Source organism: Malania oleifera, chromosome 13 (genome assembly GCF_029873635.1).
Source record: "Malania oleifera isolate guangnan ecotype guangnan chromosome 13, ASM2987363v1, whole genome shotgun sequence".
In the NCBI taxonomy this organism is placed as follows: Eukaryota; Viridiplantae; Streptophyta; class Magnoliopsida; order Santalales; family Ximeniaceae; genus Malania; species Malania oleifera.
Genome location: NC_080429.1, coordinates 11,196,139 through 11,268,227, shown reverse-complemented (window position 1 = coordinate 11,268,227; position 72,089 = coordinate 11,196,139). Strand labels below are relative to the sequence as shown.

The window sequence follows — 72,089 nt, the reverse complement described above, 5'->3', positions numbered from 1 at the left end:
GAAATAGAATTTGTCATGGATCTACTACTAGGATCAGCACCAATATCTAAAGCACCTTACAGAATGGTTCCAGCTGAACTAAAAGAATTGAAAGACCACTTTTAGGAGTTGTCGGATAAAGGGTTTATTAAACCTAGAGTGTCGCCTTGGGGAGCACCAGTCCTATTTGTAAAGAAGAAAGATAGGACTATGAGGATGTGCATTGATTATAGAGAAATAAATAAAGTGACAATTAAGAATAAATATCTTCTTCCCAAAATCGACGATTTATTTGATCAACTCCAGGGGACCTAGGTCTATTCCAAGATTGATCTTTGGTTAATATATCACCAGGTGAAAGTTAAAGCCGAGAATGTTTTGAAGACAACTTTCCGAACCAAGTATGGGCACTACAAGTTTTTGGTAATGTCGTTCGGATTGACTAATGCCCCAGCAGTGTTTATGGATCTAATGAATCGAGTGTTTTATCAGTATTTAGACTAGTTTGTTGTGGTATTTATTGATGATATAGTGGTCTACTCAAAGCGAGAATCATCTCAGGCTGGTATTGCAGGTATTAAGGGAAAATAAGTTATATGTTAAGTTCAAGAAATGTAAATTTTGGTTGAAGCGGGTTACTTTTCTTGGGCATGTAATTTTGAGGGACGACATATTAGTAGACCGAGTAAAATAGAAGCAGTGGTAAGTTGGGTGAGATCGGGAAACGTTCAGGAGGTCAGGAGCTTTCTAAGTCTAGCAGGGTACTACCAACGCTTAGATGGTTTTTTCAAATTATCAGGTCCATTGACATGACTCATAAAGGAAAATGTAAGATTTGAATGGAACGACAAGTGTGAGCAGAGTTTCTAGGAGTTCAAACAGCGGCTTGTCTCCGCACCAGTGTTATCTATTCCATCATGAGAGGATGGATTTGTTATATATAGTGATGCAATTCTAAAGGGACTCGGATGCGTGTTAATGCAGCACGGGAGAGTTATTGCATAGGCTTCTCGGTGGCTTAAAGAATATGAAAAGAACTACCCAATACATGATTTAGAGTTAGCTGCAATGGTTTATGCTCTAAAGATTTAGAGGCACTATCTTTATAAGGGAAGATGTGAGATCTTCACTGATCATAAAAGTTTGAATTATTTCTTCACCTAGAAAGAACTGAATATGAGGCAGATAAGATGGCTAGAGCTCATTAAAGATTATGATTGTACTATCAACTACCACCTAGGGAAAGCAGACGTGGTGACTGATGCGCTGAGCCGAAAATCAGTAGGAGCTGTATTGTCAGTAGTGAAGATTCAACATTCGATTCAAATATACTTGCAGAGGCTTGGTGTGGAGCTAGTAGAGAATGATCACCAGGCATTTATTGTCAACTTAGTGTTATAGCCTACTTTGCAAGAAAAGATTAGAGCTGCTCAGAGGAATGACGTAGAACTGATAGAGTTGATGGATAAAGTGCAAGACAGACGAGGAGAGGAGTTTACTATTTTAGATGATGGAGCCCTGAGATTCCATACCAGACTATACGTTCCTATAAATGCTGGGATTAAGAAGGCTATTCTAGAGGAGGTTCACAATCCCTTTACACAGTTCATCTTGACAGCACTAAGATGTATTGGGACCTTCCGGAGTTATTATAGTGGAGTGGTATGAAGAAGGAAATAATAGAATTTGTGGAGCAGTGTTTGGCGTGTCAGCAGGTAAAGGCTAAGCACTAGAGACTGGCAGGACAGTTATAGCTACTCTACATCTCTGAGTGGAAGTGGAACCATATATCTATGGATTTCGTCACAGGATTACCGCCGACACTATATGGACAGAATGCCATTTTGGGGATTGTAGATTGACTAATGAAGACTTCCCACTTCCTTCCTATTAAAGTTAGCTATATTATGAACATACTGACATAGTTATACATACAGGAGATAGTTCAGTCTCATGGTGTGCTTGTATCCATAGTTTCAAACCAAGACCCACGATTTACATCACGATTTTGGAGGAGCTTGTAGGAAGCTTTGGGGTCTCAGTTATCATTCAGCACAACTTTTCATCCTTAGACTAATGGGCAGACATAGAGGACGATCCAGATACTTGAGGATATGCTACAAGCATATGTGTTGGAGTTCGGGGGTAGTTGGACCCAGTATATGCCGCTGATAGAATTCGCGTATAATAACAGTTATCAGGCCAGCATCGGGATGACACCTTATGAGGTACTATATGGTAGGAGGTGCCTTTCTCCACTTTACTGGGATGAAAGGGGTAAGAGGCGAGTTTTGGAACCAAAATTAGTGCAACAAGCATATGATAAAGTTTGACTTATTAAAGACCGTATTAATGCAGCTCAAAGTCGGCAGAAAAGCTATGCAGATTCTCGCTACCAAAAATTGGAGTTTGATGTGAGAAATTTGGTATTTCTGAAAGTAGCACCGCTAAGAGGAGCTATGAGGTTTGGGAAGAAGGGTCAGCCTAGCCCTATGTTTATTGGCCCATTCGAGATACTTGAGAGAGTGGGTTCAGTCGCCTATAGGCTAACTTTACCACCAGCTCTATTCAAGATTCATGACGTATTTCATGTTTCCATGTTGAGGAAATATGTCTCATATCCCTCCCATGTGATCAGTTATGAGGAGATAGAGCTTAGAGGTACTTTAGCACATGAGTCAACACCATTATAAACTCTAGATAGAAAAGAATAAGAGTTGCGCACCAAGAAAATACCATTAGTAAAAGTCCTATGGAGGAATCACACAGTGGAAGAGGCCTCATGGGAGCTAGAGGAGGAGATACGATAGAAATACCCACATCTGTTCAGTGGGGATTAGTATTAGACAGAGAAGAAACATTAATAGTTCAAATAAGGTAAGTTTTGTTCTAAAATCGTTATATAGTACAAAGTAATTGATGTATAAGTTGTATTTTAGGATATGTAGTGTTTTGGTTATGGGAGAATTTTTTTTTTATGTGTGTATATTTGTAATCTTCCAGAACTCGAATTATAACCACGGTATTTCTCCACCATAAGTGAGGGTAATTAATAAAATAAGTAGCGAGTTTTTCCTCAGGGGATGGTGTATAGCACATATAGCAAATTTTGAAGATGAAATTTTATATGGAGGGGAGAATGTAGAGACCCAAAAATTATAATAATTAAATAATAAAGAGAAAGGAAAATTAAAACGGGATAAAGCAGGGTTCGTCGACGAATGCCCTAGTTTCATCGTCGAGCTCCCATGTAGGGTTCGTCGACGAGTTTTAATGTTTCGTCGACGAAGAGAAACCGAGAGGGGATATTTCAAATTCATTGGGTCGTTGACAAGCTCTTCACCTTCATCTACGAACTCCCTTCTTCGGTCATCAACGAGTCCATGTGTCTCATCGACGAAGCCACGTGGACACTTGCGTATATATAGTCGGAAATTGCATTTTCAGTGAGAGATTTATTTTTCTATCTATTTCTCTCTCTAAAATCTAATTCTCTCACCTTCTCTCTAGGATTTCGGCCTTGTTTTTCCCCAATTTGAAAATCAGAAGTTACCACGATAATCCCGAGGAGATTCTCTATGAATTAGCTAGAACAAAATTTTGGTTTGAGAAATTCAGGCATCATCCCAAAATCAGGGTAAGTAAGATATTTTAAGATTTTCATAGTTATTAGGCTTTTCTGAACTCAGATTTTGTATTAGATGTTGATATACTAGTGTTTGGAATGATTAAACTAGGGTGTTGTGATTTCAAGGTTTGGGTTTTCAAACATCACAGGCATAGGTTGAGGATCCCAGCGGGTGTTATCTCAGGAACCCAAGTAATTGATAAATAATTTATGGTTTAGAAATGTGAGTATGATAATTATTTTGGATATTCAGTTGATTGACAGGGAGATATATATATATATATATATATATATATATATAATATCAGGGTTTGGAATTATGAACATTGTAGGCATGTGTTAGAAATTAGTAGGCGAACTCAGTTAGTCAGGTAAGAAAAATATGTTATGCCACTTAAATTAGAAATTTTACCAATAAAACATAGTATTTGAATATAAGCTACAGAGTATGGTTTTTGAATAAATTAGAGCATGGAAATTATATAGTATTACAGATGATATTTATTAAGTTTTATTTAATTTGTGTGGCATGAGAAATACTAGAAAATTTCAGAATTTTATACAGATCTATAGAGTCATGATTGTACAGATTTTGTAGAATTATGATATACAGTTTATATAGTTTTATTTACAGAACTATAGTTATACAAAGTCTTACAAAATTACAGTTTACATGGTTATATAGAAATATGATTATACATTATTTTACAGAACCATGATTATACAGTATTTTATAGAACCATGATTATACAATATTTTATAGAGCCATGATTATATAGAATTTTACAGAACCATAATATACAAAGCATAGAACCATGACATATAGAAATACAGATTATATTGATTTACAGTTAATACAACGTCATGGTAAATATAGAGAATTACAACATCATGGTAAATACAGTTTATACAGAATCACGGTAAAACAGATAGATGTTATATAAAAATAGTTTTATATAGTATTAGACTCTAATGGAACAAAGCAGTTTACAAAGCACAGTACTGTAACTATACAGTATAGACAGTGCAACCATATGTCTCAAATAGAGTATGGTATTACCGATTGTGCCACAGGTAGAGTAGAGGGCTCCCTGGCGTCTAGACTAGATGGAGCGGGCCTTTCATACTATAGCCATATACAGACATATGCATACAATTAGACTAGCTCTGGTAGGGCAACCAGTGTTTAGTCCCACATACAGGCCGCACAACCCTATCATGAGAGGTTAAATCATGACATCCATCCATCTAGGGAAGTTTTCAAAATCATGTACATATATAGTATACACAGAAAACAAAGTTTATCTATTATAGTTAGAAGTATGATTGGATAGATGATTCAAAAAATTTCCATATTTTAAATGACATAGGTGTGGGTTATTATACAAATACTTTTACATGATATCTTATTTACAGAATTAATTAAAGGATATGTTGCGAATAAACTCATATGTCACACACTCGTAATAACATGTTTCTCTTTACTGAGAGGTGTCTCACCCCAACACCATGAACATTTCAGGTAACTCAGAGAGATGTGCAGGGCCGGCTTAGAGATAGAGGAGGCGGCTGAGCCGGCGTAATTTTGGGGTGAGTCTAGGTGTAACGACTTGCTTATCTTATCATATAACAAAACATATTTAATAATAAGATCAACCTGAACTCGTGGGTAACGGGGACACATCTGACATTCACAACGGAAACCTAAGCAGTAGTAAATATAAATCACATTCTCCAAACCATAAAATACATATTACCAAAGTCAACTACATCCCAAAATAATGTGTTTATATACAATCTCCCAAAAATATACAAAAATATACACATGTCTAGGAACCCATAACATAAATCTCCTGTTCCTAGATCAAAACTTACCCTCCTAGCGGGGTAGTACCAAGCTAACTCAACAAAGGCCTCGTTCCGCCAATCTTTCTGGGTTTCTTAAAAATTATGTAATGTTGGGGGTGAGACACCTCTCAGTAAGGGAAAATAAACTAAATACAGTTGTGTGGAAACATGAACATTTAATGTTATAATAAATATACAGTAGATTTTTGCATACTAAAAAAACATTCATCATATCATAACTGCATAAACATATACCTTCATATTTCTAATAAATCATACCGATCATAAATTGTCTGATATAGCTGATAATACTGAAAGTTTTACCCATAACTGATGTCATGTATTACCCCCCATGACGGGTTGTGCAGCCCGAAGGTGGGACCCGACAATGATTGGTCGACAACTGCCGAGTAAAAAATGTCTCTAAGTACGATGGGCCCACCACACCCTAGTCTGGACTGCCAGGTGGACGTCTACAACTCTACACTGAAAGTCACATCGACTATCCATCTCCCACCCCCTCTACTAGCAGGGGCAGTTAGCGCAAGTTTGAAACATAATAATCTGATCTGTATAGCTACGGTACCATACTTGTGAAACTGAACTGAACTAACATTCGGGCTCTAATAACATATAATACATGATAATATACTTATCTAACATAAATAGATTGATAGCATTTTATGTAATAACATACATACATATATACGGCCTTGCGCCAATTTCTTTCATATCTACAGCATTGCGCCGAATATTTCATAAATACGGCATTGCGCCGAAATCATACATAATACACGGCCTTACGCCAGCTATCAATCACGGTCTTGCGTCGAACATTTCATACTTATCATTCTGAATAAATAATTCATTTATCATGTATTTTAAAATCATAATGTACTGCATTATTTCATAATCTCTGAAAACATCCCTTATTCGTAAAATTGTCATAACATAATACTTTCCATATAAAATAATATTTATGCCACACAATGTTGAATAAAACCATACATTCTATTCTAAAACCATATTTTTTGACAATTCATAATATATATACATTTCAACATAATAACAGTATTTTTCCAAATATGCATTTTTACCAATCTACTCATATATATGTAATACATGCTTCCTGAAAATTAATTTTCTGATAAATAATAATAATTTGCATGGAAAATGACTGTTTTAGTTTATTCCCTTACCTGATTTTTGTAAAGAAACCCCCTAAAATACACTTGTCCTACACTCGCAGGGTTCCCCATTCAATATCCTGAAATCAACATTTTTCAGAACTAAACTTCAGTATTTCTTCGTGTACAATACTTCCTATAACTATGGAAAGACAAAATTTTGAATAAAAAATCTTACCTTAAACCAAGGATGAATTCCTAAGTAGTTCCACCAATGATCCACTCCGGTAGGTTTGTTGAGAACTTTCCCAAGAGCCTCTTGGTGGCTTCAGATCGTCGAATCGGCGAGAATCCGACCCTAGATCTTAGAGGGAAGGAAGAAGGGACGAAGTGAGGAGAGAGAGGGAGAGGAATTTTTGCTCAATTTCAGGCTAAAAATGAGGTTTAGACCTATTTATACACTGGCCTTCGTCGATGAGCCACGTCACCTAGTTGATGAGGTCAAGAAGGCACTTCGTCGACAAACTCTCACCCTTCATCGACGAAATTCAGAATCGCCAAAACACCCTCTCGGTATGTTCTCGTCGACGAAGCGCACCTTCATCGACGAGCCCAAAATGCCTTCACGTTTGTCGACGAATTCTGTTGCTGCACTCTTTTTTTTATTTCCATTTTCCTCTCTCTTTATTATTTAAATACCATTTTTCTTCGGGTCATTACACTTGGACTAAGTAGTAGAGCACTCAGTGTTTTGGGATTTTTGAGGAATGATGTGTATGTATGTATGTATGTATATATATATATATATATATGGGTATGGAGGATCTGTAGCACTCTGGTATTGTGTATTTTGGGATATGGTTTGAATATATATGTTTTTCGCTGCATAGATATTATACAGAGAATGCACAGGATACCATGGCACCCGCTCTGGGCCATGATGATGACAAATATCTATATATAGGGTATCAGAGTTACGATATATAGTTTGACAGCATTAATATACAAAAAAAATAGTTAGAAATTTTGGGTCGTTACAACTAACACTATTAAAACTCTAGGTTTGTGAAATAGTGGTTGTGTTGTTAAACATAGGATATTAATTTGACCTGAATTGTTTAAAAGTTCCAATTCACCCCCCTTCTTGGGATTACACCAATCCTCTCAATTGGTATCAGAGCATGTGTATATGATTTAGATCATTCTAGGAAAAATTCAAGGAATATGAAAATTGTACATGTTTTTCAATTTAGCGCATAACATATAGGATTCAACATGTACTAGCTTATTAAATTATTTTGCATGCATTATAAATAAATTCATAAAGTTCAACCAGCATGCACTAAAGTTTAAACCATTATCATTTTTAATGTAATTCTCTAACCTTCTCCAAGTGAAATGGGTTGATATTTATAGGCAAAAACGAGTTGTGACCGTTATCTAATCATTAGACATTTAAATAATATTTTAATTTCAAAAAATATGACCATTTTAGGTTCAAAATGCCTTGAACCCGAGAGGTCTGGTCGACTGGCCCTAGAGCGATTTCCTTTTTCGCAAGAAACAACATGCTGGCCATAAACTGAGCATTAGCTATCATCTTTGACGATCATATCAAAGTTGTTGGGGTTGGAGTTCGTGTGGACAGAGTTTCTTCTTCTGTTGCATGCATAGTTTTTGCCATCTTTTATATATTCAATAGCAAACAACAAAGTAAAAGACCTAGGTTGAATAATACCGCACTTATCCCAACTATGTCTACTATGTATATCATATGAAATTTCACTTTAACCAGACCGACCTTCAGGGAGCGACTGAGTCGTTATGGTATCTGAGCACTTGCTTAGACAATGTCTTTCTTAGACATCAAAAATGGAATAAAGGATCCTAATAAAGAAACACCTCCGCATTGACACTATTCAATTTGGCTCTAATACCAATTGTTGTGTCGGGCATCCTACTTGTGTCAAATACCAATACTACAACTAATGTTATTGAATATATATAAAAACTAAAGTAATGCAGAAACTAATAATAAAAGACAGTAATAAAGAACAACACAAGAATTTAACGAGTCTCGGTACAAAATTACTTACGTCCTCGGATGCTGACGATCAATCCACTGCTTCCAGACAAATTATAACTTTGAGGTGCATTTACAAATAGAGAGGTGAGTTCTTTTTATAGCTTCAACCTCAAGTTCAAAAAACATTTCCCACCAATGTGGGACAAATAAAAAACTTCAAACAACCTTCCCACCGATGTGGGACAAACAAAAACCAATAAGAAGAACATGCATGCTATCAAATTCTTAATTAATTATTATTTCAATTTAGAAAGATTGTTCAAACAAGTAATCATATTTCAATTTTTAATTTAAATTTCTTATTTTTGTTTTTAGTATTTATTTTTATAATTCTTTATGATAATTGATGTAATTGATGTAATCCCAAGAGGGGGGGGGGGAAGTGAATTGGATATTTTAAAAATTTCTTCATAGGTTAGATAAAAATCCACAATCAATATTTCGCAACCTAGGTTCTTTCTAAGCAGTCTCAAATCCCACAATTGATCAAGTATGCAAATATTCAAAATATATATGGCATTCTTAATAAATTAAATATTTGTATACATCCATCACCTCATATCCCATTCAATATATAAGCTTTTTTGTAAAGTGATTAAGCTATTAATACGAACATACACGAGTGCAGCATATCTCATTTAAATTAAATGCGTACAAATGAATAAGTTTAACAAGAAATAACTAAGCATACACATACTAAATTTAAAGTGTAGAAATTAAATGAGATAAAGAGAGAGACACACGATATCTGTTATTGAGGTTCGACCAAATCAGCCTATGTCCCCACCTTGGGCATACCCCTCCAAGGATTCCACTATCCTTGCTTACTTAAATGGGCATAGTAGAAGCCGTTATAACATTTCCTTACGGGGCAAAGTAAACCCTAGCTACACTTACCGAGTGGAGCTATAACCCAGCCACACTTTACGGGTGGTGCCAAAACCTAGCTCAATTACCAAATTGTGCTCAACGGGTCTCCCTTACGGAGCGGAGACTCCCCAGTTCAATCTATCTTACGGGGTAGAGACACCCTAATTCAATTTACGGGTTGAACCCAACCGACACATAAAAATAATTTTGTACATGTAAAAATGCTTCTAAATACAAGTAGAGATGTACAACTTTAAAGCTCAAGAATGTACTCTCTAATGATATGAAATAAGCTCAAGAGAGTAAGGGTGTTTTGCTTAAAATAAAATTTGCAATCTTTGAAAATAATGTATATGATAAATAGGCAAAGATTGAAACCCTAAAAAATATTTCTCCACACAAATATTTATCAAAGGAAAACACTATAAATAACCTTTAATCTTACTTTCAAGGATTGTTTTTCAAAAGTAAAGGCTTGAAAAAGTAAGTGCTCAAAAATAAATGCCCAGATTAAATGCTCTCTTCAAAAATGATTTTTGAAATGAATAATAGGAGAGAGAGTTTGAGAGAGTCTAAAATTTTACCCCAAATGAGATTTTGCAATAAAAATGTTTTTGGGGGAACTTTGATTAGGAAAAGTTTTGAGAGAATTTTAAAGCTAATCAAAGTTGCTAATTAAGCTAATGTAAGAGTTATTTATAGATTTTTGAAAAATATGACTGTTGAGGGACACGCTCGTCATTTTGAAAATGTTTAATTAAAAAATTAATGACATTTTAGCACTGAAAATTAGACCAACCTGAGAGGTTCGATCGACCGGTGCTAGCGCCGACCAGCTAACCTCACACAGCAGATTTGAATTTTTCTAGGGTTCAGTCGACTGTGGAAGGTGACGGTCGGCCAAGCCAAAGGTGATTTCCAAACCTTCATAGGTTCGATCGGCTAGGGCTAAATTCGATCTGCCAGGCATCAAAGGCCGGTCGACCGATGGCATTTTAACCTAAGAGATCGGTCGGCCCAGGCATGTAGAAAGGCCAAGTTTTAAAGTCAGTTAACCGTGGAAACAGTGTTCAAAAATGGTGAGTTGACCAAGCCTAGTCAAATATTTGACTTCTGGTTGGTCGGTCGACTAAGACACTTTGAACGTGCATGGGTTGGTTGATCGGTGTTAGTAAGGATTCTAGGTTTGACCTTATTTTTGACCCTAAAGTTATTTTAAAATCTTTGTAAATTATAAGCACATTTGAAAAAGATTTTATATGAAAGGTTTAGGTTCCCTAAGGTCAATCTATAGTCATTCTGAGCATTCAACCATATCATGTAGATGCATGCATTATTACAGACCAAGTAATAAAAATTAAATGCAATACAAAGTAAATCAAAATGTCTTCTTCTTCTTCTTTACTCTTCTGGTTCTTCATGGAATGTGCCAGGATTAGGGGTGTACAAGATTACTGAAAAATCGAAAACCGGATCGAAACCGAACCAAAACCATAAACGGTTCTGTCTTTTGATTTTCGGTTTCGATTGCGGTTTTCAAAAATAAAAATTTTTGGTTTCGATTTCGGTTTTATGTCAAAACCGAACCGAAAAAAAACCGAAAAACTGATTTATGTAAGATATATATATATATATATATATATATATATGGCTAGTAAAAATATAGCATGCAATATAGTCATAAAACCACTATAGAAAATAAAAATCCTCAATAAATTTTTAAGAATTTTATGAAAAATAAAGGTTATTTTTGTTAAAAGTGCCCAAATTTTATTTTGTTAAAATTATGAGTCCCTATTAAAAATTAAAATACTTAATAAATTTTCAACAATTTTATGAAAAATAAAGATTTTTTTTTTTTGTAAAAAAAATCGGTTTAAAACTGAAAGACCGCAACCGAACAACCGAACCGCCACATTTTTGGTTTTCAATTAAAGCATAATTTCGATTCGGAAATCAAAAAATCAAAAATTTCGATTCGATTTTCGGTTCTAGCCAAAATCGAACCGTACCAAACCGTGTACAGTCCTAACCAAGAGTATAGTCTTTAAGTCTTTTAGGCTTCCATTTCTAGTTTCCTTATGTGTGTGTTGAATAATAATATGTTCAATCATTAAATACACATATAAGTAACTTGTGTTTTGTCAACATCAAAATAAGGATCAGACTCAAAAAGTCAACAATAATTACCAAACAACCTAAAAACTTTAAATTTCTTATTTAACTTCAAGAGTTCCATGTCATCGTCAAATGCAACCTAAAATAAAATTTCAAACTTCTACCTTCTATCCACAAAGTTAAAGTAAATTAAACACTAATTAACCTTCTAGCAACTTAAAATTTATCTTACAATACTAATTGTTGACTTTGACAAAATTGAAAATATTTTTTTTATAATAGTAATATAAATGCATGTTAATGTCGAACTCTTCTATTGTATTTTTTAATATTTTTATTTCCCTTTTTGACTATTGTTTGAATTCCAAATGGAGCCTTAAATGGCTTAACCATTTTAGAGGTTACAACATCTTAATTAAGCCTATATAATTGCTACAACTGAATTGAACGTGAAAAACTAATCATCCAAGGTGAAATTTGTTGGTAGCCCAAGAACAAAATATTGGTTGAAGGCATTCTCTATATTCCTCAAGGTAGTCTCAAAAGACTCATCTTAATTCTTTCAAATGAAGGGATTGTTTGTTCGCATTTAATAGTCTCTAAATAGATCTTGGATTCTTAATAGTTCAAAATTCAACGAATCGGTATTGTTTGGTCTGCTTCTGAAATAGTTCTAGATTGCCTCTAGGAGAATCAACAATCTCTCTAGTGTTGATTTAGTATGAGTACAAATTAAAAGTTTTTTTTAACTTTTTACCCTTTAAAATAACACAAATTAGACAATCTCTGACTCTCCTTCCACAATTACCCAAACAACTCATATCTTATCTTTTCAAGCTCTTACATTTTCAATCTCTATATTACTAAACAAACACCTTTAGAGTTAACTCTTTTTTTCTTCTTTTTATTTTTTCAACGTTCTCCTTGCTCCTCCGACACTAACATTTTTTTTTCTTCTCTTCTTGTTCTCATTCTTCCTTTTTATTTTATGTTATGGTTTTTTTTTTTTTGCTAGTTATACTTTGGTTTATTTATTGCTACACAAGATCTCAAATATGATTTGGAACTACCCATCTTACTTGAATTATCCCTGACTAGTGTGACTTTTAATTTTAAAAAGACTCAAATATTCTTTTGCATATTAAAATGAACCCTACTCTCCAGTGAATCTAAGCCCACAACAAAAAAAGACCATGAATGCAATAGAATTTTAACTCTTTCACTTTCTTTGCGGGGATTTACAAAGATTTTTCTTTGAATATATAAAGAATCTCAAAAGTGTTTATTAAGTTTAGCAAACAGGTTTTCTCTTGATAGTTTAAAGGATTAAAAATGAAAAAAAATATATTTAGAGGTTAATTACTAAACAATTAAAATAATTTAGCATTCAAATTCAAAAAGTAGTTTTAGTTATATTTAGAACCTGGTTCTTGAGTAACCACAGCCTCAATTATTGTAAGTAGGCAATGATGAATATGTATGAAGTTGTTTGCATATGTACACATATTAGAAATTGAAGAAAAAAGAGTATGAATTAACTTCCAATGTTACCAAAGTTAAATATGGTTGGCAGATTTTTCATAACGACATAGTATTTTGAGGAGGTACGTTCCAGACCCCTCGCATGTGATTAGTTACGAATTGTTGGAGATAGGGGATACTCTGGCATACGAGGAGGTATTAGTTTAGATTTTGGATCGGAAAATATTACGTACTAAGGATATTCCATTAGTGAAGGTACTGTGGCGAAATCATGCAGTTGAGGATGCTTCTTGGGACTTAGAAACAGATATACGCTAGAAGTACCCATAGCTGTTCAACGAAGGTTATTGTCAGATGGGTAAGGTTATGGTTGTATATAGAGGGATTAAAGTAGGTTGTGTAGTTAGTTGTGTATAGTTTTAGTTATGGATAGTCTTTGGAAATTTTTTTTTATGATTATTGTAATTTCCCAAAGGCAGTATTGTAACCACGGTATTCCTCCGTCATAAGTGAGAGTATTTAATAAATGTGAGACGGGACCACTATGTGTGTGGCTATGAACTATTCTATAGATAGGGATCGTAAATTAAGGAGACAATTGATAATAATTAACAAATTTTGAGGACGAAATTTTTGTAAGGAGAGGAGAATGTGGTGATCCTAAAATTAATAAAAAATTTTAAATTATTAAATTAAAAAAATAAAATAAATTAAAATTAAAATTAATTTTTTTAAAAAATAATAATAAATAAATTAATTAAATATTTAATAATAATAATATAATATAATATATATATATATATAAGTGTAAGTTATCCTGAAGGATGTCAATCCTTTAGGAAACATATTTAATTCTTCTTCTTCTTCTTCTTCTTCTTCTTCTTCTTCCCGCCTTTCCTCGTCTCCTCTCTTCCACTCTCCTCCATCTCATTTTTGTTATTCAGCCAATCAAAAATCTAAAAATACCGTTAGACTCTGCTCACCGCCACCGACATTTCTACTAGAGCGGATTTGTCGTAGGAGCGGCGTAGGCATATCTCCTAAGGTAAGGCCAAATCTCAAACTTATCTTAATTTCTCTTACACTATAAGTCCCATTAATGAACGGAAATTGTCAGGAGACTCATGGGGAGATTCTCTACAATCTAGCTGGAGCAAGTTTTCGAATTGGAGCTTCGGGGTACCAATCCTAAATCGGGGAGAAGTTTGATAATTTAAAATTTCATTATGCTATTTAGGGTATTTAGAACCTAAAGGAATATTAGGAAAAGTTACTTTAGGAATTATGACGGATAATATAGTGAAGTTTGAATTTTAGGATTTCAGGGGTTTTTGAACACTTGGAGCGTAGGCAGGAGTGTTATCGGGGGTTTTTTTTTTTCAGAAATCAGGTAAGAGGATTAAGTTAAAGTTAGGAATTTTATTTAATTTGAACCGATTAAATTAATATATTTATTTATTTATTTATTCATTTGAGAATTTAAATACTATTTTGAAAACTAACCGTTCGAAATGGGTTTTACAAACGTAGAATATACGGTATGATATTTTTGAATAAAATGAATTGTGGAAAGCTTGTTTATTTATATAGATATGTTAGAATGTGGAAAATTTTGTGGTAGATGATTTAATTTGTATGGATTATTGTATATCTGGATTTGGGATTTTGAAATACTGGAATTGTTGTGAAAAATACTGGAAATGCTTGTGAAAATAGTGGAACTGTTTATGAAATGCAAGGGTTTGAACTAACGGTCAGTGACCGAGTATTGTTTGATTGGCCAAGGGCCAGGACTATTATTTGATGGCCGAGGGCCGAGTTTTATTTGATGGCTATATGTCGAACTGTATTTTTAGGCGGGGGCCGGGTTTTTAGAATAACAAGAAATATATGTGAAATGATATTTTAAATGATATTTTCTATTTTTTAAATTGCATGATATGCTTTAGGAACCCTAGGGACCAGTGTAGTGTGAGCACGGTACCGTTACTAGAGATTTGTTATGTGGCCATGTGCGCCCACACCTGTGCTGAGAGGTGTAGGGTGACCTTGTCCGATTTGCCTACGTGAGGAGAATGCACCCTGGGGTGAGGGCAATAGGACCAGCAGTTGGAGTTGCGTGTACCCGCGAAGTATGTTAGTGGAGAGTATAGATGACTCCTGTCTGGGTGGATCCCCCAGGACATTAGTCCAGCCTTCGGGCCGCACAACCCTTGCTATGGGAATGTAAATCGCGTGTTCGTCACAGGGAGTGTCTTATATGCATATCTGTTAATTTATGTGAATATAACTTCGAGGGCTTACTGAGAAAGGTGACTGCCCTGGTAGCAGTAATGGTACTAGAGTAGAGGGAAGCTACTTGTATGGGCAGGTAATCTTCCCTATCCTCGGCTAATTGTTTTGTGTGAGTGTGAAATAAGAATATTTTCATAAATGTGTTTAACTACTTGGTGAACTGGTTATTTTCTATACACTAAATGCATACTAGCCACACACTGACATTAACTTAGTTTTTCCCTTATTGAGCTGTGCCTTACCCCTACTTTACAAACTATCTTTTCAGGAAATCTTAGAGATCGGGTCTAGCGAGCTAGAGGAGCCGGACTAGTGGTGTAAATTTATGTAGGTAGTGTGTAGATAGAAATTTTAATTTTGTTTAGTTTTATGGGATGTAGTTATGTGAAAATGGATACTTTTGTGTATAAAAATAGTTAGGACTCTAGTAATGTAATTTGAGAATTTTATATTTTACTTCTGCTGCGTATGTGTATTTTATATTTGATGAATTCGGTATCAGGTATACTAACGTCACTTAAGTAGCACTCCAGGCCCACGTGGCGGGTCGGGGTCATTACACAAAACGCATCCATTGATTAACCAAGTTTTAATTAAGAAAATCATGTAAAATTGTACCCATACCTTTATATATATTTCAAAATACTTACTTTCTTTCCTTAACATACTCTGGCGTATAAATTTTTCTATATACGTAAATAAGCATATATGCATAAAAGAACTTCCCTGGATGGATAAACATACAATTGCATGAATTAACCTTGCATGACCGGATTGTACGGTCCGAAGACTATACTTAACCATGGTTGGTCTACCACCAGGCTAAATCAAATTGTATCTATATCTATTTTGTAACTATAAGTACGATTTGCCTACCCAACTGGTCCGGACTCTAGGGGGTAACTCTACTCTTCACTAGCCAAATCGACTGTATACCATCAACACTCTCACAACAGTGTGGCTGTACTGGTATCTATGAAGTTACGGTACCATGCTTAACTCTGGTATATCAAGGTTCTTAAATCATATAATGCGATTTATAAAACAATACAATAACATGATTTCATTTTCACAATTCGGTATAAAATTGTCATACTATAATTCTGTATATAAAATATTGTAATACTGTAACTCAGTATAAAATACTATTACACTCTAGTTCTATATAGAACACTGTATAAAATGTTGTTATACTGTAGTTCTATATAGAACACTATCATTCTCTAGCTCTGTATAAAAACTTTCTCATATCATAATTCTATATAAAACATTGTTATACTATTACTCTGTATTAAACATGGTCATTCTATAGCTCTATTAAATTCTATCATACTATAGTTTTGTATAAAAATACTGTCATATCATTATTCAGTATTAATCTCATGCCACACAATTTGAGTTAATAATTCATAATATAATATTCTGCCTAGAATAACTATATATTTCTACTGAAAACATTGGTATTATTTAATTCCAAAATTTTCCCAAAATACAAATATAATAATCCCAAACTACCATTTCCATATGCCTGAATATTTAAAAAATCATATATAATATTTCTGTAAACACGTGCTTTAATTTAATCAATTAAATTTTTGAAAATAACTGACGTAATCTATTCCCTTTACCTTAACCCTAACGTGGTGCCTACGACGTTCAAATGACGAATCCACTTTGGTTAAAATGTTCAGAAGCGCAGTTAGGACCCGGATATGGTGTTCGTTTTTTGATTTGGTAGAGAGATGACCAAGAAATTTAGAGAGAGAAAGAGAGAGCGTTAGAGGAGAGAGAGAGCATGCATGAATAGAGAGGGGTTCTTCAAATTGAATCAAATTTGATTCTCCTGAAGCTACTTAATAAGATATATATATATATATATATATATATATATATATAAATAATATTATTATATTATATTGTATTATTTATTTAATAATAATTATTAATTAATTAATATTTATTTATTTATTTATTTTTATTTAATTTAATTAATTTGTGTTTACACTTCCATGCATATTATTTTTGGGGTCGTTACATCAGAAACCTCCCCTAACGTTTATAAAAAAGAAACAAATCTCTCTTTCTATTTTGTAAAAATATAATTTTTTTTAGGGGAGGTCTGTGTCTTTTTAACAAACCTCAAGGGATGTCCGTGACATTTTTGTAACCTTAAGGAAGGTTTGTGTTATTTTTGAAAAATCTCAAAAGGGGCTCCTGAGATTTTTAAAATGTCATGGGAGGTCTCTATCTTTTTGTCAAACCTTATAGGAGGTGAGTGTCTTTTACCCAAAATATAATGATAATAACAACAATAAAAATAACTTTAATGTTAAGTTTGAAAATATGAAGTTGTGATATTATTAATATGAATCTATGCATTTGTGCGTAGTTGAAATTTTATAAAATGCAAGCGAGTTATACATTTGTAACTATAAAAATACTTTTTAATTGGATCTCTACCACTAAAATTCACTTTTCCTTTCTTTTTCCTTCTTTTTTATTAATGTGTAACTTTCTACAATTGCTTTCAAAAGGAAAATCAAATTATAAATTTATTTCTTAAAATTATTTAATCTTAAAACATCTACATTTTGGATTCGAAACTCTAAATTTTTTTTTATTAGTCCGGAAAGCGAAATCGAATGCCAAAATCAGTGAAAAAGAAATATAATAGGTAGAATGAGAGATGACACTTCTAATTTATAGTTGCTTTTAGAAGAAAATGATTAAATGAATGATTAGAAGAAGAAGAAGAAGAAGAGAAAAACTAATAATGGTTGTAATCATGTAAACTAATTGGCCTGGTTATGATAATAGTTTAGTTGAGAAAAGAAGGAGCCATCATTTAGGGTTAGAGGGTCATGCTCATTCTTTAGCTTTGGGATGAAGGGTAGGTAGGTACTGTGATCACTACGTCCCCTCTGCCCTCACCCTTCTCATGGCTGCTCTTTCTCCTCCTCTCTTTTTGTCCATTGAAGCTTCCAAAGCTAGTCTTCTTCTTTGGGTTTCCCCATGGGCCCATCCCACCAATGCCCATTTGAGTGGGTTGTACGTCAGCCATGGCCCATCTTATGGCTGGCAGTATTATTTGTGGGCCTTACTTCCAAACATGGACAGGCCCATCTCAGCCCATTTTTGGCAGCCACCCAAAAAGTGTAATTTCATATTTTACATTTTTTTTTTCCAAAAAAAATTGTCACCCTTATGGAATTAGTAATTTGAATTCAATCCAAGAAAAGGTCATACTCATTTACTTTAATATTATATAACTTTTAACCTAATGTTAAGGCTCCCAAACAAGTCATAACTTGTTGTGTGTATACGTCATAAAATTACATTAAATCTAAATATAAAATCAAAAATTATATTTTAAAATATAACTTGAAGTTCATATTATGTATTATTAATATGGGATTGAATAAATTCAAGGGCTGATCCTACATAGATTAGGCTAGTTGGCCTCCTAAAAGATTCGTTCATGCCCTTGTTATGCTCTTGTAAATGGTACACAAACATGAAATCAATAATTTTTATAACCAATACTGTTGAGAATTTCACTTGTAAGCTTGTCTCACATTGAAAAATTTGAGTGGATAATGAGTACTTATATATATGGTTGAACCTCAGACCCAATAAGTTTAAGCTTTTGGGTCAAGTTGGTGTTCACCCATGTGTATCAAACCCACCCATGAGCTCCTCCATTCATAACAAGTGGTATCAAAATCGACGATTCGTAACTTTGGGTCAACAACATCGTAAAAAATCAAGACGTGAAACTAATTCTCCAGACGTGCTAACAGTTGGAGGACCAAGTGTGTGGTTGAGGCCAATAAAGATCATCTAAGCTGCGGATGGATCCGAACATGGTCAAGATGTAAGAGGTAAGATTGGTTCAAAGGTACATGAAATGTAATCTGACACACATAAGGTGCCAGTGGTAAGGCCCACTTGAACAATTGTTGAAGAATTGGACTTACTCCTAGAAGGGAACGATTTCCATTCAATGGAGAGCAGTTGGAACTCACAAGTGAGGGGAAGATTGCCATGACATGGTAAAAGCGGTTTTTTCAAGCTATTTTGGCAATGATACAAAAAATAGTGTAGAATTAAAAGCAATCAGGGAAGGAATTCATTTGTGCAAAAGTTTATATTTTTTTTAATGTGATTATTGAGAGTGACTCACAAATTGTAGTTGAGTGGCTTCGGAAAGGTACATGCACTTTGTGGTATCTTTGGGATTTTTTGAAAGAGCTCGTGGTGGAACTAGAATGAGTGAATGTCATGGTGATGCATCAATATAGGGAAGGCAATAGTGCGGCTGATTTCCTTGCTAAAGAAGGAGAAATGGGAAACAATGTAATCTACGAAAAACAACATCTTCTACCAAGTTATTTGAAAGGTATTCTTCAGATGGATAGGTGAGGTCTCGTTTCCGTTCGTCGTTAGTTCAACTCTAGAGTTTGGTTTGGTGTATTTTGATTTGATTTTGATTGTGTTTATGCTTTTATTTTCTTTGTTAGTTATGTTCAGTTTTGTTGTTCTAATTTGGTTGGTTGTTTTGTAATCTCCCTTTTGCTTAGCTTGTAACCACGGTATTCCTCTACCAAAAGTGAGGGTATATTAATAAATAAATAGAGGTGTTGCCCTTTTTAGTAAAAACAAAAAAAAAGTGAGGGGAAAATTGTTGAAAATTTCACTTGTGAGCTTGTCCCACATTGAAAAATTTGCGTCGATAATGGATGCTTATATACATGGTTGGACCCAAGACCCAATAAGCTTAAACTTTCGGTCAAGTTAGTGTTCACTAATGTGTATCAAACTCACCCATGGGCTCCTCCGGTCCTAACAAATACAATTCAATACCTAGGCTACAAATTAGAGAAGGTCCAATAGTTGCTCAAGCTAAACTACTTTATAACTCAAATTAGCTAAATCTACCTAGTAACTTTGATGGGTTGAGTTTGAGAAAGTAGTATTATTTGTGAACATAACGAAATAATTATGCATATATTTAATATTTTCTATATATACCATATATTAATGGACAAAAGACATTCACCTTTCTTGAGATTTGTCAAAAAAGATAAAGACCTCTCCTGAGGTTTTAAATATGTCACTGACTTCCCCTCTAAGTTGGGTCTTTAGACATTCACACCCCAATCCAATGACAAATGCTTAACACCGTTTAAAAAAATTAATAGGACAAATTTGCCCTTGAAAAATTGGGACTGCTTGTTCAACATCTCTCTTTCTCAATCCTTCCCTTCTGTAAATCATCCCCTAAACCCTCCCCATTCCCAATTGCCGCTTGTACACCAACGTCGCTCATAGCACATTCTCGGGGGTGGTTTGACTGGAAGTACTAGGTAGATCATTGGTGTTGGGGAGGATGCCGGTGAGGCGAGCCATGGCTCTAACTTGCATCTCCAGAGTTGCTATATAATGGGTTGCTTCTTCTAGAAGATTGGGGAAAGAGAGTTTGTGGCAATTGGGAACCTGCCAGCCAAAGACTCGAACGCGCCTCTACAGTGCCAATAACTTCCCCTTCTTTTTCATTAATACTACTTGCTTCCATGTCTTCCTCAACGATCATCGCCTCAAGAGAGGTCCTTGTATTTTTAGTAAATCTTAGGGAAGGTGAGTGTTTTTTGTATTAAATATATTATTTTATAATCAAATTTTGAGGTCTACTAAGAGAATTCAAGTTTTTTGAGAACTTTGAGTTGAATTAAATTTAAATTTGAATTCAAAAATTTTGAAATCAAGTGAATTTGATTGAAGCTCCAAATTCAAAATTTTTTAGACTAGTAAATTAGACCAGTGTCTTCTTGTATTGACTCGACTCATTTTAAGTATACCAGCAAATATTATTCAATTCAATTCATTATTACAAAATATTACCTAACTTGCAGAATAAGTGCATCATTATTTTAGTGACTTTGCAATTTAAGATTCCATGAAAAACAAAGTACAACTATTATATCATTATTATTATTAAGAATAGAAAATACATCATTGCATGTATTGAATGTTTCAGTTATAGTTATAGGGATAAAATATTTTATTAATACATAAGCGGGAAGATAATTTTAAAATAACGATAAAATATTGAACTGTAACTCTAGTTTCTACTTTAAAATATTAATATCCTTAGCATATTGTAGTCAATTGATAGAATCACATTAGAAAGAATAACGTACTAATCCACTTTCTACTAGGTGTTTTACTAAAAAAGAAAAAAGTACTCGCACTGCTTGCAGGTCACATGATTCCCCCTTCCAAATCACGTGCCAACACGTGCGGGCGTGCCCCTCTCCATCGCAGATTAAACCCAATTAAGCGTGTCTTCCACTCGCCCTAACAGAGCGTAGAGAACACACGGCCACTTATTTGACGGCCTTCCCCAATCAGAATCTTCAAAATCAATATTTAGCATTTCAAATTTCGACTTCCCCCCCGTCGAACCAGACGGTGCCGTCATCTCCCCCGTCAAGTATAACGGCCAACCGTCACCATTACCTCCCTCCCTATAAAGCCATCCGCTCCTCTTTCCTCTTCACTCACACCAAAAAACATTTCTCTCTCTCGGAATCTGCGTTTTCCTTCACTTTCTACTTTCTCATTTTCTCTGTCTGCGTTTTCTCTCACTTTCTCGAGAAAATGCGCGAGATCCTGCACATCCAGGGGGGTCAATGTGGGAACCAGATAGGGGCTAAGTTCTGGGAAGTGGTGTGCACGGAGCACGGCATAGACTCGACGGGTCGGTACCACGGGGATACTGATCTCCAGTTGGAGCGAGTCAATGTGTACTACAACGAGGCCAGCTGCGGCCGGTTCGTGCCCCGGGCCGTGCTCATGGATCTGGAGCCCGGAACCATGGATAGCGTCCGGTCCGGGCCGTACGGGCAGATCTTTCGACCCGACAACTTCGTGTTCGGGCAGTCCGGGGCGGGAAACAACTGGGCCAAGGGCCACTACACGGAAGGCGCCGAGCTTATCGACTCCGTTCTGGATGTGGTGAGGAAGGAGGCCGAGAACTGCGATTGCTTGCAAGGTACTGTGTTTTTGCTTCTGGGAAGTGTTTTCTGGAGATACCTTTCCCCCTATTGTTCACTGTTTTTGCATCGTCTTTTTAGGTGATTATCGATAAATTTAATTTGATGATTAGTTGTTGGTGGAATTCGTTGTATATTGTGCTGTGATGTTTTTGTGGCTATTTCGGCATTAGTGTTCTACGGCCTCTGCTTTGCGGATGAGTAAAGCGGACTTCACATGACTTTCCTTTTTAATTTTTTATTCTTATTTATTTCATAGTCTTCTCTGCTTTTTGTTTAATCTCTTTCGGTACGCAAAATTATTGTTTTCCTCTTTTTCTTTTTCCCATTTTCGTCCTATTATTAAACAAATTTGTAATTCGAATTTTGGGAATCGATTACATTTGATATAATTATTCAAAATTTCCTTTCAGGACAAACAATGTCCAATTTAAGTCTTAAGGAAAATTTTATATTCTTAATTTGACTTGTTTGAATTGTGGTATGAAACTAGTAAGGATTTTCGCGGTAACCAAATCGACTGAAAATATAACGCCTCTGTTCCTGTTTTGAGAAATTATTTCCAAAACCGATGTGAAGTTGTATTAAAGACTTTTTTTTTTTTTTTGGGGGGTGGGGGGTTGTTTACCCGTTTAGTGTTTCTTGAATTTGTTTCAAGAAATGACTTTTGTTTCTGGGAAATTTTGAATGGGTTAAAGTGAGCCTATGTTTCTGTATTTTGCTGTTATTCAAATTTCCTTTTCTGTTACAGTGGAGTCAAGTCAACATACAGAGGCCTAAATGTTTTTTTTCTGTGTCACAATTTTTTAGGATTTCAGGTTTGCCACTCATTGGGTGGTGGAACTGGCTCAGGCATGGGAACACTGCTCATTTCTAAAATCAGAGAAGAATACCCAGATAGAATGATGCTCACATTCTCTGTGTTTCCATCCCCAAAGGTGTCTGACACTGTTGTTGAACCCTACAATGCGACTCTCTCAGTCCACCAGCTGGTTGAGAATGCTGATGAGTGTATGGTCCTAGACAACGAGGCTCTGTACGATATTTGCTTCCGAACATTAAAGCTTACCACTCCAAGCTGTAAGTGTTGCTCAATCATTTGCTTGAATGCATTTATTTGGAATTTGTTTTCAGATTTGTATTGCATACTTTTTTGGAAGCCATCTCCTATTACCAATCATACATTTTAGATCACTTTGAGAAGGGAACCCTCAATGTAGAATTCATCCAGGGAAGGGATGTACGCTTTGTTTACAAGAAAAAATTGTTTGTTATATCAAACTTTGACATTTTGGGGGAAATGACATTATGAGTGCCTTGTGATGGATGACCAATGCAACAGATAAAGTAGTGCTTTTGTACGTACCAAACCAAGTGAGCTTGTAGTGATGAGGCCTTTACTGAGCGGTGGGAAGTAGTTTGGTTACTTTTTAAGGGGCATTCTGTGCTAATTGGAAGTTTTTTTAAGCTTGCTCTTTTGGAAAATGCTCTGAATGGTTGTTTTACGTTTTAAGTTGAACGAGAAGGGATAAATTAACCTCTAACCCCCCCCTACCCATATGTACTTCTTCCATTGCAATGATCATGAGGGCTTATATTGCCACTACAGCAATGTGGGCCTATTTGCCTTTGTTCCAGCATTCCCAAGAAATAAGGGAACGTGTATGATGATTCGAGAGAAGTTGGTCTTGATGTTAAGCACTAAAGTTTCCCTTTTCATCATGGGAAATATCATCCTTTGGTCAAATGAGTGCCAAATTTTCTACATGCTTGGCATTGTTCAACAGTTATGTCATACTCATAAATTCCCAATTAAACCGATGTTATTGGGTTCTTTAGTTAGAATCTGGAGTGCTGCCTTAAGGATTTGGATTATAGGACCATTGGTAGTAGAGTTTTAAGAGAGTTCTAAAAATAATATTGATTAAGCGAAGTTCAACTGAGATTAACTGACAGTTCTTTTTTTGGAACAGTTGGAGATCTGAATCATTTGATTTCTGCTACTATGAGTGGGGTAACATGCTGCCTTCGCTTCCCTGGTCAACTCAACTCAGATCTTCGCAAACTTGCTGTTAACCTCATTCCTTTCCCTCGGTTGCACTTCTTCATGGTTGGGTTTGCACCACTCACGTCTCGAGGATCACAGCAATACCGTGCCCTTACAGTTCCCGAGCTTACCCAGCAGATGTGGGATGCTAAGAACATGATGTGTGCAGCTGATCCTCGCCACGGTCGATATTTGACTGCATCAGCAATGTTCCGGGGCAAGATGAGCACAAAGGAAGTGGATGAACAGATGATTAATGTACAAAACAAGAATTCGTCCTACTTTGTAGAGTGGATACCCAACAATGTAAAGTCCACTGTGTGTGACATCCCTCCTACTGGCCTGAAAATGGCCTCGACATTCATTGGCAACTCTACCTCAATTCAGGAAATGTTCCGAAGGGTGAGCGAGCAGTTCACAGCAATGTTCCGCAGGAAGGCTTTCTTGCACTGGTACACAGGAGAAGGGATGGACGAGATGGAGTTTACAGAGGCAGAAAGCAACATGAATGACCTGGTGTCCGAGTACCAGCAGTACCAAGATGCAACTGCTGATGAGGAAGAGTTTTATGAAGATGAGGAGGAAATTCAAGAGGAATAGTTCAAAATTGTTGGGATTTTGGCTTATGGCTTCAGGTTATATTTTGGGATTTCATGATGTTTTTGTGCTTGGATATGCCTCAATATCCCTTTCATGAATTGGGTTTGGTTTGTGGCAGTAGTGTTGCCAGAGGCTTGCCGCCATGGTAAGTTTCTCTTGTTTGTTTTGTAGTAGTTTAGGGAATTCGGTTTACTTAGATGTCTACTTTCACAGTTGTCACCATTTGATTGAAATTCTCAAATTTGATGACTTTTGTGTTACGGTAGAGGGATTTCTTCATCCACTTGGCTCTGCCTTTTTCCCCCTTTATTCTGTGTCATTGCTGTAAGGAAGCATTTCTATTTCTTGAGTGTTTCGGACGCAAGGTATCAAGCTCTCTGTCTTTGGCGATCTTCTCACAGTGGGAACAAAATTTCTATCATCCAGTGGATTCAAATTTGAGGGTGCGGTTGTATTTTTCTCACTCCTATAATGGAAGTATTATATGTATGTATTTATTTTCGGACAATGAAAATTTAAATGTGTGATTTTAAGTAAAATATTATATTTAATTTTTCTAAATTTGTATGAATCAAAACTGAAATACCCTCAAATCACAATCGCAATATATTAAATGTAAAAACTACTATTTGAGATATCATTGTCGCATCAAGGATTTGAGACCACTAAGAATGTGGAATTACATTGGTTAATTGGGCCTTTCGCTTGTTTTGAAATGCCCCTGTTAGGGGGGTCTTTTGTTGTTTTTCTGCTTCTGGGTGCTAGTTATTACTATATTATTATTAACATTCTTAATTCTCATATGTTGTCTAGCATCAGAAAGTCATAAAGTAGTGGAGGTTGCCGAGCACTGTGTTTAAAATTTTACCTTGATACGTGATGAATAAAATATCACACTTAAAGACTACACATTATTTTGTTAAGCTTAATATTATGACACCCGGATGCTTATGAACTGGGGTCCTCATTCATATTTATTAGGAGCATAGTCTTGGACCCTTTGCTGGCTGTGCATGTACAACTGGCCGTCTTCAATCCACAAATCCGTAAATAATAGAGACAAAAAACTCAATTCAAATCCACTTGGGGGGCGGGGGTGACAATTATATATGGATATAAGGTCAGTTCTAGGACACTCCATGTTCATGTCTACCACAAACAGCTTTTATGTCAAACTACTTCAATAATTGCAAATTGGGACAGAACATGAAACAACTTTTGTTTTGTTTCTGTATTTTTTGTTCTTTCCCATGATGTTTGTGATTGGGGGTAGCAAGTTCCTGGGCTGGAATGCTAAGAAATAACTAAAGTTTTTGACATTACAGAAAACCCTTGAATTTTTAACAAATAACACTATATACTAAGGAATATGAAAAAGAATTACATCAATCAGATTTCATCGTCTACTTTGCTTATATTCATTCAACCCACCAATATCGAATATGTAGAATCCCACGTGCAGGGATTTCTTTTTGACTGCAGCAGAACAACGCAAAATAGCTGGCTGCAGATAAGATAATATTGTGTCTGCTTGCCTGCCCGTCTAAGCTCCAAACTTGGGGACCTTAGCGGTGGAGATCTGAGCAAGGAAGTGCTCTGCTACAATCCGCCGTTGGAGTTTCCCTGATGCAGTCTTGGGGAGAGAATCCGTGAAGAAAACCTTCTTGGGGACCTTGAAGGCTGCAAGATTCTTCTTGCAAAACCTCTGCACCTCTGCCTCGTCAATGTCTGATCCTTCTCTGGGTATCACTGCGCAGTTTATCTGTTCCCCAAACACACAAATGTATATTACATATAACCTCAAAAAATTATGCGTAAACATTCAAGAATGTCTCAATATTAGACACAAAGGGCGTGCTCAGGTTAGAAATTTAGATGTTAAAAGACTTTTTATTTGAAATGAGACTGGCATCTAAGTAGACAAAGGGACATGCCTATTAATGGGTAGCCAAAGTGCATTTGACACCTAAAAGTGAGCGAGAGATGCATGAATTTCTAGGTCGCATTTCATGGACCAAAAAGTACTGCCGTTGTTACTTTCACAGGAGTAGCGTGGAAATCTTTGAAATTTTCTCATGGGCAATGTGAAGCTGAAGGGGGAAGACTTTCAAACCTTGCAAGTTGCAACTGAACACCCTTTTTAGGCTTTTACAGTTGACACATCCCCATCTTAGCTAAGCTAAAGGCACACGAAAGCTTCCTTTCATGGTTTGTGCTTTCTAGCAAATAGTCTCCATTTCAAAATGGAGACCATTACGAGGCAACTAGTTCCTCGTGCAACTGTTCAAAATGTGCGTGCCATGATTCTAGGATAGCAACAAGAGAAGCTGGGAAGATATTTCTTTTAACTTGTTCTTACCTCTTCCCCATATTTGTCATCTGGGACTCCGAATGCAACAGCTTGAGCAATGTCCGGATGTGACACAAGAACTGCGTCCACTTCAATTGGTGATATTTTCTCCCCTGAGACAAGAAATAGTAAAAAATTATTATTACAAGCCCCTAAATGAGTGCTAAAGTAATATTTCTTATAAATTTATTTTAACATTATATTACCAAAGAAAGAAGATCTCTATTTATTTAGGTTTTAACTTTTTATATTTCTTAAATTCAATATATTAATTCGAACTTGTATGCATATACATACCCAAAGGCATTGACAATTTAAGAAATGTGTCTTGTGTTTTATTTTTATTAAAATTTTTATATTGTTGTACTATATTTCCTAACACTTCTCAATATAATGATGTTTAAAAATTCAGTATCCCTTAGTGTTTGGGTGTGGGTATTTTGGCATTTCCTCTGTGGGGTAGGCCTTGCACCATGCTCATAAAACTGGTCAAATTAAGATTCGCACCCAAAATGCAAATCAAATAAAGGTCATCCCCCAAATAAAAAAAAAGACAGTTCTGAATGTGAGCAAGAAGACACCCATTAAAAAAATTTAAAAGGTTACTGAGAAAAAATAAAGTAACATTTTTACTGAAAAATTTTGCCAGCGCACTCTCACGGGTCACCCAATTGACTGACAAATAAGGTCTATTGTTGGTTAACAATTTCAATCTCAAATAAGGCCTATTGTTGGTTAACAATTTCAATCTACCATGCGCGGGTATAAATTAATGAGAGTCGGCCACCCGCAAATTAATAGAAAGAACAGACATCATCATTATAAGAAACGAATGAAGAACAAGGTAGGTTGTGGCATAGCTATGAAAGATTTGGCAGCAAATCCTACGATGAGAATCATCTCCACGGGACAAGTAACATACTTTAAGAATGTGAGATTATGAAAGCTAAGCGAAGGCTGTAACCCAACTTTTGTTCAGGGGAAATTTTCCATCTACAAGCAGTTTTTTGAAGCTCTACGGTTGGTGGGAATGGAGGGGTCAGTGTCAAAAGAGTTGTGGAAGTGTCATGGTCGTGAAAAGTAATTATTTACACTAATAATAACAATAATAATAATAATAATAAAATCAATTAAATTCTGGATTTTGAATGCAATAAATTTGTATTTTAATCACAATATATGGTCTAAAATCACATTCAAAATTTTAAGTGCGTGGTACTTTCATTAGGCAAGAAAATGCTGGTACAATGGGTCTTATCAAATTTTATGCAAATCATCTCATTGGATGGTGGTGTGATGGGAGGGGAACTTAATTTTTTTTTCCTGAAATGAGAATATAGATTATAAAAACTGAGATTAAATGCATACCTCCGCGATTGATGAGCTCCTTGATCCGGCCAACCAGATGCAAATAACCGTCGGAGTCCAAAAAGCCAACGTCTCCGGTATGAAACCACCCGAACTGGAAAGCCGATTTGTTCGCCTCCGGGTTGTTTTTGTATCCCTTCGTCACATTTGGCCCCCTTATGCACACCTCCCCGCTAGCACTCGCTTGTTGTACGACGCCGTTTTCGTCCAACACCGCCATCTCTTGACCTACGGGTTTTCCAACCGACCCGGCCTTGTGCGGGCCATCTTCCGGCAACGGGTTCGACGCCATCAGATGGCTCGCCTCCGTCATCGCATAAGCCTCCAACACCGGCGCCCCGAACTCTTCCTCGAGCTTCGACAGTATCGCCGGCGCCAGCGACGCGCTGCAGCTCCGAATGAATCGGAGCTTCGGGTAAACGGATTCCGGATTGTTGAAGTGGCGGTCCAGCATGATTTGGTGTATCGTCGGAACCGCGGTGTACCACGTGGCGTTGTACCGGCGCATGTCCGACCAGAAGGTCGAGGCCGAGAATCGGCCTGTGGCCGGGAGAGTCACGGCGGCTCCGGCGCCGAGTGAGCTCAGTAACCCGGCGAGTAACCCGTGGACGTGAAAAAGCGGGAGTACGAGAACCGTGGAGTCCGATTCGGTGAGTCTGTACACCGATTTGATGTTTTGTACCGAAGATGCTAGATTGAGCTGAGTCAAGGGGACGCCTTTGGGTCGACTCGTGGTGCCGGAGGTGTGGAGGAAGAGAGCCACGTCGGACGGCTCATTGACGAGTTTGGTAAGTGAGTTGGGGTCTGACTCGGGGTGAGTCGGAGAGAGAGTGAGGTCCGCGTCGGGTCCATCAAGCGATGCGGTAGCGTGCGGAATGTTGAGCTTGGAAGCCGCCGCTTGAGCCGAATTGTTTCCTTCTTTTGAGGTCAGGAGAAGCTTCGATTCCGAGTCGGAGAGGTAGAACTCGAACTCGTCCGAGGTGTAAGCCGAGTTGAGTGGCACCGCCGTGGCTCGGGCTCGGACCACAGCCAGAAACATTACGACAAACTGGGGAAAAAAATAAGTAAATAAAATTAAAATATGGACGGACTTTGCTCACGTTAGTGGCATGAATCTATGAAAAAGTGGGGCCCACTTTCCATAACGATTTCCTAGTTCAATGCAACCGTACGCGTGAAATTAAAGACAAGAAAAAGAAAACAAAAGAAGAAATCGGAATAAAAGGAATGAATTGAGGAGGAAGAAACGGACCTCAACGGTGTTGGGGAAGGTAAGGGCGACGACGTTGCCGGGGAGGACGCCGGAGACGACGAGGCGAGAGGCGGCGATTTCGACGAGTTCATGGAGGCGAGCGTGGGTGAGATCGAAGCTGCCGGAGAGGGAGAGAGCCCGTCTGGACGGGAAGTCGTCGGCGGCCTGCTTCAGTAATCCGGTAAGGGTGAGACGCTCCATTATGTTGATTCAGGCCTATCGCCTTCGATAAGCTTCGCTCCAATTTTCTTGAGAATATCCAAATAGATTTGATCAGAGAGAGAGAGAGAGAGAGAGAGAGAGAGAAATATAACAGGTGTTTAAAGTTGTTGAGGATTGGGATGGGATGAGAAGGGAGAGGCGGAGCGGTGGTATATATGGTGGAGGGGGAAAGAGGGGAGGTTGGGCAGGGCTGAGGAGGGGGAGGCGAGAAGTAGGGGAGGTAGGCCACGTGGCGAGCGGCGGTAGGGGGAGTGAGTAAAGAGTGTGGCACCGTCGTGGTTTCTCTGGACGTTCCTTCCCAAGCTCACACACTGCGTTACGCGTGTACGCGCAGTGTCTCCATAATTTCCTTTTTTAATTTTTATTAATTCTGCTGCTAAGAATTAGACGCCGAGTCTCACCGACTTGTGGCGGAATACGATTATACGGGGGCAGAGAGGAGGCTACGTGGCGGCGGTTAGAATCCTCCGTCACCTACCGCCGCCTTAGCTTCGCTCCACTTGTCAACTTTTATGGCTCTTCTGTTTATATTTTTTTAATTTTAATTCAGCTGTTCTCTTTTATATTCTACCATATATATAAATATATATTATACTTGTTTTTGCGCTCAACTCGAGAAAGCCCCTATAAAGTAGAATTATGCATTTTTATAGAGTGAAAAATTAATTTTGCTTTTCTTTTTTTCAAAATTCATTTTTTTATTAAATTAATATTTACACCCAATTATTCTATATTAATAAGAAGAGGAAAAAATTATTCTAAATTACCTGAAATTTTATATTAGAAATTTCAAGTATGATTATTTAAAAAAAAATGAATTACCAATCAACCCAAAAAAGAAACATATAATTATGTGAACTAAATCATTTTATTATTATTATTATTTCGGAAGTAAATGACCAATTTTCTTAAGAATCTCTACTAATTTATTTATTATTTTTTAAAAAAATTAGCAATAACTTAACGTGTGTATATATATATATATATATATAATGCTTAGTTTTGACCATTTGGTTCAATGAAATGAGGCAACTATTTAATTTATTTTAGGCAAGTCAAGATTTTTAGTTGAAAAATTATTATTTTTTAATTTTTAAATTTAGTATCGTACCATTGTATCCAAAGTGACGCGATGGTAATTAGAGCCCTTGAATTATTAAGATAATAATAATAATAAAATAAATGCGTTAATAAATTCTTTTAATGAATGGATTGAGAAATCTTTTTGATCCGCTCCTCATCATATAAAAGTCAAGTTGTGATCAAAATGATAAATTAATAAATCAAACAATCAAATATGATATAGAATTCTAATTTCATTTTCGTTTGGAAGGAAAATAAATTTTGTCAAAAATGATGTTATACATTTATTTTTGCACTATATTTAGCTTTTGAGTCAATCTCATAATCAATATTACTAATTCACAAACTTTCAATCAAATAATTAACTCAAAATACTTAATATAAATCACATAAGAATAGTCTTATTAATGATATATTTTTAAATATATTTTTTTGTAATTTATGTGAAATTAAGATTATGTTTTCTTTGCAGGAATACTATTTTTAAGAATATATTAGTTATATTAGATTAGTTAAAGTTAATTAACAAAAAATTAAATTATTATTACAAATTAAATAATCATATGAATTTTTTGTGAATTCATAATAAAAAATAGATTAAAAAAATTTTTTATTATTATATATTTAATAAAATAATTAATTATATATAAAGAATAAATATTTCTTGGGTTTCTCAATATTTAATTTTATTATAAAGAGAATTGTAACATACGAAGAGAATATTTGATCATAATTATCCAGTCGGACTAGCTCAAGTGGTAAGGGCAAATTTGTGACTTTGGAGACTATAAGGTTATGAGTTCGATTCCCTCTTGAGACATTATGCCGGTGAATTATCAGCGGTGTGTCAATGGGCGGACGACTTTCATCTTCCGAATTTGGTGCTGCACCCGTGTCTAATGTGCCGCGACATGAGTGGAGCCCCGAATTATCCTATATATATATATATATATATTTTTTTTTGACCATAATCATAAGGCCACCCATGGTAAAATGGCCTTCCGTGGTCTCCACTAGCTCAGCTGGAGATCAACTTAGTCAATTTGTACCCAAATATTAAAAAAAGAAAGAAAGATAATATACGTCATCCATGACATACTCAAAACCTGCTGGATGCATGCCTGCGTCCCTTCCCATTGTGGATGTAAACTTTTTCATAAATACCCATTATTTAATTTATAGTGTAATTTTTTTTTTTTTAAAAAGACCCCACAATTATTGATTGTCCTAACTTATGATGAAGGAAAATCGTGATTACAAACACGCCACTATAGATTTATGAAAAAACTAGCATAATCATGCTCAAAACTAATACAAGCTTAATGAAACCCGTATCAATATCTAACTAAAACAAACTAAACAACCCTCAGGGCGTGGTTCAGGTGGTAGTGCGGTTTGCAGGAGTGCGTTTCATGAGATCAGGTATTCAAACCTTCTTGGATTCGCATCTGCCCCTGGACTCCTGAATTTTACCTTCCCTTTGGAGTTGTGGGGTTAACTTCAAGGGACGCAAGATTTGTCACGTGGACCGTAAAACAGACACGTAGATACCCGGTGCGTAATCCAAAAAAAAAAAAAAAAAAACTAAACAAGACGATATGAAACCTGTATTATATGTCTCTGTATATTATAATATTGCATACTTATTTTGATAAATATAAAGTTATTTAATTATTCTTTAAGTAAAATGATAAATTAATTCTTGTATTATTTGTTGAAATCTATTTTAGTATTTATAGATTGATGTGGCGAGCCAATAAAACATGAGTTCCACACAAATGCTATATACAACTTGTCCTATATCTATTGGTTACAGTAGCTCGTGATCATTACCCATTTGTTATAAATAGTATTATTTATTTATTTATTTATTTATTTTAATTTTTATTATACTGTGATGAAAATGAAGGTGTATTCCCAAGAGGGGGTGAATTGAGTTTTTAAAATTTCTTTATATCTTCTTTAATTGATTCTTTCTCAACTTGTTTTAAGTTCAGCAACCACACACAAAATTGATTTTCAATCACAAGTTCAGCATAAATTTATTTAGTTATAAGCCTTTATGAATGAATATATCAATTTGAATATCCCTTTTAGCAATTTAATTCAATCAAATCAAGATAACCAAAACACAATTCACAATATAGAATGAATTCAGTAATGCTTCAAAGATTCAGCACTTGAGTAACTCAAAGTAGAGTTTTAGTATGTAGCTGATAAAATCTGCATTAATTTTTAGTTTATTTAAAATCCAATCCACGTAGTTATTATGAACAAAAAATTAAATTCCTAAAGTTTATATGAACGAAAAAATAATTGAGAGTAGGAAAGAGAGTGAGACGCGAGTTTTACGAGGTTTGACTATACCCGCCTACATCCTCGCCTTAGGCAAACACACCCAAGGATTCCACTATACCACTCCTTTACATGTAGGAGTAACCCTACACACTCCTTTGATGGGTAAGAGCAGCCTTTACAATCTCTCATTCAATAGGCTAAAGTTTGCTTCTTGAAACGATACCTCACGCTTGATCCAACAATGATTCAAGGACTTGAACCATTTACAAAACAAGAAACAAATTTAGTGTACAAAGACACTCTCAACAAGAGCTGATTAGTACAATAATTAAGCACTACAATATATTTCAATTCAAAATAACAATTAAAAGAATTTGAAACCTTAGAAGTATATCATCGTGAGTTTTCTTTCTAGATTGAAAGAATTCATAGTTGGCTCAGAATTGTGAGAGAGTTTCATAGAAAAACTCAGTAAGAAACTTCAAAAAGTTTCAGAGCAAGAGAGCTTTGAGAGTATTGAGAGCAAGAGAGCTTTATTGTTGTGTATTTGCTTGGTGTATTGAATCTTTAGCCTTGGGGGGAGGGGTATTTATAGATGTTTAAACAAGATTATTTCGTGTTCCCAAAGTGACTTGGAGTGTTTCCAAAGTTTTCATAACGTTTAGAATTCAAAAAATCAAATTTGGAAACTTACCGTTATTTTTAAAATTTGAAATCTCGAAAAGTCAGTTGACTAGGAATAAGGAGTTAGTTGCCTGAATTTATTAAAACACTAAAAATTTTAAAGGCAAAAGAGAGTCAGTCAATTAGGTCATTACCAATCAGTCGTCTAGGTCCTCTTAGGTTGTTTCAAAATCAGTTTATTTCTTTATCAGTCACCGAAGTTGTCTTAGTCAATTGCCTGGACAGACCATAATTTTGATTTTTCTTTTTTTTTTTCCAAAATTTTTTTGTTCTTTTGATTTCCCAAATTAATTTAAGACTTTTGAAAAATATTTTTTGAGATTTTTCAAAAATATTGTCTCTAAGTCAATAAGTTTCCTAATGAGCTTCAAATCCAAATCCAATCAAATCATCATTTGAATAAAGTACTTACATAGAGACTCTCTTAAGACTTTAAACACATTCTAAGCTTGGAGTTTTCATGCTTGTCATTTGCTTAGTCCATCTTGTCATTTAACTTCAATTCTTTGAACTTCTTCAATTTTGTAAGCTTTCATCAAGCTTTCTTTGAAATATGTCTTTTTGTGCTTTCATTTCTTTTTCATGTAGACTTGCAATGAACTTTATGATAACTTTGATCTTGAGCTTAAAAACCTGATTCTTGAAATATCATCACTTTCAACAAAACATGTTAAATAACTTTTAATTTGTTATCATCAAAACAAGATTAATAAGCCATATTAGGCCTCAAAAAACTCAATAGCCAAGGTAATAAATTGTATTATTTTATTTATAATTATTAATTAAATATATGACAAGAAAATATTATTTATGTTAAATTTAAAACTTTAACTTTTGTAATTGCTCATTGATTTTATCAAATATTTATGCTCTTAAGTGTTGGAAAGATTAAAATAGAAAAATAACACATATTCAGATATTAGATACTAAACAATTAAAATAATTCAAATTTTAGATTCAATGAATGGTTAAAGTTTAATTCAAACCTAATTTACAAAATCATATTCAAATTTATACTCAACACTTACTTTACCAAACATTCCCTTAGCCTGTAAAAAATCTTTTAAAAGAATTGATAAAATTGAAGTGATTCGGGTCATAAAAAATTATTTATTTGTCTCCTTTTAAGAAATTAGGGATTATAAAGAAATAGTGGTTCTTGATGGTTTGGTAATATATATAATTTTCTTAAAAATGTTTTAAATTATTTATTATTTTAAAAAATATAATTATTGAGCGAATAATTTTCTAATAGTTGACAATACTTAATAATGTGATCTTACATCACTAAAGCTCGATGGTTGGTTTAAAAAGTTGCCAAGTGCAACAAGCTAGCCAATGTAAAGTTGACTAAAGCTCTCATAATCTCAAACGTGAGGGATTAGATATGATAGGACCTAGGACCTTAGGTTAGAGGGAGGTCCATATTCTATGGACATGGGTTAACCTAAAAGATGATTAGGCATTTTCTAGGAATAACCTTTAAAAAAAAACAACAACAAAATTACCCCTCTACTTATTTTATCTCTTACAAATAATATGTAAACACGTGTGATTATTATCCATAGTTATTCCGTTCCAAACAATGAATATATCACATCGCCGGCCTTTAGAAAAAAATTAGACATACCACTTCATTAGTTTTTAAACAATAATATCATATCGCCGACCTTCAAAGAAAAAAAGACAATCTAACCATGTCAGATGTTACGAAATTGACCAAGATTTTAAAATGGTTATAATTAAATTATTATATTAGAGTAACTTGGCAATTTAAGACGATTATCAAAATAAAATTATGGAAAAATGGACAATTTTAAAGTAATTTTAATACCTATGTAATTTACTTCAATCAAAACACCCACTTTGTCATACCAAAAATGTAACATGTGTTTAAACAATTAACTTATACTTTTGTGGTTATGTGAGATTTTGATCGAAGTGAATTTTCGTTGGTTGAAAGTTACAGATTTGGCTCCATTTTATTTTCCCTACACTCAATTTCTTTTTATTTTGGATCATTTTAGTATCATACTACTCCCCTTTTTTTTTTTTTTTTTTTTTTTTAATGGAGGCAACTTGACAACTAAGCTATACAATGAGAAATAATTTATCTTTCATTTCATATGAAAATTCCTTTTTGTTTTGTTTTTTTATTTTTATAAAAAAATTGTAATTATTATGAGAACTAATTCACGTAGGATGAGATTAAATCGAATCATCAATTAATCATATTACGAATTAACAAATCAGTTTTTTTTAGCTTCGAGTCACGAAATCACTAAATCAATATCTTCAACTTGAATCGATATTTAGTAATTGAACTTAGTTGTCCAACCAACACTCCTTAAAAACTATAGTAAGGACAAATATGAAGGTGACATACTATAAAATAAAGTCTGTTTGGAGAAAGAAACCATCCAAAAGTTTCAAAAACACTAACATCCAAGAGGCTTACCATTTGTGATGCAAGACGCATCATCTCCATTGCTTTATTAGGCAGTCATGTGCTTCTTGTTCCATTTTTTCTTTTGGTACATTGAAATTGTCATGCTCTTTTGCCTGAGCCTTTAGAGACCAGGAAAGACCATTTTACCATTAGTCCATCCCTAAACGCATGAAGCCTTTGCCATTGAATCCATGCCTACAAACCTAGCTTTTCATAGGGTGCATATATAAATTTAATCACCAAAAAAGAAAGAGAAAAAGCCCTACCTCAAATACCCCCTTCTTTATTATAAAGCAAAAGGATTTGGTTAAAGAAAGAAAGAAAATGAGATGGAAAAGAGGGTATTTTCTATTATATAATCAAAATTGACTTTAAACCAAAAAAGGTAATGTTAACCGAACATGATGTATGAATGTTCATGGGTCAGGTTGGATCGGAATGAGCTTAAAATTTCAATTGATCCGATCTTATTGGTATGGTAAGAAATCAATCTTAAGTCAAATCATTGAGAATAAAATTTGGGTCGACTTGAATATCGAGTGGGTTAGTTTTAGTTGATAGTTGACACCTCCATTTATTTATTAAAAAACTCTCACTTTTGGCGGTAGTTTTTTTTTACTAAAAGAGGACGACACCTCCATTTATTTATTAAAAAACTCTCACTTTTGGCGGAGGAATACTATGATTACAAGATAAAATAGAAGGGAGAGTACAGAAAAACCCTCCCAAAAAACCAAGACCAGTAACCAACCTAACCAAGACAACAAAACTAAACATACCTAACAAATAAGATAAAAACATAAACACAATCAAAGAATGTGTGTGAAGTTTAATTTGTTTTAAAGTAAAGTAGAAAAGGAAAAAAAAAAAAAGAAACCACAAAAGAATGTGTGTGAAGTTTTGTTAAACATAATAATATATGTTACATTAAAAATACCACTTAAGCCAGTACCATTCAAGTTAAATATACTAAATTAATAGATGTCTTATAAAAAAAATAATAGTATTAATATAACAGAGTGAAACATTAAGCAATTTTCAAATTTCATAATACAATATAAAGAAGGTTTCGAAATCAATTAAAAAATATTATGTCTGTTTTCTAATATATATATATCATTAACAACATAAAATCAAGAATGAAAAATATTTCAATTTTCTAACACGCATACCATTAACAACCAAAATGACTAAAACATCGTATCCATAAGCATTGTTATGATAAAAATAAAATTGAAAGTATAAAAATTGAAACATCCCAAAATACATGTACTCTTCCCATAATCCATCTTATGCATTCTTTCATAAGTTTTGAGTTTTGAATAGTTGTAGGCGCGCGCGCGCACACACACTCATGAAGAGACAGTTTGGGTTGAGCTTGGTGGATCGGATGCTAAACCAAACAGATCCAAACGATTGGGTCATGCACAATAGAAAACGACCAACCAAATCATAACCATTTGAAATCGATTGTTTAGGTCAATTAGGTCTGGGTTGGTTGGGTTGGGCTTGTCAAATAATCAATTATATAAAGATTCATCAATTAAAATTACTTCTATATCAATATGTATGGTTATAATTTTTTGTTAACATTTAGCTATTTAATTAAAAAAAGGCTCATATCTAAATAGCTTAAAAGAAAACTTTAAACAATCAACTTCTTCCTAAATAATTTTAGATTAAAATTATAAAATAAACCAAATCTTAAACTAATTTTACATTATAAAATAAATTTCAAATATCGAGATATATGGCCCAAACAAACACCAAGCAATGTCACACCGTCTCATCCTTAGAGTATAGAACCAAATTATTATGTTGATTCATTATCCTTCATGTTTGTAAGACAATCACGCCATACTTGCTAATTTTAATACTTGATTATTTTGCTGAAAATATTTAATATTTTTCAACCAAAATACCCAAATGAATGAAAGAATATTACAAACTCCTTATGAATTTAATTGTTGCAAAACACTATGAAAAATTAGAGCGATGCACTTTTTTTAACTCACGTGTAAAACTTTAGAGTCCTTTCTCTTACTTCGGAAGGCCGTCTACATGAAGAAATTTTTTTCAAAATTTTAAGGTCTTGTTCAAACTTGAAAAACATGAGAGAAATGAAGGAAAATATAAATAATTTTTTTTTTCATGTTTGGTTATAACAAATCAATGAATAAAATTTTAATTTTTTACAATTATAATAATTTTTTTTTTATTCATAATACTATTTGAAGTAAAGAGTAAATATGATAAAAATATATATATTTCCTTCTTAATTTCATTTTCTTTCCTTTCCTCAAACAAAATCCTTAATCCAAATTAGCCCTAATTCATTTATGCTAACAAGAATAAGTTCAATTCCCAAAGAGCAATATATATATACATATATATATATATATATATATATATATGATTTGCAATATTTTTCTAGAAACTTTTAAGAATTCAAAGCAGCATCACTATCAACTTAGAGAAAGACGAGTTCTTTTATTTTTACAAGAATATAATAAAATAAAATTAAAATATACTTTTCAAATGGAAGAGTCGTTTGTTGAGAAAATATGATAATAAAATACTTTCAAAAAAAAAAGAATTCTTGACCATGGGAAAGTAGAAAGAGAGAACTTTTCAAAAGCGAAAAAAAATAAAAATAAAAAATCATACAACTTAAATCTAAAATACAAAAATTAATTAATAATCCTAAGCACAACCTTCCTATTATAGCATTTACGCGTGACGACTAATCAATGAATCAGGAAGATTAGCCGTCCCCAGAAAGGGCAGAGCAGGTCACAGTTGGACTGCAGACTGCACTAGGCCAGAACAACAAGTGTTCTACGTCTCCACGAAAGTTCACAAAATAAAATAATCCCCTTGTCGTATTTTTCACAATGACAACCTCCCCTGTAATTAACTCCCAGATCAGTATTCAGGGATCCTCTAGTCCTCTTCAATTCAATACAAACTTTTTGCAAGTTGCAACTCACTTTGCAGCAACACTAATGCAGAACACTACGGGAGGAAATTTCCATTAACTAAAGACTGTAGGCTGTAGCCCAAGAATAAAATTTATGAAATTTCAAAGCATGAATTTTAGATATCAAATTTTAATTCAGTAGATTTAGTCAGCATATAATATAAAATTATATTAAATTTTATTTAAATTCATAAAGAATAAAATTTAAGGTTGGAATGTATGTTCCAAAGGCTACTTCAAAGCAATCGGGTGAGAATTTTTTTATAATATATTATGTCCAGTAAAACATAATCATTGATTTCTTTTAATAATCTGAATTGACACGTTACTCTGAAGCCCAGGAAAGAAAAAGGAAAGTAATTTCTCAAACCAAAGACCCACCTAACAGGTCTAAGAATCCTTCCTATCAAGAAAACATCCACAACTTCATTTCCTTCTTTCTACAGCAGAGCACAGCACAAAATATCAGAGAATGTCTTGGCAGAGCGTGAAGGGAATGTTTACCACGTCTAGACTTGCGGCTTTCAGAACCCAGCAGAGATGAGAAGAGTGTTTAACCTGTAATTACGGTATTTTTTCGTCAAAAGTGATGATATATTAATAAATAAATGGAGGTGTCACCCTCTTTTAATTGAAAAAAAAAAAAAGTATCTCAAAAATAAAATGTTAGAAGCAAGTTTTGGGATGTTTGAAATCTTGGGAGGTTTGTGAAACTTTGAAAACCTTAAGAGAGGTTTATGTTTTTTTTTTTAAATCTCAGATAATGGTACTATATTGCAGATTGGGATGTTTGAAACCTCAGGAGGTTTGTGAAAATTTGATAACCTTAGAGAGGTTTATGTTTTTTTGTCAAATCTTCGATAATGGTAGTATGTTGCAGATTGGGATGTTTGAAACCTCAAGAGGTTTGTGAAAATTTGAAAACCTTAAGAGAGGTTTATGTTTTTTTTTGTCAAATCTCCGATAATGATAGTATGTTGCAGATTGGGATGTTTGAAACCTCAGTAGGTTAGTGAAAATTTGAAAACCTTAAGAGAGGTTTATGTTTTTTTTGTCAAATCCCAGATAATGGTAGTATGTTGCAGAAACAGCTCAATCATCATGCCATAAGGAGATGGAATCCCCGGTACCAATCTTTATACGAGTGTCAAGCCAAAAATCTTCTAGCATTGGCAAGATGCCTCTCCATATGACTACAACCATGTCGGGTGTGTATAGCAGTAGGAGACGAGAATCAATGACATAGCCAAACTTAGAACGGATTGAAACTCTCCAAAAGGACACTGTTTCCATGCAAACATGCCTTATCTATTTGGCCAGGAAAGATTTATTCATCAACAAGGCACTTAATGCCAAGGTCCCATAACTATTTTGGTAGGCAAAGCTAGCCAAATGAAAGAGACAATTGAAACAAGGGAAACAAAGACATTTGTAAGTAGGCAAAGCTGACTCTAAAAGAGTACTTCGGATTAAAGCAAGCCTACCCTCCTTATAAAGATAACCTGCCCTCGCCAAATGGATGAAACCATCTTATTTGATGAAAGGAAGCCAACATTCTCATATATCAGAAATTTCCTTCACAATCCTATTTTAAAAAACTTCGGCTAAAATCTCCGTGAGAAAATTTTTCATGTGTGCGGGTAAAAAATCTCAACCTTCAATTCCAGTTCCAACCAAATTCATGCCTGTGCAGGTGCGTGCGCAGATGTGCGAATAGGTGAGAGATAAAGAAAGACTGAGAGGGGGAGGAAATGAACAACCTCCCCTGAACCCAGAAACTTTCCATAGATACTAATTGGTTAGTGCCAACAGCCAAACAAGGTTTTATTTCACAATTGAACTTTCGCATTTCTTGTTAGACAGTCAGCAAGGATTCTTCCCCACAGAAATTTAACAATCCATATTCTCTATATCACAATAAATGCTACAGATTAACTGGACAATGAACCCATTGCTCCATTTGTTTACCGAGAAAATTCAAGAAAAGAAAAGTTCAAACATTCAAAAAAAAAAAAAAAAGATTTTTTACTTTCTGAGCCCAGAAAACCCAAATCATCACTGATCTGCTTCGCTTTTTAATTTGTTTTTTCAATCCAGTTTGTGAGATACTATAACAGCATAAACATAACATTCCACATTTCTTTGTCATTTTGATATCTCGTCTCAAGAACCAAACAGATGTTTAGTTCTGAAACTCCGTCTAAGAAGGAATTTGTAACTAAGTTCGAAGATAAACCCTAGAAACAAAAATGTACCTTGAATACAACTGTCTTCGTCTCCCGCTTTCGAAAGTTCATTCACCATATAAAGAGAGAGAGGGGCAGAGAAAGAGGAGGGTGGAATAATAAACATCAAAAAAATTTTCCTTTGAGCAAACAAGAGAAAAAAAATAAAGCCTTTGGAGACAATAGATTTTTAGGCTACAAATTATAAAACGATCAAAAATGTTTAATTGATAAAGATTTGAGACTTGATTAAGAGTACTGTTAGAGGGACTTTTAAGCAACTTGGAATAATAAAATTACGAAACTAATAAACTCAGTACTAACAATAACAAATATTAATCAAATTCTTATAAGAAATGTATCTCCTTGGCATTTCAATTTTCAAATGGGTATGAAACTGTTTCAAGTTATAGACTTTAACTTGTTACCAAGTGAAAGAAAAGGTTAAGGATGGGTTCTTAAAGTTAAAAATAAAAATAAAAATGTATTCACATATAAATGAGATAGAAATTTTTTTATAAGACAGTTCAAATGCACCACCACTTATAATTTCTAAACAAACACAATTCTTACTTCAGTTGCCTCCCTGATTTATACCACTTGCATCATTCATTTAGCAAGCAAATCACCAGTTTGTGTAATTCTATTCCAACTAGCATAAAGCAAAACCAGCCAAAGAAAGAAAAAAAGGAACAAGCATGAGACATGCAGAAAATAACTCTTCTCAAACCTTACTAAATATAAATTCTTATTACATCCATATTTGTTAGAAACTAAGAATAACACATGAAAAAAATTTTGCATGTTCATTAGCCTAAAATAAGATAAGAGAGAGATGCGAGCGCACACACATATTATAAACTAATATGTTATTCTTATTCATTCAATTTGGCGAAACAAATGTGACAAATGTTTTTGGGATGGTGTTATTACCACTCTCTTTAAGCACTAATCAATAATTTATGCAGTCTTCTAATTCAACAACCAACTTGATGTTAGGCAAAAACAAAAATATAGATTATAAGGAGGTTGTTGTTAAAAGTTGCCTCCCAGCTTTACAAATCCTTCCCATTACTTCAAGGGCTAATCAATTCCCCAAAGTGCACAAAACTGCAGCTTCAGAATAAAAGACGTTGCAAAGAAAAGCACTTCAATTTCTCTTTCCACGAACTGCACAAAAATGCAGATGGAACAATACTTGGCAAAACAAACAAATGCAACTTCTGTGGGTGCCAATAACATGTAAAGAATTCCACAAAATACAATTTTGCTTGCTGAATATCCAAAATACCTTCATTGTTTCCAGCACTTGAGAGTAATTTTTTTTCCCCCCGAATGGTAAAATCAGAGCATCACCAAGTGTACAAGTATAAAATAAAAGAGAGAATCCCAAGCAATGTTTCATAAAATAGGGAAAATTTTTTATGTAGAGTTGAACTTAGCACTAGGACCAAGCAGGAACAGGAAAAGAGACAAGAGAGTGAGAGCTCTGATCCTTTCATGTCCTTCCCTTAATCCCAAAACATCTTCCATTTCCTCTCCTTCCATAATTCCCAAAGAAAGAGGTGGACCATGAGGAATGGGTACTCCCTCTTGTTCCTTTCGAAACCTCAGGCAATAAAGAGTCTGTTAGGAGAAGCCCATGCCAAGTGTTGGGAGGAGATATAAGGCAATCATGCCATACTGCACAAGACAGTGAGCAGTGAAGAAATAAATGATTTAACATATTCTTCTTCCACTTGCGTTGGGAGCGCCAATTTGGAAGGGACCAACATCGCCATTGAAGATAATCTGTACTAGGAACTTTTTTCTATCATTGCAGTGCACAGGGAGACCACCTTAAGCACAACTGCACATCAGATCTGCTTGAAGGGGAAAGGGTGAACGAACAGTGGGCTAAAAGCTAAGTCTTTCCTCAGCAAGAAATCATAGTAAGACCCAGCTTTACACCCTTTCCTCTAAAGAGGACCCCAGAGGTAATCCAACAAATACCAATGAGGTTATCAGTTTCAATAGAAATGGCATAAATATTTGCTAAAAATTCCAGTAACAAAATAATGTTCGTCACCTTAGGAGTCTTATAAAGAGGACTCCAACCGATTTGATTGCCAATAGAACAAAGATACATGAAACCATAGGTTAGAATAAAGGGAAAATACTTGAGCCAAAATCTATTTCAGTGGGGTTGAAACAGCCCAATCATCATGCCAAAAACAGAAGGTATCCCCAGCACCAATCTTCATCCCAGCTGCAAGCCAAGAATCTTCTAGCGCGGATTAACTACAAACATGTGGGTTATGTGTAGCAGTACATGATGAAGAATCAATGTCATAGGATAACATAGACCAGATTTAAACTCTCCAGAAAGATCATCATCCTGAGAAAAAAATGTCAAATCCATTTGCCCAGCAAAGATTTATATGTCAACATGAGGGATTTAATGCCAAGACCTCCAAACTATTTTAGTGAAGGAATAAAGTTCCATAAGGAATTTCTTTGAATGCTTCTAACCAATCAACAACTGAAACAGGCAAAGAAAATAACATAAAATAAATATTCAAAGCTGAAACTAAAAGAGTGTTTTCAAATAGAGTATGCCTCCGCTCCTTTGAAAGATAACCTACGTTCCAAGAAGCCAACAATTTTTAAACCTTTCCAAACAGGATCCCAAGCAATTTTAGATATGAAGGACGCCCACCAAGAAATGGCAGGGAATTAAAAATCCTTTATCCTGAACTCGGAATCCCGAAAAAGCTCATTGTAGAATCTGATCAAAGTCTGTTAACCCTGATTAGGCTGGCTATCCTGACATATTGAGCTATTCCAGATGAATTTCTTCACCATTTCACCTAAATAGCTCGCCAAAATCTTAACACTTATCTTCAGACTGAGCCCCAATCTTTGCAAATCAATAAAACTTATTCCACAAGCCCTGCATTTGCTCATTAATCTATGTCAGCACAGGAACTTCTAACAAAAGTACATGGGTGATTCATGTCTTTTCTCCAAAATGGGCTAGGATATAATATGATGGAATGCCATATATGTTTTGATAATTAAAGTAGTCGTGGCATGCCTGCACGTAGTTCCTTTGAACTAAAGCAAACAGCATAACCATCACAAATAAGTTCAGGGTTGTTGTAACAAACTTCATACATCTCATGCTTCCAACCTAGCTTTCAATCCCACACTTTCTTCTACTTTAAATGTTGAAATCAGCCTATCAGCCTTTACAAATGATATATTGCAATGGACCAGATAAATTATTATTCTTTGTTTTAACAAAGAACTGTATTTGTATTAAGGGAATAAAGGAGAACAATTGCCAAAAAAGAAAAAAGAAAAACCAGGGAGAACAACTTGTCCTCCCACTATGAATGGAAAGCAGCTAAACAAAAGAAAATAATTACAAGACAAGTCAATAGAGTAACACCAACCAATCCTGCTGCATTTCCTCCAAAGAAACATGCCGAAATGGATCAGACCAATAATCTCATCTTGAAATTGTTTATACATCTTATTGCTGTAAATTTTCTGCAATTGTTTCTCCATATAAAGACCAGAAAACAGTGGTATGCTCATCTTGAAAGAAAAAAATATTGCACGTTTTTCTTTCTCAATATTTCTTCTTAATTTGCCACTGTGAAGTTGAAAAAGGGGAAAAAAAAAAAAAACAGATACTTGACATTTAAATCTGCATACGAAGACTTCAAGCATTCAACATTTTCTAGGTCTAGTTCCTCAATTATTTTAGCCCAAGCTTCCTCAAACGCACTACACCTCACAGACTCGAACAATATTTTTTTAAAACATCCTTAACTATATAATAGTTTGGAAGCCCCTCAAATTTCACCAGAATCTATTTCATTATATACCATAGGCATAGTTGAAGATGACATTCGAAGTTGCCCTCTCCATTATTTTGCAATGATTATTAATTATAGCTTAGAAAGAAAGCTTGACAAAGATTTTTTTACCTCCACAACCAGAGGTGTCGAAGAATTTTCCAAACTTCAACAATATTGGAAAAAGATGGGTCTTGGAATTCCAAAATTTCAGATTCCTAGCAAACTCAAGCTTGAAAATTTTATGGCAGCACAGAGAGCCCTTAGAACAGGAGATGTTCAGTTTTTTGGGTTTAGAAAGACCGGGGCCATCTTTAGCTAGTTACCACCTATGGTGCTAAATGTTTTAAATTTTGCAGATCTAGAAAAATTATGGTGGACATGCTATATTGAACCAATTCAGTTTTTCTTTTGGAATCTCTTTCCAAAAGAATAGAAAGATGGTACAATCACCGAGTTCATTGAAGAAGCACCTTGCAAATTGTGTCCTCTTTGCAGATTATGAAAGTCTAGTCACTATCGATGGAAAGTTTCTCCAGCACTCTGAAGAACCTCATTTGGTAGATCATGCAATTGCTAAGCCAAATTAGAAACTGGGATTTTCATCAAAAGTCAATGCAGGTAGTTCAAAATGAACTCAAGATGGTTTTGGCAGGGTTTGCCAAATCTTCTCTAGATGAAGAAGTCATAGGAGCACTTGAAGGTCTTTGAGGCTTGGACCAGTCAAATGTCAGAACCAACAGATATTAGTCCAGCACGCTATCATATCCCAAGGCCTGATTGACCAAACTATTCAATTTGGTCATATCTTGCATTATTACACCTAATGTGTCGTTTTGGGACAACTTTTGCTTTAAGAATCTTTCTACTTTAAGCATCTTTCTTTTGTAAAAGTAAAGTATTACTTTTGCTTTTGAGTCAAAGGTGAGTCAACAAAGCATGTGCTGTCCCCTCTTTAGTTAAAGTTGTTTGTTTGATTATAGCTTTTGAGTCAATATCTATTTGGATAAGATAGCAAGTTGTGCTTATCCGTCCAATACTTTGCCTATTTAAGGAAAGCTTTAACCCTTTGTTTGGGGAGAAAAATTGAGAGAAAATCAATAGAAACATTTGTCTTCCAAAGAATTTATTCTTGCAAATTTCTTCCTTTGTGTAGGTTGAAGACTTGTTGTCACCTAAGCCCGAAGAGGAGGCATGAAGGCATCTGGTAGACACCTATACACGAGAAGGGGGGTTTAGAAGGATTCAGAAGTTAGAAGAGGTACATTTGTTACTCTCTCCCCCTTTCAGTTTTATCTCGATCCTTTTATCATTCACTTTAGGCATAGTATTTCCTAGAGAAGAGTTCCGGTTGGTTTCCAATAGGATCGCTTACAGCCTCTACATGTTGCTCCTGAATGCAAGTTAACCCTTACTCCTCCCATTAAGCAAACATTCCCATATACTAGAAATTTTCTACAGTCCTAACGTAAAATTTCAGCCAAAATCTTGCTGAGAATTTATCATATATGCGAGTGACATATGAAGGTGGTGTGAGTGACAAAGAAGAACCTGCAGCTTTTGGAGGCACCAATAGAAACAGCGGTAGAGCCAAGGTCTACAAATTCTTTCCAACACCACCCAAAGTCACAGCAGCAATAAAGATCGAGGAAACACAGCCAATGGAGCTTCTGATTATAATGCAGAGGAATTTTCGGAAGAGAAATAGTGTGTTACCTGTCTCCACAATCAAATTGATGGGATGACAAATGGAAACCATGAGGATTTTTCACCAAGCAGCGATTGGGATCGAGATTGCAGAAGACAATAGTTTCAGTTTCACGGCAAAATGGTGGTGGTCAAATAGTAGTGCATCAGAGCCTTAAGCAGATAAGCTATAAAACTTACTAGAAGTATCTATATAATGAAATAATCTAGAGACAGAGAAAAGTCTAGACACAGAAAGAGGTACCTTAGCATTTGAGACAGGAAAGGACAGCGGATAAGGCACGCTTCTTAGAAGAACCTCAAGGTTGGAGCAGCATTGTCGGTAAGTTAGCTGCAGCAAGATATGGTGGTGCACTCTGAAGCACACTGTGAAGAATATGAGAGAGAGAGAGAGAGAGAGAGAGAGAGAGAGAGAGAGAGAGATTGATCTTCTTGCTCTTAGCTCAGTAGTTTATTATAAAAATGATACGAGGATAGCCACTACATGCATCAATTGATCTGTACTCATTTCACAAACAATTCAGTGGAAGCATCCCCCATACATTAACAAAATGGTAGAGCAATGTAATCAACTGCTATCATAGGCGGTTTTGGCTTTTAAGGGTTGCTGGTAACACAGGAAAAAATGGAATCAAGGGAAGTAAGATTCAAACACAATTAATAGGTCACCTAAAAACTTACAATTAAAAAGTTTTTTAGAAGATACATGGAAAACCAGTGGAGTGAAAGAATTATCATTTTTTTTGTCTCAGAAAAATTAGGATTGATACATTGGAAATGAAGCAGGGTTACTAATTGCCAGTGCACTAATTTATCCAAGGCTTTATAACACCACAATTGATTCTAAAGGAGCATCCATGCAGCCTTTGAAACGTACAAGTCAATAGTTGGAACTTCAAAAGATCAGGACAAATGCATAAAGCAGGCAAATGTTATTCATACGGAGAAATACTTGTATAACATGACAAGACAAAAAATGACTACAACACAAGAGAATTATTGTTCATTGTGAGAATTCTTTATGCAGTTAAACAACAGAACCCAACTTCAAAAACTTTTCAATTATTTCTTCTTCTGAGAAATCTGTGAAGTATCCCTTCCCTACAGCCACTCCCTCTTCCTTTGCAAGCCACTCAACTTCGATTTGCACTTGATCACCTCCTACTCTACAGGGTTCTAACAAATTACAAGCTACCTCAATGACATCTTTACCATGAGCAAGTGCCATAGCCTGCACAGATGGAAGTCCACCTCCCCTTCCACTCACCCGTTTAGCAATCCTCCGAACAATAGCAACATCAGTAGAGAAAACGGGGATATTGTAATTGTCAACCCACTTGGTTGCTCCAATTACAACAACACCTTTTGCTTGAGCTACCTGTACTGGACCCTCGTCAGGCTTCAGTGGCAAGGGTTCTGATTTTGGTCCTCCTGCCCACAGGCCTCCACTAGAATTAGGCTTGAAGTATTGCAATTCTCTTCTAATTGAATCAAGTGCCCTTCCCTCTTCATGGGCTGCTCCATATAAAAAGACAGGGACTGCAGGCTATACTTAGCATCATTAGCAAATGTTTTTTTTTTTCTTTTAAAAAAAAGGCAAATTTTAAAAAAAAACTAAATAAAAATTTCAAATAATGTGCACATTTGCTGTAGCAACATAGAAGGAACAGCTATCAGGTGATTCTTCAGAAAATGAAGCAATTAACAGGGTATGGTTACGTGTTCCATGAAAACCAACCAAGTTTAATGGATATCAACTCAGTAAAGTAAAATGGGCATACAACAGCCAATTCAAATTGAAAGGAGGTCATTTATTAAGATTTTGAAGAGCTTTTTAGAAGAATAGCCTTATTTAAATGCTTCCCAACAAGCAAACACAAGCAAATGCATGTGCATGGGCGTTTACACACACATTAACTGATTTTTTAGTAAAACTGAATGAACTTGTTCAATTTCCACGAGACACCAAACTGCCTTGAGGAAAATTGTAAATAGAAACACAAAATTTCAAATGGTATAAAGTAGGTTTCTAAGGACAGAAAAAAAAAAGAATAAGATGCAGAAGAAAGGCATATGAACTACCTTCGGATGCAAAATTGTGGAGGAAAATAAAATGTATAGCATAAATGCATCTTATCTTTAACCAAACAATCTTGTTTTTTTATACAGGCTGATGAGAATACACGAGTGGTGCTACTATGTTCGGAACTTGGGATTATAAATTTCAGGCAGTAGTAACTAAATTTTGGTTCAATGACCATTCTCTAAAATTAATTTTAGCCATTACGGATGCCAAAGATAAAAAGGGTGAGAAAACTTGAAGGTTGGAGCCTTAAATTGGAGTTCTTATGCATACGCAGTACCAAAAATAATAATACTATAAAATCCTTTTAACATTATAACTGAGGCCAATTTCATGCAGTCCCAAGGACACAAACCTTGAAGGTTGGAGCCAATATCAGTTGCCAACAACTTTGCTATCCCAGCTGTTTGGTCCAATGAAGCATGAGCCAGGGGGTGAAAGCAAATGTGGTCAACAACTCCAAGCCGAGGATGACTCCCAGAGTGCAAGTCAAGATTAATAGCTTCAAAAACAGCTTTAACCATTGCAAACACACTGCTTTTCAGAGGACATAAGTTTAAAGATGGTGTTGGAGCCAACTTAGAGACAAGTGTGTAACCTACTCTATTGTAAGTTTCATCTACAAATTTATTGATAATGGCAACCTCCGGGAACAGCTTGGCAGCTTGTTCAATTGACTCCAATGTTGCCTTGTTTCGACTTTCAGATACATAGACCTTGCAGCAAGCTAACATCAACTTTAACATTTTCTTCTTGCCAACCCCTTCACACACTGCGGAGGAAGATGGAGATGATAAATGACACCAAAAATTCTGTGGCCATAATTTTCTCTTGGACCACAAACTTCACAATCCACTAAGTTGAGATGATAATAGAAGTGCATTTCAAGACATGCCCTCAGTTAAAAACCATGGTGTAAAAACATGCAAGTAAACAAATCAAAATTTCAGCATAAAGATCAGCCAAAGTGTTGTATTTTTCAAAACAAGGAGAGAAAAAAAATAAATTTTCATTGTTTTTTATGAACAAAGTGACCCTCAAATGAGAATTACCATGGATCGCCACTCTATTTCCTTTCACGCATTTGGGCTAAAATACTCAAAAGGTGAAAACATTTCATATCCTTTCAGATTTTCAGAGCTGAACAGAAAATTTTGATTCAATAAGCATGAAAAAATAATTCCGCAGTGCTATCCAAATGATCCCTCAGTTTCTGAACTTTTTACGGCATTTTGATTCCACTTAACATCAAATCCAATAGCAAAATTAGATGGTTCAATTAATCCATTGAGAAAAATCACTACCACGCAAGAAATATTTGAGCAATACAAATCAAATAAACCAAACCTCCACTGTATAAAATAAATAAATGCAGTGGAAAACCTCCATTGGACAAAGCTTATACACACATATATTAACAACTTCTGAAACAAAGCAAAAACACTAAAACTAGCAATATTCCCTCTCCTGTAAACCCAGAGCACCCTTCAAAATTCAATCTCCTTAATCTCAGAACTTTTTGGGCACCCCTTATACTCCAATTTCACAGATAATGTAGCACAAACAACCCTAAATTTCAACCTCAAGGACCCCATAATCTCTTGGATCCTCTCATTTTCTGGGTCCGCAACTGGGTACTCTCGGATCAACTCGTCCATCTGTTTGATGCTCTTATGGACCCTCGCAGAGAACTGGGTTGGATCAATCCGAGCTGCGGATGTCCAGACATCGACGCAACCGCGGTAAAACCCTAGCTCCTCCCCAGTTTCAAACCCTAGTTTAAGGCCTACTTGTCTTCCTTCTTCTTTTCCAGAGGACAAACCATCCTTGTACCCCTCGTCGAACCCTTCGTGAAGATGGGTTTGCTCGAGATGCAGAGAAGCGTCGAAAAGGTCATCAATTGAGTCGTGGAGTTTACGTTGGGAGTCCATGGAAGATTGAAGACAAGGACATTACCTGCGCTGTTGAAGCGTTCGGCTGGGGAAGAAATGACCCTCGTTCTCTCCCTTTGCTATCCGCAATTGAAAAATGCGTACTTAAATCTTTTGTTCTCTAGAGGAACAATTTTCAATCATTTTTTCTCATTCAACCTAATAATCCTTCCAACAATATTTTAATTATAAATTATTTTTTAGATAAAATTTAAAAAATTATGAGTGTAGAAGTAACTTAATAAATTATATTTTATTTTAGAATTTTTAAAAATAATTTAATTTTTTTTTTAAAAATGCAATGGACTCGATCTTGTACTCTATTATCTCAAATGATTTTCTTCTTTATCTTCTTGTATAATTTTTAAATTTTTTTTCTTAAATTTAGAAATAAAAAAGTATAATATGTATACCTACAACTAGTTTAAATTTTAATAAAATAACAATAAATATATTCAAAATATTAGAAACTAGAATGAAAAATGTACAAGTTGCCACCACATTTTTAGATAAATATTACAATCTTAGTAATAAAAGAAACTTGAAATGGACAGACTAAATTAGTCAATGTCATCCACAAAATATGCATTAATCCAACCAATACTTTTATGACACATGCATCTCGCTAATTTACCATAAACACAAACACATATTGTATGTAACGTGCATACACATACAAAAACGTACTAATTAAGAAGCCACATACAATGCAAGAAATTAGGAATGATCAAATCAGAGAGATGATGGTGTTAGGGCAATTGCATCATTTGCAATCAGCTCTATTCCAGCTATAGGTGTTGCTGTTGTCACAAAATTATGATTTTGAATTTCCGTCAATATTCGACGCCCATCAAATCTTTGCATCTTGCATAGTTTAGGAAGAAATAGACCTATCAAAATAATACCCAAAAAATTAATTTATTAGTAGCCTTCATATATTCTAGAAAAAACATCATGTGTTATATTTGAAGAAATATGCCTATCAAAATAAGTTGTATGATTTTAATTGCTTAGGCTTTGGAACAATTGAGAAGAACAATTAAATAACCTACAATAAATAAATATATAAGTTCACACTGTCTACACTATATGACGAGATTTTTAAAATATTTTTATTTTTTAAAAAGTGTAATTGAGAGGGTAGATGGAGTAATTAAAGCGACCTTCGCCGGCGGCGAGATTGAAGTAGAGATCGACGATGTTGGGGCAGGAGCTGTAGCACTCAAAGGAGCAAAGCTTTTGGGTGAAGTGAGACTCAAAGAGGGAGTCGGAGGATATGCCGAGGGACATCCGGTCGACGCCGCACATGGCGATGCATTCGTCCGTCTCCACTCTATCCTTCAACTTGCCGGCTTCAATCTCCGACGTCCGGCACACGAACGCTTCCTCTCCGCTGCGCTTCACCTGCTTTTCCAGCACGCACCGCCGCCCCGTCGCCGACACCGCGAACGCGCACTTCTCCTCGCCTATATCCTCGCAGATTACTTCCCCTGTGCATCGACGTCAAACCCCAAGGAATTGCCGTATTTCAATTTTCGGGCGAAGTTAGAATTTAGGAAAAACATCAAGCAGTAATTGAAAACTAGTTTTGTTTGCTTAATTCAGTCTCTTGTATCAATTTTTGAAAAAACCATTTGCATTTTTGAATCATCATCTAATAATTGTATTTCAAACGTAGATTTATAGATACTTAATTTAATCAATTAATCTCATTTTTGAATTGTTAAAATATCTAAACAAGCTTCTATCTTTTTTCAGTAATGCATGCCCAATATTAATACATGCACACATACATACATATAAATATATATATCAAAAGCAAATCCCATCATTAGTATAATTAAAATTATTACCTAGAATGTCCTGCAGGAAGAGAGTAAGAGCAAGAGCAAGCATGGTGAAAATCTTCTTCTTCAAGCTAATATGAGAAGCCATGGCCGGAGAAGATTATCACAGTGGTCGGGATCACTACAATATATGAATTAACTGGTTAGAATAACCAAATTTGATATGCAAATATGTGTGAAGATTTTGATGGGTGGTCTAGACCTATATATACTTGCTTACTTGAGTAATAAGTTTACTTAATTTAATTAAAATTGTGTATATCTATGTCTTGAATGGTAATTATTGATTGGTGGATCGTGATCTCCTTTTAATAATAATATTTCATTATAATAATTTAAACTTTTAAAAAATAGAGAGGTAAGCAAATTCATATTGACAATGGAAAATATTAATGCTGGTTTTGGGAATGTGAATTTGAGACAATGGATTTGAATTTGGGTGTATTTAGATAAATTTTAATATGACTTTATATTACATTTTATCCAAATTCAATACAACTCTAAAACCAATACCTTTCCAAACATAGAGTAAGGTTTGAATTGAATTGAGGATTTTAATTTGACACAAGTAAAGAAAAAGAAAATAATTTATTATATTTTTTCTCTTATCAAACACTACATACCAAGAATGAAAATTTTATCAAAATTTTAAAATAAATCAAAAATAAAATTTAATGATGTGTAAACCAAAATTTTGTTCTTTGATTTATCATATATTTTTATACTTTCTTATTTATTTTGCTAACCAAACATGACAAAAGTGAATTATTTTATATTTTTATATTTTTATATTTTTTTTTTCAAATTCCAAGTGTAGCATAAAAGGGAAAAAATGGTTAAAATAAGGTAAAATTAATTTTAATTATATATTTTTTTCTAATAAATACTATGTACCAAGAATGAAAATTGTATCAAAATTAAAAGTTAATCAAAAATAAAATTTAATGATGTGTAAAACCAAAATTTTATTCTTTGATTTATCATATATTTTTATACGTTCTCATTTATTTTGCTGTGAATTCTTTTATATATACATATATATATATATATATATATTCTTTATTTTTCAAATTCCAAATGCACCGTAAAAGAAAAAAACTAAATAAAATGTTCCAATCTTTGTTATGTTGCATTAATGCATCTATTAGTTATCAGCCTTATTTTAAAACCATTTACAAGATTAAATAAGGCAAAAATTGGAGTTGCAAAAAAGCTACCAATTGTATCTTTCCACTATAATAATACTTTATTTAATGAGAAATAATACATTAATTCCTAGCAAGCTACAAATAAATTAATTATTTCATATAAATGTCTCCAAAAGAATATTTTAAATTAAAGCATACTTGAGTTAGTTGATAATAGTTGGTAATTAATAATAAAATAACATAGGAAGGTGTATCCTAGACGTCTGTTCTTCTTTTAAGCATGCTATGTTACATTATCATTACCTTTTTAATTTTTCCAAAAAATAAGAAGAGTGAAGATTATTAACAGAAGAGTTAGGAAAGACATGCATGAGAAATTGTTATAAATTGTGGACAATATTACTTCTGACATGTACTTGTCACGTCTCAGAGAAAGATCTGAAATGGTAAGCAATAATAATATTAAAGTTCGATGGAAACGCCACTAACTTGTTATTTACTTAAGTGCGGCTAGCTCACCTAATTATTGTTTGTTGCATTGTTCTTATTGTAATATGGATAGGATAAATAGAATGCACAACAGAATAAAAATGCAACAATTAACAAATGAAACACAACTAGAAAATGATAAACAACAAGAACAACAATAAGATTTACGTAGTTCGGTAAAATCTACATTCACGAAAGTAATGATACAAGAATTTTACTAAGGAAATCTCAAAATATACAATACAGTTCTCAAATGATCACTTTCTCTGTCAATACACGCTCAGAATGATATATATAACAATCTTTCGGAGGTTTCCCTCCAATTACCCAACCACCCCAACGCTCAAATTTAAAATTCAAAAAACTGCTCGCAGCCCAGAAAGACTCATTGACAAGAACAGGGGATTTGTCGATGATCCAGAGAATGTCACTCGTCGACAAGAACAGGGCATTTGTCGATGAGCCCATTTTCTGCTCTCGATGTCTTAGGATCTCTGAGTTTTTGTTGCTTTCAGGATCTACTCGTCGACGAGTCCCTGTTGTGTTGCCCTTTTATGTTTTTCTTCCTTCTTTGTATATGAAATCCAAAGTATAAGAGCCACACCATAAACAACAATATCTACCTTGGCGATTATACGCCCTTTAGTAGAATCCTGAAAAACATGTCCAACTGTTCCACCTTGAACTTGAAATGCTCGGTTGGGTTTGTCTCCCTTATATCAATTTGAGACATGGAGTAAGTCTAAGTAATGCTTGAACTTCTCAGAAGAAATTAATTTTTTTATAATATCTACTGCATTTTCAGACATGTGAACTTTCTCCAACACAAACTCACCTGAGGCAATCAATTTTCAAACCTTGTGGAACCTCACATAAATGTTCTTGGTTCTAGCATAGTATACCTGATTCTTCGCCAAGTAAATAACACTCTAACTATCACAATGCAGCACCACTCCATCTTCCTATAACCCCAACTCTCTAACTAAATCAGTAAGCCATAAGGCTTCCTTTGCAGTTTCAGTAATTGCCATATATTCCGCCTCAGTCGTGGATAACGCTACCAGAGACTGTACCATGGATTTCCAACATACTGGTCCTCCTATAAGGGTAAATACATATCCCATTATAGACATTATGTCATCTATATCTCTAGCATATTGAGCATCTACCAACCCCATAACTAGAGGACAACCCTGTTGCTTGCCGAACATGATGCCATATCCTTATGTACCCCGTAAGTATCTGAGTATTTATTTGATGGCTTCCTAATGTTGCCTTCTTGGATAAGAGAGAAACTAACTTACCATGCTCACAGAATGAGCCAAATCTGGCCTTGTACACACCATGGCATATATTAAACTCCCCACAACACTAGCATAGGGGACTTTTGACATGTCTCAGATTTCCTCATCCATACTTGGGTAATATATAGTAGACAACTTAAAATGATTCTCTAGACGTGTACTCACCGGTCTTGCATCAGTCATGCTAAACCTCTCCAACACCTTATGCACATAACTGCCCTAAGATAGCCATAATCTCCTTGCAGTTCTGTCACGGCGAATCTCCATCCCAAGTATTTTCTTGGTCGAGCAAAGATCCTTCACGTCAATTTTCTTATACAATAGGTCCTTTAACCGATTCACCTCAGTTAAATCTTTTTCAGCTATCAACATGTCATCAATGTACAATAACAAGAAAATAAGAGAACCATCCTTAAGCTTGTTCACATATACGCTGTAGTCATACTCACACCTTTTGTAGCCTATCTTGATCATGTAAGAATCAAACTGTTTATACCATTGCCTTGGAGACTATTTGAGCCCATAAAGAGATTTCTTTAACCTACAAACTAAATTTTCTTTTCTTGGTTCAATAAATCCCTTTTGCTATACCATGTAGATTTGTTCCTCCAAGTCACCATGAAGAAACACCATCTTCACATCCATTTGTTCCAAATGAAAATCATAATGAGCTACCAACCCTAACACAATTCTGATAGAAGTGTGTTGGACCACTAGAGAAAAGATCTCATTATAATCTATCCCCTTCTTCTATGAGTATCCTTTTGCCACTAACCGTGCCTTGAATTTCTTTCCTTCCTATTTTGAAATTATCTCTTTCTTCCTATATACCCATTTGCAACCTATCGGTCCCTTCCCATATGGAAGCTCCACCAAATCCCAAGTTTGGTTTTTATATAGTGATTCCATCTTCTTAATCATCGCACCCATCTGCCTATCTTTCTTCTGGCCGTGCACTGCCTCTTGAAATGTAATTGGATCGTTGCAACTAGTAAGGAAAGCATAAGATTAATCTCTTCAAATCCATACCTTGGTGGAGGTCTGATAGTGCGTCTGGATCTCCGTATAGGAATATCATCGACTTACTGGTTTCCCAAGCTAGAACTCCCTACAACCATAGGACCATGATCATTGTCATTGCCCTGAGCTTCCAACTCCACCTACAAAACATGTTCGTCACTACCCTAGCTTTCTGGCTCCTGTTTCTGTTCATCACACTCTTGAGTACGTTTCACTATAACTTTCTCATCAAAGACTACATCCCTACTAATCACCACCTTGTTTGTCACTGGATTCCATAACTTGTACCCCTGTACACCTTATGGATATCCCAAAAAGATGCAATGACGAGACTTTGGGTCAAGCTTAGACCTCTCCTCACTAGATACGTGAACATAGGCTGAACACCCGAATACCTTCAATCCAGAGTAGTCTATTTCATTTCCCGTCCAAACCTTTTTTACCACTCTACCCTTTAGTGATACCCTTGGTGATCGGTTTATCAGAAAACAAGCTATACACACGGCCTTAGCTCAGAAGTTCTTCGGTAGCTCTGCATTTAATCTGAGACATCGAGCCCTTTTAGAAAGAGTTTGGTTCATTCGTTCTGCCGCACCATTTTGCTGAGGTATTCGACATATTGTAAAGTGCCTTTTGATGCCCTGCTCCACCCAAAACTCCATAAACTGAGAATCAACGTACTTGGTCCTATTATCTAACCTTAAGTATTTGATTCTCTTCCCTGTTAGGTTTTCCACTTCAACCATCCAAATCTTAAACCTGGCAAACGTATATGATTTGTGACGCATGAAGTAAACCCAGACCTTCCGTGAGTAATCATCAATAAAACTCACATAATACACATGTTCGCCCTTTGAAGTAACTCTAACTGGACCCCAAACATCTGAATGCACATATTCAAGAATACCCTTTGTCTTGTGTATAGCTTATCTGAACTTTGCCCTGCTTTGTTTTCCAAGAACACAAATCCTACAAAATTCCAGTTGACATGATTTCAAGCCCTTAAAAAGTTTCCTTTTGTTGTGTAGTTCCTTCACGCCGTATTCCCACATATGCCCAAGGCGCATATGCCAGAAGACAGTCTCATCTGATTCAACATTTATAGCTACAACTCCACCTACAATGGTAGTTCCCTGCAATGTATAGATATTCCCATTAAGTTTTTGCCCTTGCATTACAGCTAGATTTCCTTTCCATACCGTCAAAACTCCACCTTTGGACTTGTAATTAAAGTCATTACAATCCAAAGTACTGAGTGATATCAAACTCTTCCTCAACTCTGGTATATGTTTTACATTACACAAAGTTCTCACACCACCATCAAACATTTTTATCTTTACATTTCCTACGCCAATGATCTTGCAAGAAGCATCATTACCCATAAGAACTGATCTAGAATTCACTAACCTATAAGTGCTGAACCACTCCTTGTTCGGAGTCTTGTGATAAGAATATGCTGAGTCAAGTATCCAAGAGTTTGTTAGATTATCCGACCCCATTGAAACTTATAGAACATCACCATCACTACACATTGAACCTCCTTCTTGAACAACATTCACAGATTTTGAAGTACCCTCATGTTTTTCAAAATTTCCCTTTTCCCAATTTGGACACTTCGATTTCACATGCCCCTTTTTACGGCATTTATAACACCAGATTTCTTTCTTCTTCTTGGATTGATTTTGGGATTTCTGACTTGATCCATGTTTGGATTTTCCTTTGCCTCACTCGTTATTACCTTTTACCATAAGTCCTTCTTCTTCATCACATATTTTCAACCTTTGATGAAAATTTAGCAAAGCACTTGTTACCTCTTCAAGATCAAGAGTTTCTTTTCCCCACGTAAGAGTGGTCACAAGATTTTCATAGGTATGAGTCAAGGGAAAAAAGTTTAACAACATCAAAGTTTTGTCATCCTCATCAAACTTAACATCAACTCTCATCAAATCACTAATAATTTGGTTGAAGGTATTAATATGTTGATCTAAATTTGATCCCTCAACCATCTTAAGCCAATACAAACGTTGCTTAAGAAAAAGTTTATTATTAAGAGATTTGGACATGTACCGGCTCTCTAACTTTCGCCATATAGCCGCTAAAGAATCCTTCTCCATCACCCGATAGAGTACTTTGTCGGCCAAACACAAGCGTATTGTAAAAGCAGCCTTTGCTTGCAATTCTCCCCATGTTGCCTTACTCATTCCATCTGGTTGAACACCAAGTAATGCCTTTCTCATTCCTTGTTGCACAAGAATATCCTTCACTCTCCTCTGCCATAAACCAAAGTTCCTGGTTCCATCAAATTTGACAATGTCAAATCTTGTAGAAGACAATCCCAATACCATAACAACAATCGCTCTGGTACCAATTTTTTTATTATGGATAGGATAAATAGAATGCACAGCGGAATAAAAATGCAACAAGAAAATAGAAAACAACCAAAAAATGATAAACAACAAGAACAACAAGATTTACGTGGTTTGATAAAGCCTACATCCACGGAAGCAATGACACAAGAATTTCACTAAGGAAATCTTAAAATACACAATACACTTCTAAAATGATCACTCTCTCAGTCAAGACACGCCTAGAATGACATATATAACAATCTCTCAGAGGTTTCCCTCCAATTACCTAACTACCCCAACGTTCAAATTCAAAAATCAAAAAACTACTCACAGCTCAGAAAGACTAGTTGACGAGATAAAGGGATTCATCGACGATCTAGAGAAGGACACTCATCGATGAGAATAGGGCATTCATCGTCGAACCCATTTTCTGCTCTCGATATCTCAGGATCTCTGAGTTTTTGTTGCTCTTGGGATCTACTCGTTGACGAGTCCCTGCTATGCCGCCCCTTTATATTTTTCTTTCTTCTTTGTATATAAAATCCAAAATATAAGAGCCACATCACAAACAACAGTTCTCTAAATTAATCATAGGCCAAGGAACCAACAGTTTAGGTCTGCATTTACCAAAGTTGAGATCGAGAATTTAGTTATGCAAGGGGAAGGTACTAGCACCCCTTACACACCTGTTCTACAAATGATACTTAATTAATAAGGAATTATCCCTAAACTGAATCTAATGACCTTTAATTAACTCCTTAAAAATAAATAAATTTTAAAATTTTAAAACAAAATATAAAATAAGGTACGGTTTAGGAATATCTAATAAGACCTCCAAAAGAGAGGGTTTTATTAGATAAACCCCTTCAGAACTAATATACGTGAGATTTGAAATACTTCTTTATCATTCGTTTAATCATTGTGACGCACACACACACACACACACACACACACACACACACACACACACACAAATATATATATATATATATATATAAAGATAATAATAATAAAATTTCATCAAATTTCTTAGCTGTCAAACACAACCCGACCCTTGGTTGTCACATAAAACCCGGCCCTCGGCTGTCAAGTAAAACCTAGCCTGTAGCCGTCAAATTAAAATCCAGTATTTTACATCATCAGTTCCAATATTTTTCAGAAATAGTCCTAGTTTTTCACAACCATATACAAATTCGGTTATACAATAAACCATACCGATTATTCACCTGTCACACAATTTTTGTATTTTAACGTAGTCATTTAAACAACCAAGAAACATAGTATATGAAGTTCGTGCGATAAAACTAAGCTTTCCACCGTTTATTTTATTCAAAATACCGTATCACATATCCTATGTTAGTAAAGTTTATTTTGAATGGTTGGTTTTCAAAATAACCTTTGAAATCATATATATAAAACAGTTTAATCGGTTCAAATTTAATAAAAACCCTACTTAACTTAATCCCATTACTTTTTTTTTTTTCTAGAAATTACGCCTAAATGGTTCAGAAACAGCGAAACCCTAGCTTTTCCAACCGGTAGAAATACGAGTACCAACTAGCCTTGAGGAGGGAGAGACAACTGGGAGCAAGAGAGAACTCGAAAGAGCTTTTTGTGAAGAAAATCCAAAACCCTAGCAGAGCAAAAGAGAGAGAACTTGGATTTTCTAAAAAAAATAATGAGCTCACATCTATTTATAGGTGAGCAGCATAGGACAAAACCGTCGATGATTTTCTTGGGCTCCAGAAATCCGTCGACGGTTTCCAAACCGCCCTTCTCTTTTTTTTCTTTTCTTTTATTTTCCTTTATTTCTCCCTACTTTATTTATTTTCTTTTATTTTTCAAGTTCAGATTTCTACAAAAGCCATGTTGTAGCATACTCAGGAGGAAGAAGAAGAGGAATAGGTGCCAAAAACTAGAGCAGAGATGGGCATTTGGTGTAGGTGGAGTTAGTGTATAAACCCAAAAAAGAGATATAAAAGATTAGTGGAATGATTCCAAATATATATATATATATATATATATATATATATATATATATATTAATTAATTAGTCGGATTAAAAAAAAGAAAAAAAATAATAATTAATTTTTTTTATTTTTATTAATAAAATATATTATTAATATTAATTAAATATATTATTATTATTATTATTATATTAATATATATATATATGTTAAATCACCTGAAGCTTCTGAAGCTTCAGGTGACTTCTTAAATTGTAATTCACGCTCCCCCCTTCCAATCTTCTTCTTCTTCTTCTTCTTCTTCTTCTTCTTCTTTTCTTTTAACTTGCAGCTCTGCAAGTTTTTTCTCTCTCCTCACGCTCTCTCTTCCTCTCTCCTTGATTTCGTGACGAATTTTCGGCCGATCGAAAATCCGAAGATACCACTCCATTCGTCGCTGCCATCATTTTTACCAGAGTGGCATAAGCGTATTCCTTGTGATAAGCCATTTTCCCAATTTTCTTTAATTTCTTGTAAAATATAAGCCCAATTGATGAACGGACACTACCACAAGAATCTAGGGATGATTCTTTACAAGTCCAGCGGGACGGAATTCTCGTGGGGGTGTTGGGCCAAAACCCCAAATTTGGGGTGCAGGGGTTATTAAGGGACTTATTTTTAATCAATTAGTATTAATTTAGAAATGCTAAAATATTGAACATCTGGGGCTGAAGTAGGATTTTTAAAATTTAGGGTTCGGGTGAGCGCTGCAGGTGTAATTTTGGGACCCATAGGAAAAATTCAGAAAATTAAGTAGGGGTGTTAAATAATAGTTTAAATATTAATTTGAAGTATATGGAGCATAGGGAAGGTTAGATGAGTATTATTTTGGGAGAAATATATTAATTAATTTGGGGAAAATGTAAATTGCAGGAGTTAAATTTTGGGCGCCAAGGGCGTGAGATTTTAGGATTCTAGCGAAACTCTCAGTAAGTCAGGTAAGGGGAATAAATTATAGCAGTGTTTTTAGAATTACTATTTTAATTAATATGTGAAAATGAGCATATGATATTTTGTCTGAAAATTATTATGATATAAATATCAAATGAATTGTGTGGCATTTGAGTAATTGTAAATTGTGTTATTTTGGAATGTGAAATTAATATTTTATGAATAATAGATGAAAACTGTGTGGCATACGAGGTATGTTGAAAAATGTGAAATATAATGATGTGTATTTTCTGAGAAAATAGTGAATGAGAATGTTTGATGTGATATTTATACGTGAGTAGAAAATATTTGCATGAAAAATGAGTTTCTACAAATTACTGACATGAGTATTTTGAGAAATGTGGAAATACGTGAAATATGTTATATATTATTATGAGATAATGAAAGTGCACAGAAAATGATGAGAATATTTATAATGAACTGAATTGAGATATAATGAAATATGATTGATGATATGCCAATAGCGCACAATAATTGCAGGTGGGTGATATTTTTTTCCTACTGATGTCGTTGGGGAGGTATGCTCAATATGGAAATTGTGTCGTGAAGTTCCTACTGATGCCGTTGGGGAGGTATGCTCAGTATGGAGATTATGTGTGTATGTGAAGTCCCTACTGATGCCGTTGGGGAGGTATGCTCAGTATGGAGACTGTGTGTGTGTGTGTGTGAGAGATTCCTACTGATGCCGTTGGGGAGGTATGCTCAGTAAGGAAATTATGAATATGTTGAAAATGGGAATTATGTGATCTAATGTATTATGTAAAGTACATAAATATGAACTTATGTATACATAGATATGTAATGAGCTAAAATGAGAAATGATTGTGAGAAATGAAAGAGTGTGTGTTTTATAAAATAAATAATTGAGGCGAAGTGAAACTCTCCGCCTGAGGGCTTACTGAGTAAGGTGAGTGCCCTGATAGGTATCAGATGTGGCCATACGTGGTTGCATAACGTGTTAGGGCATAGGGAAGCTACTTATATGGGCGGGTAATCTTCCCTATTCTCAGGAACTTCGCGGTAAATATGTGTTGAAAATTATTGAATTTGAGAAATGATTTTAAAACTTATAAAAGCTTGTGTTGTATATCTATATGATTATGAGAATGTGTATATTAGTGTATTTTCTTAGATGAAACGATGATTTGAAAAGTAAGGTGTATTATAATTGAACTCATATGACCACACACTGTAAATAATTTATTCATTCTTACTGATATGTGTCTCACCCAAATTATCTAAATTTTTCAAAGGACAGAGATAGGCCAGGTGGTAGAGCTCCGTGATCATAGGGAGCTGGGACCCTGATATCTAGGGTGAGTTTGGACTAGGGAGGTGTGATTCCCTAGGGTTGTATTATTTTTGGATATGAGATAATATTGTGTATTTATGTACGTTGATACTCTGTGTATTGTATTCTGACTGATATATATATATACTGTCTTCCGCTATTAGGGTGTATAATAAAATAACTTTTTACCCGTACCCAATGCGGGTCGGGTCGTATGAATGAAAGTAAGATTGTTGACGTGGCCGATTTGTGGATGACGTGTAATTATTTATTTATTATGAAAAAAAAAATTTATGCGAAAATCGGGGCGTCACAGTTAGAGACTCAAAGCATTGATGACAGTGTTTAGAATGCAGGGAGTTCTAGGTTGGGAAACTAGTAGGATTACAGTATCACTATACACAGACCCAGACACACTATCAGGCCATTGCCAAAGTATGAATTTGATGATCTGGTATCTTATGTTCTCATTATCAGTTGCTAGGATCTAGCTACTTTTCAATAGGCGATGTACAATCAGGAGAAAAGTAGATAGATGAGTGTCATGGTGGGGGAAATGGAGTCATTGCATATATAAGAACCAGACGTGGGATTTGGTGGAGCTTCTAGAAGGGAAGAGAGCGATAAGTTGCAAGTGGGTGTATAAAAAGAAAGAAGTGGTATCAGAAAAAGAAGGGGAGAAGTTCAAGGCTCGATTAGTAGCAAAGGGATACTCGTAAACTAAAGGAGTTGATTATGATGAAATATTTTCTCCTGTGGTCGGACACACTTCCATCAGGGTAGTGTTCGGATTAGTGGCATATTAAGATATATATTTGGAGCAAATGGATGTAAAGACAACATTTCTCCATGGTGATTTGGAGTAGCTACATTACATGACATAGCTAGAAGGGTTTAGTCAACCCATACATGAGCATTTGGTTTTGTAAACTGAAGAAGTCACTTTACGAACTGAAGCAGTCTCCGAGGCAGTGGTACAAAAGTTTTGACTCCTACATGATTTGGATAGGCTACAGGAGGTGTGAATATGATTGTTGTGTGTATGTGAAGAGTCTTGAGGATGGTTCTCTTATTTTTTTGGTGCTTTATGTTGATGACATGCCGATTGCTGCGAAAGATATGACTGAGGTAAATCAGTTGAAGACTCTATTGGCTAAAGAGTTTGACCTAAAATATTAGGGTGAAACTAAGAAGATTCTTAGTATGGAGATTCATAGGGACAAAATTGCAAGGAGATTGTGGTTATCTCAGGGCAGCTATATGGAGATGTTGGAGAGGTTTAGCATAGATAATGCAAAACTAGTAAGTACACCATTAGCGAATCATTTTAAATTATTTACTTCTTAGTGCCCAAGGATGGATGATTGCATTCGTGATATGTTAAAGGTCCCCTATACTAGTGCAGTGGAGTGTTTAATATATGTTATGGTATGTACAAGGCAAGACCTGACACAAGTTGTCAGCGTGGTAAGTAAGCTTCTTTCAAATTCGGGTAGACAACATTGGGATGTCGTCAAGTGGATTTTTAAATACTTGCGGGGTACTTCTCACTATGGCATCATGTTTAGCAGGCATGAGAGTGATTCGTTAGTTGTGGGACATGTGGATGCAAATTATGCAGGGGATCTGGATGCAGGAGGTCTACAACAGGGTATGTATTCACCCTTGTGGGAGGGCCTATTTGTTGGAGGTCCATGGTACAATCTCTAGTTGTATTATCAAAAACTGTGTTGGAGTATATGACAGTCGTCGAACCTACTAAGGAAGCGTTGTGGCTTAAAGGTTTAGTCAAGGAGCTGGGTGTACAGTAAGGTGGAGTTTAGCTATATTGTGACAGTCAGAGTGTCATCTATTTGGTGAAGAACTAATTGTCTCATATAGGAACCAAACATATAGATGTGAGGTTCCATAGGATCCGAGAGATGGTTTCTTTAGGTGAACTTGTGCTTGAGAAAGTTCACACTTCTGAGAATGCAGCAGAAGTATTGACGAAGCCTGTTATCATGGATAAGTTTAAGCATTGTTTGGATTTGCTTAATGTCTTCATTTGCTAGACGGGAGGCAGTCTCAACCTATTGTCTCAAGTGGAGCAGCGGGTTATGTTTTGGTTTTCACCTAAGGGATATATATATTCGCCAAGGTCGAAATTGTTATGTGGATCATATGTTGAGTGAAAAACATGAACAAAGAGAAAACATGATGGAAAATAGAGATGCTAGTTTGCAAGACCAAATAGCCGATGGTTTTGTCAAGTTCAAAAGAAACAGTCAACTGTTATGCTGTGTTACATCGACTGTTTGGTCTCGGCTTCAAACTGTTGATGGTATGTTTGAAAGCGTCGATAGTTTTGCTCGATTAGTTAACGCTGGTTTTCAAATTTTGAATTGAGAAGTTTTATAGGTTGGGTTTTTCCCGGCGGGGGGGGGGGGGGGAATTTCCGGGAGGGTTATATGTACATGTTGTATGTTGTAATCCATGTCTTTTGATAGAAGATAGTGAAAAATCACAACCCTTTTGCTCCCGTGGATATAGGCATTGCCGAACCATATAATTTTTCATGCCATTGTTTTATTACTTTCATATAATCTGCATGATTGTGTATTCTGTATATTTCGCTGTTGTTTGTTGTGTTGTATGATCGTTTGTTTCTGCTGCGTGTTCATTTGCACAATAATTGGGTTTGAAAATTCAGTTATATAGTGGATGATATTACTATTTTTTACACACTCGTTTTATGAATTATACCTGATATCTATAATTACTTTGAAGTTTGATCAATCATATCTCATAGTTTTGCGTACTTTATTTGATTACTAACTTTTAAATATTGAACAATTCTATAATTGTGAGGTCTATTACGACCTTAAGATGCTTAGAAAGATGAGTGGTTCAATAAAGAGGATGTGGGCTATAAGGGTTTGGAAGGTGGTCATTGACTACAGGGGAGGCCCAAAATTGCTCAGTAATAGGAGTGGGTCCCCATTGCTCCTACCTTTAGAACATTGGAATGCTATATGTACAAACATTCAACAGTTCCTTGTTAAAGTGGGACAAGGTGCTTAACAAACAAAGAAGAAAGAAGGAATGTTTGAAATTTAGTTGTTTCTAACTGTTTTGTATGTAAAGATAACAATGTTTATAAAACATATCGATGTATAGATAATGGATCTAAATAATATATATACAAACGGCATTTTTTTTTTTTTTTTAATTCTTAATCTTTTGTAAGCCACAATGTTTGGCAAGAAACATGTTGGTTAAAATGAAAAAAAAAAAAAAAAAGGTGAAAAAATTGTCTTATAAATTTGAACTCTGGCTTTGGCTCCTCTTTCTATATATATATAAATTAACTACTTTGTCTTAAATAAAAAAAAAGTAATTTATGTGACACAAGTTAGATGAATACATAAGGTGGTAATATAAGTCTTTGGTAATAATCTCTTGGGAGAAATAAATTTTGTTCAATAGCACAAAGAAAATATTTCACGGGATGACTTAGAATCATTCCTTTGGAATGAGATGCTTATTCGTGGAATACTTTCTATTTATAAGAAAGTGAATATTTTCATTATGTCAAATTCTAGTTCTCAAATAAAAATATGGAAATGAAATATTATGAGTATCACATTTTTGAAAAACTTCAAAGTTGAAAATGTCACGAATTAAATGTCCAATCTATACCATTAAATGTCCTTCTTACACAACTTTAAGCTTAAAAATGTTTAAACTAGTAACTATTATTCCTTGAAAAAGGGCCCGTAATTGCAAAACTCCGCTACATTTATATAATCCTCCTTGCATTTTCCTGAATTTTGAAGTCATGTGTGTGTGCACACATCTAGTTTAATTCTTTTGAAACAAGCAATATCGATTAGGCGAAGGCATTAGAAATTAGAATTTAGAAGCGTGCACAAATGCACACCACCATCTCAACTCTGAATAATATTATGAGCACCATCGATAGATGATGTTCAAAGTACATCATATGCATGCGTAATAGATAACATTAGCGCCGAAACATGCACTAATCCAACTAATGACTCCTTAGTACATGCACCTAGCTCATAGAAGACAACTTAAGACACACACAAACACACACTGCACTTGCATGATGGACGCACATGCATTCACGCAAACAGATACTAATAAGGAAGCCACTTGTGTTGATGAAATTCGTCTACCCTCGAGCATATATAGGATGGATCAAGCTAGAGAGGTGGAAGTGTTGGGGCAATGGCATCGTTTGCAGCAAGCTCTACTCCCTCAGGTGCTGCAGCATTTAGAAAACCAGAACTTCGAATCTCCACCATCTGTCGACGGGCGCCAGCACCTTGTGCCTCACATAGTTTAGGAAGAAATACGCCTGTTAAAATGCACAACAACAATAATAAGTTACCACTAATCTTCAATATCTCCGCACAAGTTGTAATGGAGATGGATTGAAGATTAAAAAATTGAAATTTAGAAAGAAAATAAAACTACGCTTAAGAAGAAAAGTAATCCTATGTTTGAGAGAAGTCGTATAATTTAATAGTTGAAAGATCCAAGCTTCCTGGCCGAATTTTTTTTGGTTTGGGTACCTTCGCTGGCAGCAAGATTGAAGTAGAGATCAACGATGTTGGGGCAGGAGTGGTAGCAGTCGGAGGAGCAAAGCTTCTTGGTGAAACGAGAATCAAGGAGGTTGTCGGAGGAGATGCCGAGGGACTTCCTTTCGACGCCGCACGCGGTGATGCATTCGTCCGTCTCCACCAAATCCTTGACCTCGTCGGCTTCAATGTCCGACGTGCGGCACACGAACTTCTCCTCGCCGGCGCGCTTCACCTTCCTCTCCAGCACGCACCGCTGCCCCGTCGCCGACACCGCGAACGCGCACTTCTCCTGCCCCAGATTCTCACACGCTACTTCCCCTGCATTGCCTTCATTAATTGCAATCACCATTAACACTTCACAAATTATTATTTAATAATAATGATTTCAAAGCATTGATACATAGATAATTTGAAAATTTTACTGTCTTTAGATATATAAAAATAAATTAACTAATTTTTATCTTTTCTAAATGATAAAAAATCCAAATATTGCAAAACATGTAAATTAATATAAGTAAATTGGATGATCAAGTTCAATGTGTGTGTTTGTGTGTGTCTATATGTAAAAATAACCTCATAATATGAATGCATATAATCAAATAATATTATTACCGAGAGTGCCTTGCACGAATAGAGCAAGTGCGAGAGCAAAAATGGAGAAGGTCTTCGCCTTCAAGCTGAAATGAGAAGTCATGGTGGCTATATTAGAACTCAGGTAGATATGTATCAAATAAGAGTTGTGTGTGAAGGATGGTGGAGGACTCGTGCCTATTTATATGTGCTTGAATGTTGTCATTAAATAGTAAAATTTTAAATTAATCTAAAGTTTTGTATGCCTATATCTCGAGTGATGCTCATTGATCGGTGATATGTGATTTTTTAAAATAAAATAATATTAAAAAGATAAAATAAAATAAAATAATAATAATGACATTGGAGAAGGGGCTAAATCCGCAATTATGATGACAAATATACTTCGATGAGGTACAAATGATAAAAGATAACTTGCTTAACTAATTAAATTTAATTGTAATATGACATTTCAATTAAAAAAATATTTAAAAAATAAAAAAAGATAGGAAGTTGTGTCCCAGACGGCTATTTTTCTTTTAAGAAAGTTATTTTACATTATAATTAATTGATATAACTATGTCACTTATTAAATTTTGTGAGCTACATATGTTGCACCAAATGAATTATTAGTTATTTGCATGCTCAAGTGAAAAAAAAAAAAGGGTTCCAAACCAAAATATGTGTCTAGCTAATTAGTGGCTATATATGCTATGAAAAAAAAATGTCTAATGTGGGTGTTGTTGCAATGTGGAGTTTGGGGACTTGACACATTGATAGGCGCACAAAAGTCTATTTATGTTTGCAAGTTAATTGAAATCCTAAGCTACACATTTTCAAGGGTACATAATAAAGTTTAAGATAATATAAACCATTAATTAATTGCATGCTCAAGTGACAATGAAAAAGTAAAATAAAATGTTTATCAAATTGGTGGGCTATATGCTAAGAAAAGAAGGCCAAACCTCTCAAAATGAGGAATCTCAGGACCTAACACCTTGATGGGAATGAGAATTGAAAAAGGAGTCTATTTATGGTTCAATGGAGTTGTCAATAACCTTTATTTATGCTCTATGCTTAGCTAATCTAATACATGTTAGGGTAAAAGACAATGACTTCTACTGAAATTTGACAAAAAGACACACACACACACACACACACACACACACACACACACACACACACACACACACATATATATATATATATATATATATATATATATATATATATATATATCTACCCTAAGGTTCTCATATTCCTACAGACCTCCTCTAAGATTTCAAAAATCTCACATACTCGTCTGACATTTTATTTTTGAGACTCCTATAGCCCTAAAAAAAGTTATCTTTTTGCCAAATAAAGGAAACTTCAATGTCTTTTTAGTAAATCTTAGAAGAAATTTGTGAAAATTTTTAAATCTCATTGGAGGTCTTTAAGATTTTTGAAATCTCAAGAAAAATATAGAATTGAAAAATTGAGTTTAGGAGTACTATTAGCTTGAGTGTCTACATGATCCTAATTGTCTTATTTTGATGATAACAACCCATTAGTGTTTCTTAGTTAAACTAATCTTTGCATACTAAGCTGTGGCAGATATAAGTGTCAAAATCACACTGATACGAGTTCTAGTGTGTTGGAATTGGTGTATTCTCAAGAGGGGGGTGAATTGGAATTTTAAAACTTTTACCTAGGTTAAACCAGATATCAGTAATCCACGACCTAGGGTCTTTCTAAGCATATACCAATTGAGCAAAGAAAACTAATATGTAGAAATTAAATCATGCGCAACATTCACAACATATCAAATATAACATACATGTGTAGAAATATTAAGTGCTCGAAATTAACAGTAGATACACGATATGTTATCGGGGTTCGGCCAATACTGCCTACGTCCCTGCCTCAGCTCGTAAGCTCGATGATTACTACTATTGCTCACTTAACGGGTGGAGCGACACCATTTACAACCAGGTTAAATTCACAGGGTTGACCCCAACCTTTACAATCCACTCCTTAACAACGCAGAGTATACCCTCTTCAGGTCCACGCCTGGAATACAATCAATCAGCTCAATTTTTGCGTGCAAATAAAGTTGCTTCTAATAAAAGAAGATTATGTACCAATATGCACAAGCAATAACTAATGCACTTCCAAATGATTGATTTATAAGCTCAATGAAGATATGTGAACCTACTCTCAAGATATAGTTAATGCGTAATCAAAGTGTGAGAGTGTGCTACAACAATATCTTTGAAACAATATATATCAATACCAAGGAATTTTTTAGGCCTCGTCGACGAACACAAAGGCTTCGTCGATGAGGGTTCTTCAGGATCTCGTCAATGAAGTCCTATCTCGTCGATGAGAAGATATCGAGAGAGGATTTTTGGAAGCCTAAAATTCATCGACAAAGGTTGAAGTTCGTCAACGAACTTTCTACAGGACTCGTCGACGAGGTGACATGGCTCGTTGACGAATCCCGCAGTATAAGTAGGGTTAAATGTGATTTTTCAGTCATTTTCCTGCGCAGAACTTCTCTCTCTCTCTTACCCTTCGATTCCCTACCCTTCTCTTTAAGATCTCAGGCCGATTTTCTGCCTGTTCGACGATCTGAAGCCACCACGACGCTCATGGGAAAGTTCTTTGCAAGTCTAGCAGAGCGGATTGTCAGTGGGGCTGAGTTGGAAACCATCCTAAATCTAGGATAAGGTTTTCTACTCAATATTTGGCTTTTTGACAGTTGTAGAAAGCATAGTATGTGTAAAAATACTGAACTTTAGTTCTGGGGAATGTTGTTTTCAGGGTGTTGAACGGGGAACCCTGCAGGTGTAGGAGTGTTTGATTTAGGGGCTTTTCAAGAATCAGGTAAGGGGATAAACTAAGTTAGTATTTTTATGGAAAGTATGTATAA

At 35.1% G+C, this 72,089-nt stretch overlaps 5 protein-coding genes and 1 long non-coding RNA gene across 7 annotated transcripts; 2 read left to right on the top strand and 4 right to left on the bottom strand.

Moving 5' to 3' along the window:
* The first annotated feature begins 21,996 nt into the window (after positions 1-21,996).
* On the top strand, positions 21,997-25,674 carry LOC131146621 (tubulin beta-8 chain). The gene is made up of 3 exons (XM_058096324.1): positions 21,997-22,487; positions 23,299-23,568; positions 24,462-25,674. The coding sequence occupies exons 1-3, from the start codon at positions 22,094-22,096 to the stop codon at positions 25,133-25,135; spliced, it is 1,338 nt and encodes a 445-aa protein (XP_057952307.1). The 5' UTR covers positions 21,997-22,093; the 3' UTR covers positions 25,136-25,674.
* A 624-nt stretch (positions 25,675-26,298) lies between these two features.
* LOC131146620 (probable CoA ligase CCL9) lies at positions 26,299-30,711 on the bottom strand. Its single transcript, XM_058096323.1, has 4 exons — positions 30,106-30,711; positions 28,854-29,901; positions 27,495-27,598; positions 26,299-26,897 (listed from the first exon to the last, which is right to left on the bottom strand). Exons 1-4 carry the CDS (start codon positions 30,304-30,306, stop codon positions 26,679-26,681), a joined length of 1,572 nt encoding a protein of 523 aa, XP_057952306.1. The 5' UTR covers positions 30,307-30,711; the 3' UTR covers positions 26,299-26,678.
* Positions 30,712-46,960: 16,249 nt separating this feature from the next.
* LOC131146619 (uncharacterized) lies at positions 46,961-48,150 on the top strand. Its single transcript, XR_009134417.1, has 2 exons — positions 46,961-47,152; positions 47,419-48,150. It is a non-coding gene; the product is annotated as an uncharacterized LOC131146619 (long non-coding RNA).
* A 353-nt stretch (positions 48,151-48,503) lies between these two features.
* Positions 48,504-53,577, bottom strand: LOC131146617 (uncharacterized). Of its 2 annotated transcripts, XM_058096320.1 has the most exons (3): positions 53,466-53,577; positions 52,776-53,102; positions 48,504-49,137 (listed from the first exon to the last, which is right to left on the bottom strand). In XM_058096320.1, the coding sequence occupies exons 1-3, from the start codon at positions 53,545-53,547 to the stop codon at positions 48,626-48,628; spliced, it is 921 nt and encodes a 306-aa protein (XP_057952303.1). In that variant the 5' UTR covers positions 53,548-53,577; the 3' UTR covers positions 48,504-48,625. The 2 variants fall into 2 exon arrangements, with proteins under 2 accessions (XP_057952303.1, XP_057952304.1); XM_058096321.1 differs by lacking the exons at positions 52,776-53,102; positions 53,466-53,577 and adding an exon at positions 50,037-50,811.
* On the bottom strand, positions 50,940-51,612 carry LOC131146618 (uncharacterized). Its single transcript, XM_058096322.1, has one exon. The coding sequence runs from the start codon at positions 51,610-51,612 to the stop codon at positions 51,169-51,171; it is 444 nt and encodes a 147-aa protein (XP_057952305.1). The 3' UTR covers positions 50,940-51,168.
* Positions 53,578-68,224: 14,647 nt separating the features above from the next.
* Positions 68,225-69,299, bottom strand: LOC131145687 (uncharacterized). The gene is made up of 3 exons (XM_058094886.1): positions 69,218-69,299; positions 68,597-68,923; positions 68,225-68,379 (listed from the first exon to the last, which is right to left on the bottom strand). Exons 1-3 carry the CDS (start codon positions 69,297-69,299, stop codon positions 68,225-68,227), a joined length of 564 nt encoding a protein of 187 aa, XP_057950869.1.
* Between the last annotated feature and the right edge of the window lie 2,790 nt (positions 69,300-72,089).

What these genes read in the sequence shown, in the direction of transcription:
- LOC131146621 (XM_058096324.1), top strand. Translation starts at nt 22,094, where the DNA reads ATGCGCGAGATCCTGCACATCCAGGGGGGTCAATGTGGGAACCAGATA. An exon ending in GAACTGCGATTGCTTGCAAG is followed by an intron (nt 22,488 to 23,298) that starts GTACTGTGTTTT and finishes ACAATTTTTTAG; the next exon opens with GATTTCAGGTTTGCCACTCA. An exon ending in AAAGCTTACCACTCCAAGCT is followed by an intron (nt 23,569 to 24,461) that starts GTAAGTGTTGCT and finishes TTTTTGGAACAG; the next exon opens with TTGGAGATCTGAATCATTTG.
- LOC131146620 (XM_058096323.1), bottom strand. Translation starts at nt 30,306, where the DNA reads ATGGAGCGTCTCACCCTTACCGGATTACTGAAGCAGGCCGCCGACGAC. An exon ending in GGAGCTCATCAATCGCGGAG is followed by an intron (nt 27,599 to 28,853) that starts GTATGCATTTAA and finishes TTCTTGTCTCAG; the next exon opens with GGGAGAAAATATCACCAATT. An exon ending in ATGACAAATATGGGGAAGAG is followed by an intron (nt 26,898 to 27,494) that starts GTAAGAACAAGT and finishes TTTGGGGAACAG; the next exon opens with ATAAACTGCGCAGTGATACC.
- LOC131146618 (XM_058096322.1), bottom strand. Translation starts at nt 51,612, where the DNA reads ATGGACTCCCAACGTAAACTCCACGACTCAATTGATGACCTTTTCGAC.
- LOC131146617 (XM_058096320.1), bottom strand. Translation starts at nt 53,547, where the DNA reads ATGGCTTCTCATATTAGCTTGAAGAAGAAGATTTTCACCATGCTTGCT. An exon ending in CTTCCTGCAGGACATTCTAG is followed by an intron (nt 53,103 to 53,465) that starts GTAATAATTTTA and finishes GTCGATGCACAG; the next exon opens with GGGAAGTAATCTGCGAGGAT. An exon ending in CAATCTCGCCGCCGGCGAAG is followed by an intron (nt 49,138 to 52,775) that starts GTCGCTTTAATT and finishes TATAGCCTGCAG; the next exon opens with TCCCTGTCTTTTTATATGGA.
- LOC131145687 (XM_058094886.1), bottom strand. Translation starts at nt 69,299, where the DNA reads ATGACTTCTCATTTCAGCTTGAAGGCGAAGACCTTCTCCATTTTTGCT. An exon ending in ATTCGTGCAAGGCACTCTCG is followed by an intron (nt 68,924 to 69,217) that starts GTAATAATATTA and finishes AAGGCAATGCAG; the next exon opens with GGGAAGTAGCGTGTGAGAAT. An exon ending in CAATCTTGCTGCCAGCGAAG is followed by an intron (nt 68,380 to 68,596) that starts GTACCCAAACCA and finishes GCATTTTAACAG; the next exon opens with GCGTATTTCTTCCTAAACTA.